The sequence below is a fragment of the Setaria italica genome, chromosome VIII, assembly GCF_000263155.2.
Source record: "Setaria italica strain Yugu1 chromosome VIII, Setaria_italica_v2.0, whole genome shotgun sequence".
In the NCBI taxonomy this organism is placed as follows: domain Eukaryota; kingdom Viridiplantae; phylum Streptophyta; class Magnoliopsida; order Poales; family Poaceae; genus Setaria; species Setaria italica.
Genome location: NC_028457.1, coordinates 23,754,907 through 23,825,450, shown reverse-complemented (window position 1 = coordinate 23,825,450; position 70,544 = coordinate 23,754,907). Strand labels below are relative to the sequence as shown.

General features: G+C 44.9%; 5 protein-coding genes across 8 annotated transcripts; 4 read left to right on the top strand and 1 right to left on the bottom strand.

Moving 5' to 3' along the window:
* Positions 1-513: 513 nt before the first annotated feature.
* Positions 514-6,220, bottom strand: LOC101757398 (putative squamosa promoter-binding-like protein 19). 4 transcript variants are annotated; one of them, XM_004979254.3, is made up of 4 exons: positions 6,088-6,220; positions 5,468-5,855; positions 1,711-1,841; positions 514-1,375 (listed from the first exon to the last, which is right to left on the bottom strand). In XM_004979254.3, exons 2-4 carry the CDS (start codon positions 5,836-5,838, stop codon positions 924-926), a joined length of 954 nt encoding a protein of 317 aa, XP_004979311.1. In that variant the 5' UTR covers positions 5,839-5,855; positions 6,088-6,220; the 3' UTR covers positions 514-923. The 4 variants fall into 4 exon arrangements, with proteins under 4 accessions (XP_004979311.1, XP_022684594.1, XP_012703492.1 ...); XM_022828859.1 differs by having other exon boundaries at positions 6,122-6,200; XM_012848038.2 differs by having other exon boundaries at positions 6,023-6,124.
* Positions 6,221-17,742: 11,522 nt separating this feature from the next.
* Positions 17,743-23,546, top strand: LOC101756718 (SUMO-activating enzyme subunit 1A). Its single transcript, XM_004979252.3, has 10 exons — positions 17,743-17,985; positions 18,247-18,298; positions 19,173-19,368; positions 19,760-19,839; positions 19,959-20,075; positions 21,030-21,083; positions 21,730-21,796; positions 21,948-22,051; positions 22,126-22,233; positions 23,197-23,546. The coding sequence occupies exons 1-10, from the start codon at positions 17,888-17,890 to the stop codon at positions 23,314-23,316; spliced, it is 996 nt and encodes a 331-aa protein (XP_004979309.1). The 5' UTR covers positions 17,743-17,887; the 3' UTR covers positions 23,317-23,546.
* Positions 23,547-30,468: 6,922 nt separating this feature from the next.
* LOC101756318 (translation initiation factor IF-2) lies at positions 30,469-31,431 on the top strand. Its single transcript, XM_022829505.1, has 2 exons — positions 30,469-31,239; positions 31,336-31,431. Exons 1-2 carry the CDS (start codon positions 30,469-30,471, stop codon positions 31,429-31,431), a joined length of 867 nt encoding a protein of 288 aa, XP_022685240.1.
* Positions 31,432-48,020: 16,589 nt separating this feature from the next.
* LOC101755913 (CBS domain-containing protein CBSCBSPB5) lies at positions 48,021-50,468 on the top strand. The gene is made up of 10 exons (XM_004979249.1): positions 48,021-48,664; positions 48,781-48,894; positions 49,002-49,068; positions 49,140-49,245; positions 49,325-49,383; positions 49,469-49,587; positions 49,673-49,803; positions 49,913-49,998; positions 50,114-50,203; positions 50,280-50,468. The coding sequence occupies exons 1-10, from the start codon at positions 48,021-48,023 to the stop codon at positions 50,466-50,468; spliced, it is 1,605 nt and encodes a 534-aa protein (XP_004979306.1).
* A 4,395-nt stretch (positions 50,469-54,863) lies between these two features.
* On the top strand, positions 54,864-69,489 carry LOC101777410 (putative disease resistance RPP13-like protein 3). Its single transcript, XM_022829386.1, has 5 exons — positions 54,864-54,970; positions 63,836-64,649; positions 64,960-66,949; positions 68,143-68,340; positions 69,110-69,489. The coding sequence occupies exons 2-5, from the start codon at positions 63,841-63,843 to the stop codon at positions 69,356-69,358; spliced, it is 3,246 nt and encodes a 1,081-aa protein (XP_022685121.1). The 5' UTR covers positions 54,864-54,970; positions 63,836-63,840; the 3' UTR covers positions 69,359-69,489.
* The last annotated feature ends 1,055 nt before the right edge of the window (positions 69,490-70,544 follow it).

Genomic DNA, 70,544 nt, shown 5'->3' with positions numbered 1-70,544 from the left:
AATATTTCTCATCGGACGTCCGAGCGCTAATATTTCTCATCGGACGTCCGAGCGCTAGCAGCGCCGCTATAAATTGCATATGCTACTGAAAGCCATCATATAGCACACATCGTTTCCACTGTTAGAACAACTTTCTCTACTCTTGAAACATTTTCTACCTTACCCCTTCGGATGGAACAATTTTGATTCTACTGCTGACACATTTTCCACTCACCACTTCGATGGAAAATGTTCCAACAGTAGAAAGAAAAAGTTCTACGAAGAGAGAAAAAAAAAGTTTTCTAACAGTAGAAAAAAAATATTCCAGGAGAAGTGCCACGTGATGACTTCCAGTAACATGCATATGCGATTTATAACATTCTTCAGCCCATGGGTCCGTAACTCCGTATTGAATGGCACAGGGTCCTCCATGTGCTGCAAACAAAATTACCAATACACACACACAGACAGACAAATGGACCACAGCAAAATCAGCCCAGCCCGAATTGGCCCATTATCAATAATAGCATTGGATTGAAGTATTGAACTAGGCAAAGCGGACCCATGTAAAACTGAGCCATCTGCCCATCAGATCTTTTGTGTCCCTGAAGGCATTCCAGAATTCCAGTAGCGCATACATGCATATATTTTTGCAAAAATAAATATCACAAAAATGCACAGAATTATTAACAGGACACATTTAAATCAATCAACTAAACAATCTGCACAACAGCCACCACCTCCATCTCCTGCAGGATCACTTGTATACATCTCCTGACTACAACTGAATCTCCAGGTGCACAAACACCCCCCCAAGTCCCAGTTAACACCATTGCAAGAAATTGAGAACTCGGCAGCAACACAAAACACAACACATCCCAGTCAACACCATTGCAAGAAATTGAGAACTCGGCAGCAACACAAAACACAACACATTTTGTCTACTACTGCCAAGGAAATGGCAGTGCCTGTGAAGGATCCTCCAACACAGCATCAGGAACAAACACATGGTGGCTGCCACCAGATGCAAACGCAGCAGTGACAGCTGCTGTTGCAACCTGCTGTGACGCGGAAGCAATGCGAGAGAGTGCAGAGGCAACCTGTGCTTGGCCAGCAGGGGAGGGATGATGCAGCGATGATGACAGAGGAGAGAGAGCACACTTGGGGCCCAGCGTGTTGTTGCATGCGCTGCTTCCAGTGTGGTTGCTATCCTCAACCAAAAAATGACCGTGGTGGGATGCACTGAGCATGCCACCACCGTCCTGTGGGAAAGGGAGCTGCTTTGGTGTTCTTGAGAATGATATGGAGAAGGGTGGCTGACGATGGACCAAGTGCATAGTGTCAGAATTCTCGCGGACTGTTGGAGTTGTTTGTGGATAAATTTCAAATTGATTAACTGCAAGTAAAAAAACAAACATCATTCATCTACTTTTCTGCTACCCTATTGGAAATTGGGTAAAGCTTGCTAAAAAAATAGTTCCAGAAGAAATATGTTCAAGTTGGCAATCAGTTCAATGAAAATGATGAAGATGAGCTCTGCTAGATTAAAAATGTGATTAGACACGCTAATAGATATAGTTCTGTGCTATCATTTTAAATAGATCCATCATTTAATAAAGACTATATATATAGTAGTATTAATGAGGTACCTAAACTGGATTAACTAACTCCTACGAGTAGTATTATTAAATTACCAAGATGCCCAACTTATGTAAGCAGAAATGTACAGACCTTGATGGTACGGAATGAAACCCCCAAGATTTGTCAGATCATGCTGTGGCTTTCTTCGACGCCTATTATGGCCATCCAAACGCTTCCGGCAACTTTTTTTCCCCTCGTCAAACTCAGACAGCATGTGAAACCTGCAAGTACAGAACCAACAACCTCCTTCAGGACAGCTGCTTTGAACTGGTCCCACGATATTAACTCCAGACAGAACTCACTTCATGCAGCAATATCGGATTTTACAGAAACATTTACGTTGAACTCAAGAACAAACACAAAATTAAATTCCCATGAACATAGGAAAATTTTATTGCTGACTAGTTATGTTCATTGACTAAGTTTCCTATTCATGCCACTGCTTTGTTAGGATTTAACAAGCAAATACTTTCCGTAGCCAATTCCAAAGACTAACAAAGGATGAACACAGTTATTTAATATAGGCTAAATGGCTGAGTTCAATTCTATATAGTAATTATTGTGTTGGGCTGTTGGCTGAGTGGAGTATTAGGACAGCAAGAAACAAAAAAGTCTTGCAGAATGCGAGTCAACAACAAAGGCTTTTGTCAAAATTATACTTTCATCATTAGATCGTCCTTTTATCATGAAACGGTGCATTTGTAAGAAAACATGGCGCATTGCACAAGATGGATAATACGATGCTTTTGTGCTCCTGACTGGTAGTATTGATATCTAGCTCAAATTTATAAGGTAAAACATCAGAGTTTTGGTATTATGACATAAACATGATATATCAAAACATATGTGTTTCTCAGTATATTCACTGTGTGAAGGCACGTCATATGATTTGTTTCTTATGTTGGATATGTGATATTTTCATAACTTCATTGGGGCCGAAGATTCCTTTACACCTGAAGGCTTTTAATTGTCGCAACTCCCAAGAAGTATATCCACGATCTTCTTGATGATGCTTCTCATGAATTGACACATTATTAAGGCTTCCATGGAGCTCAATGTTCACATTCATGCAACTAATGGTGAGCCTCTTGGGTATCCCACATGCTATCGCCAAATTGTAGTCTTATTTATTTTGGTGGCACCTGTCTATGACATTTCATATTCAATGTGTATCTTAAATTATTTTGTTCTGCTCCCACTCAGCTCCACTAGTCATCTTCATGTTCCATACCATCGTGGGACTATCACTCAATATCTTTTTTTCCCCGTACACTAGCTCCAGGGAATTCAGATGCTAACTAGGCTAGTGGTTCCTCTCTACCTTGTAAAATGTGGAACAATAGGGCAATATGTTTAGATCATCCTACAAAGGCATTTAGCTTTTAAAATCAAACACTCTAATATGTGCACTCTATAGTAAGATGCGCAGAAATTTTTAACTCAAACAGTCTAGAAGAAAAATGAACAAAGGTATTTAGAGAACCTTATAGTAGGGCAATATAAAGATACCAATATGTGCAAAGAAAAATTGGCAAATGTTAGAAAGAGTATTGAAAACATGTCCAGTAAAAGGTAAAAGGGTGGAAATGGTTGAGATTTATTGGTAATTTGGTATAACCTTTGCCCACGTGATGCAACTTTCATGGTTAGCATAAGCCGATGATGACAGTTTTATTGTGAATATGACCATGAGATGAATGCTCAAATATCTTATATAAGCTCCCCCTTCCTCTCAACCCCCAAAAGATAATAAAATTTTCACGTAAAGTTTTTTTTAAACATGCATGTGGTAAAACTCCAAATATTTGATAAACTATTTGTGGGTAATATGATGTATATTGTTCAAACGAATTTCAAAAGAGTGTACAAACTTTTTTGTGGTGGTGGTGGTCGTGGTGGTGGGGGTGGGGGTGGGGGGGGGGCGCGGGGGGGTCTTTGTTTGCTATAAATCAATGGCCAAGTTCTGCATCAGACCACAAAAGGTCGATAACATGTACTTGGGAACAACATAAAAAATCATGGTTCAACGGCTACCTAGATAACCAAAATAAATTACTTAATTTACAATACTTTTTTCGAGCTTCTCATCTTCAGGAACATACCACCCATTCAGTTCTAAATTCTGATACAATTCAGACTTCGGAGATTGACATAATGCTGAGATCATATTGTTAAATGAACATAAGAGATTTATGCTACCTAGGTTCAATATGGTGGATGTACAGGCCACTTAGGCAGATTACACATATCTGAGGTGAAAAGAATCCACAAGATAAAGAAACCTCGACCAACATGGGAACTGGATTCGAATTTGGAATACCAAGTTTCTGCTAAGGTGTTAATTCTAAAGAATCCATCTGACTTGCCCCTTACAGTTGTTATCTTTCATCTACATTGAATAAATGGCACTGATAGTTTTAACCTTTGAAGACACAAAAAATAAACTAATACACAACTTCAATATGTGGAGCCAAACATTGATGGAACCTAAATTCACTAGCTCTTCCATCAAGATGCATCTTAAAAAGATAAGCACTGGTGCAGCTTTAGAACTGAAAGCTCCAAATGCAAGGTCTCTTTCTCCTGCGTCTTCAGAAAAAAAAAAATGCAAGATCTCACAATTGCACTTGACATTCTATATTCTTGATTAATCTACAGATTAGGAAATATGCAGTCTTCAGATGATAGAATGATAGTCAGCTTACAAACATTCACAAGACTTGGCTCTAAGATCCAAGTAAAAATCAGGAAGTGCATGTTATCAGGATCTTTTTAGTTTAGCTGACAATCCTGGTGCAGTCAAAGGGCTAATGTCTACTCCAACTAAGTCTCTTAAGACATTGTCAATTCATACTGCATTTATACTTCTATTTTGTACACTTTCAGCAAACTTCTCGCAGTATATCTAAAAAAATACTTGCATACTTGAAAAGGAAATAAAGGTCCAAATATCATGAGAAAACACATAATTCCACCCACGTTCGCTTAAACTTTCCGTTGCTACTTATGTCAGCTAACTATGAAGTAGTCTAGTATGTAACAGGGAAACAGGGAGAAGAAAGTATGCCTCCAAAACCAGGGGAGAAATTAAATCAACCAACCAAGCTATAACCTGATATTTCAGTTTCAGATACGCTTGCTGCAAGGAATAACCCATGAAATAACCTCAATCCTAGTTTGAGGCCTTCCTTTTATCACAATGGGCAACAATAAGCATTAAGGTATGTACTTGACCAGATCTTATATCTAGTGAAATGTCTTCATATTTGGTTGCGCAGAAACAGCAATGGTTTGCAAAAAGTTGCATCGCAGAGCAGTCATGAGCTCAGATTGAGCATGCCCGCTGAAGAAAGCCCAAAACTTCAGCAATCATGAGAAAGATTCTGCATGATGCTGAGTATCCCATAGAAAAATCAAACCCTACTCAAACAAGTCAGTTGTCCACACCAACAGCTTTCTTTAAATAGTACCAACAGGACTAAATTAATCGGGTTACAAGACCCTAAACAACCACAAATTACCAACCCAATAGTTTAATCAGCAACGCATAGCATCCGTGAGATTAAACTATCAGCACGCCATCAGATCCTAAACACCAGACGCCACCAAATTACCAACCTAATTGTTTAGCTTGCCAGCTTGGGACCAAACTAGACCTGAAAACTTTGCCCCTAAATTTGCCCCAACGTATGCACCAAATCCCTACCCTGAATTCCTCAATTAGCAAGCCAGATGGGGACCAATACGCACTCAATTATTAACTAATGACCTCATCAGCACAGGAATTGTTGATTAATTCGACGAGTACGCCGCTTTGTACAAGGATCGGATGAGATGGTAGCCGTACCGGCTGCATTGCTGGCAGAAGCGCTGCTCCTGGCCGCCGACGACCACCACCGGCGTCTTGGAGTGCGCCTCGCAGACTCTGTGCCGCCGGTGGTACTCCCGGCACCGGCTGAGGTCGGACCGGCACCCGTCGACGGAGCAGGCCTCCGCGCCGCCGCCACCGCCCGCCGAGCGGGACCTCCTCCCACCTCCGGCCGCCCCCACCGGCCGGGCTCGCTGGGCCAGCCCCGCGGCGAAATCCTGAAGCCGCGCCTCGGCGGCTGCGGCGGCGGCGGAGGACGACGGCCCCGCGAAGGACAGCATGGTCGGGCCGGGGTCCGACGCCGCCGCCGCGCCCCAGGATGGCGCCCCGGAAGCCGCCGCCCAGTCCATGCCCCCGGAAAAGAAACCTGTTCCCAACCAAGAAACCGTCACGACGGCGGCAACAATTCCGGGCGAAAATCCTGCAAGAAGCTAAATAACTATCCAAGAAATGGCATCCAGGCAATAAGCCCCGCCGGATGTCCAGGAAGGCCACCGATTCTTGCACTCCCGCGGCAAGAGCGCAAGAACTTACCATGGCGCGACGCCTACAGAAATTTAAGCGCAGAGCGAAGCAGAAGGGGATGAGGCGGCACATACGATCGGAAGAAGACGAGTCGGCAGCAGTGCCCACCTCAGCAGCACTGTAGAGAGCGGCGGGGCAGGTGGGGGAGCGAGCGAGCGAGCGAACAGTGCGGGCGCGTGCTTGCGTGTGCGCGGCTCGCGGGGACACCGATCGGTCGCGGCATCCCGTGCCGTGCGGGGTATATACATATATGGGCAGAAAGGGTGCGAAAGGGGGCAGTGAGAGAGCGATCTGGAGGTGCTGGGCAAATTCTTCTCTTGTCTTTCGAGTTTTGACCTTGCACTGTTCACTGATCCCTAGCTTTCGGTAGAGGATCTTTGCTAATCCATTCCCTTTAGGTTTTGCACGCCGGTCCCTAATTTTATCCAGAAATCTTAAACCTTCAAAAAAAGAATATATGTTGAAGACCTGAGCGGCTATCAGTCAGGGTTAAAAGTGAACATTTAAGGTCCAGTCAAAGGGGAGTGTACGTATATAAAGCCTCTTATTACAGGGGTGTTTGGGAACACCCTATTAAAGTTTAACACCTGTCACATCGGATGTTTGGATGCTAATTAGGAGTAGTAAACATAAGCTAATTACAAAACTAATTGCACAGATGGAGTATAATTCGCGAGACGAATCTATTAAGCCTAATTAGTCCATGATTTGATAATGTGGTGCTACAGTAACCATTTGCTAATGATGGATTAATTAGGCTTAATAGATTCGTCTCGCGAATTAGCACAAGGTTCTGCAATTAGTTTTATAATTAGCTCATGTTTAGTCCTTCTAATTAGCATCCGAACATCCGATGTGACACTGTTAAAGTTTAGCACCTCGTATCCAAACAGCCCCTACATACAAGTTTTATTGCAGAAATATAAACTTGTAGCCAAATCATGACTACTTTAGAAAAAAGTTATGGTTTCAATCGTAGGCATCATTCCTGGTACGAAAGGCACATGATATTGCAAAAAGTAAGGAGGATAATTTCCTACCCTGCAAAATATTTAAGAGTTAGGAGGGCATGCATCTTTCTTTTCTGTAAGAACTTGAACTTGATCGCCTCACTACCATAAGTGTCTTGCTATTAATTTACATACCATACATGTTGACCTATCAATCACGTATCGCAAGCGAGAAAAAATAGATACTCAAATCGAGGTTAAAATAACATCGCCTCACGCATGGCTCTTCAATAGGATACAAATTAATTCAATTCAATCTAGTTTGTATAAGTTTCATATACGCGTGATGCAAACTTTTTTGTTAACACACATTAGGTCTGGTAACCCAGTACTTTAGTCCACTCATTTTTGGCACTTTTAGTCCCTAAAGTGCCAAACAGGTGGACTAAAATGTGGACTAAAGTGTTTAGTCCTCTAGTCCATATGAGGTGGACTAAGGTAGACTAAAGAGTCTTGGGACACCCTTGCCCCTCATTTATTGCCCTTCCTCCCGCTTGGCTCCCTCCGCTGGCCTCCCTCCCATCGCCTCCCGCCCGCTAGCGACGACAGCGGCGGGGCTGGGCCGGCGGCCTCCCTCCGACCCCCGTCCCGCCCGCCGTCGTCGCCGCTGGCCTCCCTCCCGCCGCCCTCCCACTTGGCCCCCTCTGCTATCGCCGCCGGCCTCCTTCCCGCCCCCCCCCCCCCCCCGATGCCTCCCTCCCTCCCGCGGTGCGGCCGCCACTCCATGAGTACCACCCCACGACGCGGGCGGGGTCCGGGTTGGCAGTGCAGGACGTGGCGCGCGGCGGCAAGTACTTGGAGGTCGAGGCGTGGTTCCGCAACGCGACGAAGACGGCCGTGGAGGGGTCCGCAGGAGGGGAGCCTGGTGGGGCGGTGGCGGTGCCAGTGGGGGGATCATCTGGGTCCGGCCACTAGTCCCCTACCGCCGCCTCGCGCGCTGGAGGATCCGTCACTGCATCCGGCGCGCGCGGCGGGGAGTGGCGACGGGAGGCCTGTGCCTCGAGCGCCATGTGGGCGGGGTAGGGGAGGGGAGGGGTTTCTTTTTCCACGGCTTGGATTGGATTGGATTTGATTTTGATAGCGGCTTGGATTGGAAGACAATGACTATGTATGTGTGTGTAGCAGGCGCCCAGAACTAGAAGTTGGTGCCAGGACAGGGTACCAGGCAGTAGGTATTAGGGGTAAAAGGGTCTTTGTTCAACTGCATTAATGGATTTTAGTCCATGAACCCAAATAGGGTATGGACTGGATTAAACTTTAGCACATGGACTAAAGAAATCAAACACCACCCAGTATTTCTAGTGGAAGTTCTATGGAAACCTACCGGTTTTTTTAATGAAATCAATGTGTTTGGAAAAGAACCCTGCGTCATAAACTTGTTTCTTGGGTAAGACGGCTCTTTTTAAAAAACTTGTTGTGTTTGTTTAAGAATCAAAGTATCTTCAGGTCCTGCAAGAAGTACACCTTCTTTAAATAATCAGGTGGGTTATTCTAAATAAGGTCTTGTTTAGTTCCCAAATTGAGAGTGGTAAAGTTTACATTTTGCTATAAATGCGCAACTGTAACATTTCGTTTGTATTTGTGAATTATTGTCCAAACATTGACTAATTAGGCTTAAAAGATTCATCTCGCAAAGTACAACAAAATTGTGCAATTAGTTTTTAATTTCATCTACATTTAGTACTCTATGCATGTACCGTAAGTTTGATGTGATGGGGAATCTTCTTTTTACATAGTGCCAAAGTTGGAAAAAGACCGCTAAACAAGGCTAATCAAGACCGTTCTGCATAATGGTGCGCGCCTACCGAGCACCAAGTACCAATGTAGCACCAAGTACCAAGGCTCTCGATTTCCCGTGCCACTTTTGGCCTAAAATTCCACCAATGGAAAGGGGCAATCTCGGCAGATTGAAGGGGACAGACCATGGTGACCTTCCAAGAAAAAGCCTACAAAACAAAAGGCACCAAATGTGCTCCGCAGAGAAAATGCATGCTTCACCATGGTCCATGGAGGACAGCGTGCACTCTCTCTGATCTGGCGAGTGCGACCAGCACGTCCGATTGTTCGAGGCCCAGCAGTCCAGCACAACTGCTACATTAATTTAGACTGTAAAATGTCTGTAAAATAAAATAAAGTTATAGTATTTTGAACGTAAATCGAGCAACAACATTTTCGGAAGTCTTGATTACGGAGCCATGCGTGAGGCGAAATTATCGAGCCGGAATTGTTTTTTAGGAGAGAAATTATTGATGCCCTAGGAGGTAGATTGATGATGAGCTCAGCTCATGCAATATTTTCCCCCCCTCATGGCCGGTGTTACAATCATATACTAGGTACCTAACCACCTATCTAGCTAAATATTGTTTGGATCATTCAACAGCTACCAGAGAAGATGCTAAAAGTATGCTCAAGAGCTTCATGATATGATTTGTGTTGACGTAAGGATAATAGTTCGCTCTATACCAAAAAGAAAAGAGGAGTTTTACTATGATTTGAAAAATTGAGAGCCGTCCATCCTGAGAAATTGCGCGGTGGAAAAATAGGAAATACTAGGAGGTACCGAAAGAAAAGCGCCAAGAAGTACCAAATAGGTGAGACTAAGTACAAAAATAGTGGGACCAATACTAATTTAATTTATTTTTTAATTACATTCCTCAAATCAAGATTTATAAAAAGTCTAAAGAAAAAAGTAACTGGAAGTACCTATTGGTACTTAACAATCATTGTAACAAAGCTTGAAAGAAAAAAATGCATAGTGAATCACCGCAAATTAATTCCTATTTTTGCAATATTTTGGAAACATTTCTTTAAAGCGTCCTAAAATTAAGAAGAAGACCAGTAAAACAATGAAAAAGTTCATGAAAAGTATCCACATATTACCATGACATGGAACAACTTGAGGAGAATAAGTGCGAAACGAATTTGCAAGAAGGTGAAACTAAGTGTCAGGGCAGAATGGCAGATCGACAGGTAAACTACAAAAGAATATTGTTATTTTGTTTTTATAGCGAAGAATCAGATATTGCACTCCTCTACTTTGGGTATTGCTACACTAATAGTAACTTAACTGAAAATCATTTCAAAATAAATTAAACTAATTGCTAGAACAAGCTCCACCTATAACATATGTGAGCGTGATAAAAATAATTAAGGAAACCATTGCAAACTGAATATAGCACAATAGTTGCACACATAAGAAACATATAACCTCTGAAATGGAAACAAGAGTCTATTGTCCCCTTAAATCTTATTTGAAGTATATTTCGAACATATGAGTTGAACTGAGTTCAATCCAATAGGAAGTGCAACAAAGAACTAATAGATTAAGCTTTGAGAGATGAACTTTGAATTATTTCATAATTCATATATGAACTATCCATGTATTTGAGGAACCATTTCCTGATTAGAGAATTGCGTAGATATAGAGATCTTGGTGACTAGTTCTCATGAGTTTTGAACTTGATACGTAAATTCTTCTTCAAACAAAGTTTACTGTACTTTACATGTTGCAATCTGACAAATACAGATTTTCTCTGAATGAGAATATATAGAACATAACTCTAACATATGAACTACAACTTCGCTTTTGAACGAGCCCGAAAAGTGAGGCAAATTTTCAAAGATGAGATGCTCCCAAATAAATCACATAAAGACTGAGAAAGTAGATATATCACCTTACAATTTATGTAAATACATAGTATGCCAGTAATAGCATGAAAACAGATAGTGAAAATAACTGAACAGAAATGCATTCAATCCCTTGATAGGGATCGGAATAACAACTTGTTAACTAACAATCGAGAAGTGATCTGGTAATACATCACCCTTTGTAATGAGAATCTAACCACATTGTTTGCAAATCTCATTTGTATCGAATCTCGTACTACTTCAGCTGTTTGTGTACCTCTTATGTTATATGGTAGTCCAAATTGCTAATCCAACTTGAGATATCATAATTATATCATGTCAAGTCATTGTTGTATTTCGGTCTAAAGCATGACTAGACACTGCTTTTAACTAGAATATATTTTTGTACACTTGTTTTTAAAATTACCAACAGCCTATGTATTGTCCCTGGAGACAGCCAGGTACATGCATTCATCCAAGTGGGAATTATTTTCTCTTGGGCACAACTTACCACTCACCACTTTGGACCCGTATCTTCACTAGTAGAAAAGAGACCTTAGATGCTGTTTTTAGTCCCGATTGTTCAAATTCCCACCACCGATGACCATCTCCGACGAGCTAGTGGGACTAAAGAGCCCCCTTCAGTACCGGTTGTAACGGCTAGTGGGACAAGGGAATCCGGTGGAGCGTTTAGTCTCGGTTGAAAAATACCAACCGGGATTTAGTCCCGGTTGGTGTTTTCAACCGGGACTAAACGTCTCGCCTCACCAACCGGGACCTTTAATTTAGTCCCCTTTAGTTCCGGTTGGTAATTCCAACCGGGACTAAACATCTCGCCTCACCAACCGGGGCCTTTAATTTAGTCCCCCCCTCTCTCTCCACCTTATGTTCTCTCCTCCTCTCCCCTCCCTTATCTCGCGCAGGCCATCTTTCTCTTCTTCCTTATCTTCTCTCCTCCTCCTCTCCCTTTCTTCCAGGTGGAGGGCACGAGCGGCGCGGGCGGGCGGGGGTGGCCCATTTTTCAACCGAGACTAAAGGAGGTCTTTAGTCTTGGGTCAAATACCCGGGACTAAAGAGGGGGGCTTTTAGTCTTAACAGATTAGTCCCAGTTGGATTTTTGAGACGCGTCTCTCCAACCGGGACTAATGCTCAATTTTCCACTAGTGCTTGGTGGTTTGCAAAACTATCTATATGACTTTTTATAAGGTATATGCAAATGGTTAGAGTTGATTAGCAAGATTATATTTGTTTAGACACACAATGGACGGGTTACAATTTGATGAGCTATGGGAATCTGTAGTGAGCAAAAATATTTAAGCATCTATTTTTGTGAACAGAGTTAAGTTTCCTTCATTGTTACAAATAAAAATGTTGATAATGGTCTAAATTTTTTAGGAGCAATTAGATCCTATTCCTCTTATGAGCTAGGCAAAGATCAATGTAGATGCAGGTCTATTTGTCTAAGGAAACAAAGTCTCTACAACATAGTTATAAAGGTAGAGAAGTTATACGGATATGCATTAGGAGACATGCATTCGTCTGTCTCTATTACTACAAAGATATGCAGCTCTGCTTCATATTTGAGAAAAAAATAGGGAGAGAATGTATCTAAGATTCTCATTTCTTCTACAGTGCATGAACTGTGTGCGTGCTGTAACCCCCTGCACACGGTTCTTTCTTCTTCTTTTTTTTTATCAAATTACCATTTATGAAATTCCCGTGCTTCATTACATCCAGAACATTTCACGACCTGGCATATGATGAGTGTTATTATTGTTCAAATGGCCATTAATAAATTTGATATGCCAGCATGGACTACTACTTCCAGTATTGACATTTTGGGAGGCAAAAATATATAAATTTAACACCGTAATAGAGTACAATGATAGACGGAGGGACAGAAACCCAGTGTAGTATATACAGAACGCACCATGCTACAGTGAATATTTGTGGCAGTCTCTCAAACATTTTCTCAGTGCCATAGAGTTCAAATTAATTAGTTGCCTAAAATGGGGGAGGATTTGAAGTGCTTTCTTGCTGTATAAAGTAGCAAGGGGTGTCATATAATAGCGCGAAACATTTTTGCACAATATGAAAGTACCTGCAGTTATATACAGAGCTTGTCTTTCACAGTCACAAATGGCCAAATTTAGACACTGAAGTAAACTAAGTGAATTTTGGGGGTATGGCTGATTTTAATTTTAAAAGTGTTATTACGTTTTCCTTATCTTTTTTTTACCAGTTTTCCCCTCACTGAGATATGAAAATGATAGCAAAAGGGAAAAAAAAGGAGATGAATGGGCGAGACGGCGAGTGAGTACAAATAAAAGAAAAATCTAAAGGGATGTTTGGATACCACCCGCTAAAGTTTAACACCTGTCACATCGGATATTTGATACTAATTAGGAGTATTAAACATAGGCTAATTACAAAACTAATTGCACAAATGGAGTCTAATTCGCAAGACAAATCTATTACGCCTAATTAGTTCATGATTTGACAATGTAGTGCTACAGTAACCATTTTATAATGATGGATTAATTAGGATTAATAGATTCGTCTCGCGAATTAGCACAGGGTTCTGCAATTAGTTTTATAATTAGCTCATGTTTAGTCCTCCTAATTAGCATCCGAACATCCGATGTGATACTGCTAAAGTTTAGCACCTAGTATCCAAACACCCCCTAAATCCTGAAACGAATGATTAAGTAAGTGCTGTAGCGGCACGAGACCGAAAAGAAAATAAAATAAAAACAACGTCTCTTTGTAGCTATCTGGTTAGCTCATGGTTGGAGTTTGTTTATGCTTCATGTCAAAGTTAACCCAAATGAATGCAACAAGCCCTTGTCTGCAGTCACCGCGAGAATCCACTAAGCACTTCTCTGTCTAATTTAGAAGTCTAATAGCAGTCTAATCCACCAGCTCTCAATGATAGATCCAGCCAAATAGGGAGAAACAAAAGCTTCCCCAAAGTAGTAGCTAATAAACTTAACCCAAATATATAAAAACATTTAACTACTCTGAGCTACGTACCTTAGCATACCAAACCTAATAACAGCAACTTCAAGTTATTAATAATTGATAAAAAAACGCCACCGATTCCTTTTCTTCATATGCAAATATGTACATACATGCTGTGCTACTCTGCCATCACCTGCATCTAGCACATGGTTTGTGCTTACAAGGATTACTTTTAAAAAAACAAGTTTTTTTATCTAAACTATGAAAATTCAAGAGCCCTAACGATAGAGGTTATTGTTAAAGGAAATCCATAAACCTTAATAAGTAACCTCTTTTTCTGGATAGTGTTTCTAGTGTTGGATCTAATTATTATTTATTTTGAAAAAATAAGGATTCAGATTTGTTTCATCTCTTACCTCCTACTGGAAAGTAAAAGTTGTATATTAGCATAGCCCTTATAGAAAGTAAAAGGTGTACCTTAGCATAGCCCTTAGTATATATTAGCGAACGGGCCTCTAGTTGAGTTGGTTAGGTGGCTCTAATAGCACTCCTTAGGTGCTGGGTTCAACTCCCCGTGGGTGCGAATTTCAGGTTGGGGTTAAAAAAATCCTGCAATGCTGTATGGTGCAGAATGTTGGCAGAGGAAGATCAAAATTGACATGTGAAGAGGCAATAAAAGGAGATTTGAAGGATGGAATATACCCAAAGATTTAGCTCTGGATAGGAGTGCTTGGAAAATAGCTATCCATGTTCCCGAACTCTGATTTGTGGCTCTTGTTGGGTTTCAACTCTAGCCTAATCCAACTTGCTTACTTGCTTGGAACTGAAAGGCTATGTTGTTGTTGTTGTTAAAAAATCCCCTCGCATGTCCCACGCCAAAGCATAGGTCTAAGGCCCCGACCAGGTCATTGGTCATCTTACACGGGTTATGGTGCTGCTATGTAAGGGTGGAGCAGGAGTTTGGAGGTTTTCTCAACCTGCGTGAGAAGGTCTTCTTCTTAGCAAAATGCCCGGGGGCTGTCTTACCCCCCCTAGTATTTTTGGTTTTACTACTCATATTCTATTAGGAAAAGTTCCAAATTACTCCTTTCAAGTGTAGCGAAAGTCCAGATAACCCCCTAAACTATGTTTTGGTTCAATTTACCCTATAAACTATGCTATTTGGTTCAACTTACCTCATAAAGCAATTTGTCATTTTTATTTCTTCATATGCAAGTTGAATTTTAATTTGAGACATTGCAGGGTGATAGTGGATATCATGATCTATATTGAAAATACATAAATACTTTTGATGTCTAGCAAGTTTCATTAGATTCGTTATGAAATATATTTTCATAGCATATTATAAATATTGATAGTTTTCATTATAAACTTGGTCAAATATAAAACAGTTTGATTCAGGACAAACTTAAAGGGACACTCTTTGTGGGACGGAGGGAGGACTGTGTTTAAGAAAAAAAATACGTTCACAGCTTATCAATTATCATCATCAAGCAAGGACAATGATTAAAGAAATTAAAGGTTGATCAATGAGACGGATCATTAACCTGATCTAATTAAAGTCAACATCCCCTATAAAAAATTGACACTCCAAGTAATTAAAGGAAAGAGCTTATACACGTGTCAGTCGTTATGTATTCCGTGCTTCTTGCTCTAATGCTCCATGACACCCGAAAATCCCTTCCGGTGGTTGTGTACCGCGGCGGGCATCTCAGATGCCATCAGATTAAAGGCTACACTAAATAAAGGAGAGAAGCGATTAGGTTTCGAGTGATTAGAACCGGCGTCATTTACTTCCGTTAATCTCTCTTGTGGTGTTCTTTTTTTTAAACTTACTCTTGTGTTATTCTTCCGCCGCTTCTTCTCCCTCGTCTCGTCATTTCTTTTCTTCCTTTTACTCTTTCCCCTCCGGCGAGCTCGCCATGGTTGCCCGAGGTGGAGGCCCTCTCTTGTCTTCCGTCGAGGAGGCAGCCCGTGGCCCTCCCCACCTTCCGCGCGGCCGGATCCGTGGTGACGGCACGGTGGCGGCGCATGGGTAAATCCCGGCGATAGCGATGCGAGGTAGGGTTCCCGGCCTGGATCCGTTAAGGCGAGGTTCTCCTTCTTCCCCGACGCCGCCATGGAGGTAGGAGCATGGTCCCTCACCGTCTTGGTCGTTCCTCGCGAGGAGAAGCCCGGATCTGGCAAGGAGAAGCCTACATCCGGCGGTATGGTGCCCTCTCTCTCTCTCTCTCTCTCTCTCTCTCTAGATTTAAAGGTGCTCCCACCGGATCTGTTGACGAAGGTGGGAGCCGGGAGGAAGATGGAGGAAGCGCCGCCACGTCCATCAGTGAGGCATGCGCAAGCATGAGGAGGAAAATTACAGTTTCTTTGATGTTATTCGGTTCAAATGAGATCTGAAATTTCCCTTTTGATATTTTGGTAGGATAATATGAAAATTACACTTTCAACTTTCATGTTCATGCTTGCTAATGTCCTGTACTTGTGCAAGAGATTGTTTCTGTGATTTTCACATGCTTGTAAATTTTGAATGTAAGATGATTTTGTACTTTGATGCTCGCTTGAATTTTTTGACAAAATAATCTCCCTGTAAGCATTGACGAAGAAGACACCAGTAACGTTTTTTCTTTTTTCTTTGTATTTTCACTCATTGTCATTTTCTATATATGTTTGAATTTGTGATTATATATGTTTTTTTTTCGAATTTTCGTAGCAAGAACAGTGACGCGACAAACAAATTTAACTTTTTGTCCACTACCAGCAGTTCCATGGTCCATCCGGCTCCTTGATTTGGGTTAGGCTGATGGCATATTAATCTCAGAACATTAGCTTTAACCACCGCTGCAACTCACCTTCTCCGTCACGTGTCCCACCCGGGAACATAACCGCAGAATTGCCTCGTCCCATGACACCAACTTGCATCGCATACGGTCTCTTCAACCTTAGAACGCCATCTTTGAAACAAGATTCCAGCCAGATGGCCACGGCCACGAAAAGACGTCAGGAAAAATGTTACTCCTCTCGGCCTTATCCTTCCGTAATTCGGTGACGGTGTCTTCTTCAATCAGCTTGCGATCGGTAGGATGCAGGGTGTGTCGGCTGCAGGGGCACCGTTTGGCCGGGGCGGCGTGGCAGCGGCACCGTGCGGAGCCCACGCGCACGACGTCAGATAGCGTGATGGACATGGACCGATGGTGAGGGGTGGTGCGGCGCGGCGGCACGGTTCTGGCGCCGTACGCGTGGCGTGGTGGGCTCACGAGCCGGCCGGCCGGCCGGCCGGCCGGCACGAGGCCCCTGCCGCCTGCGCGCTGGGGAACGGCCAGCGGCTGCGAGCCGGCGACGCTAGAGGCCGCCGGCCGCCGCGCCATGCGCCCCGGCGGCGTCCGGCCGCGAAACCAGGACTCTGAAACGCTGGAATCTGTCTGTGAGGTTGGTTTGGGCCAGGAACGCGGCCGCACCCAGGCCGAGGTGGTTAGGTCTGTATAGGATTTGGGCTCTGAAAACTGGGCTGTCCGGGTTTTGGCCCAACTAAGAATGGAGCTTTATACGTTTGGTTTGGTACTTTTGGTTGAGAATATAAGGCCCAGAATATAGTAACTGCTGATCAATTATCAATTCGGCCATTTATTCACCAATCATTACCACACTACTATGAGATCGGAATGCCAAGAAGCACTCGACGGTAATGAAGGGACACGTGTAGAGTTGTATAGGTCTCCTCATTCTTTTTACAGGAAGCACGCCGACCGGGTTCCTCTCATGGATCATCTGTCCAAGTTCGTGGCCGATTTGATATGGTTCTTCCGTAGGTACGTCTACAGGGACCGATTTTTCTCACCCCCTTCCGATAGTTGGGTCATTGCAAGATATGCAATTCGCTAGATAGTTGGCTTGCACAAAATGCAACCGCTGGAATTGCTGGCAAATCCAAACCCAACCTGACTCCGATGAATCGATGATCATCTTCTGATTTCTCTGCCACTACTGTTGCTGACGCCTAGGCTTCCGTGCCATAGCAATCTGCACCGTTCGTCCGAGATGGACGGCTGCGCTTTCCGACGCAGAGGACGGTCCCCCGTGTGACGTGTCCCTCCAGGACAGAGTCCATCCCCTCGCCGAAGTCAAAATGGCAAGGGGGGAAGAAACGAAAACGAAAAAAAAAAAATCTCTACCAAAGAACACTTGCAAAACCCTCGCCCGCTACCCCCCTCTCCCGATCCCCCCGGCGGCTGACCTGATTCGCGTTCTCAGTCTCGGGATCCGGGCGCTCGCGGCGATGGACAGCGGAGGCGGCGCGGAGGGGGAGCTCACGGCGCAGGAGACGGCGCTCTACGACCGCCAGATCCGCGTCTGGGGCGTCGATGCCCAGAAGAGGTGCGCCGCCGCACAAGAACTCACCCTTTTCTTTTATCTGTTTGTTATTTATATTCCCGCTCCTTATGTTTCTGTTTTACTGTAGGTTTTGCTCTATTTTGCTTGATTCTTAGCACGGGTTGGTTATTTTCTAGGCTAAAAATTCTATCTTTTGGGGCTTTATGATTTGTTTTGGATTTATGGCTAAATGTTTGTTTGCTTTTCATCTTGGGACGGTAACTGACTGAATTTCTCTTTGCTTTCATGTGTTTCCTGGAACAGGCTGAGTAAGGCGCACGTGCTTGTGTGCGGCATGAACGGAACCACCACCGAGGTAAATTGAAAACATGTTCTTTTGCAGTTGTACTGTTTGTGTGGTAGATCCCACCACATGGTTATCTTCACTTGTTATTTTGCTAACTATTCAATCAGTGACTGTGGGTATTGTACTGAAACTGGCTCGAGTTGCTTTATAACCTATCGCTAGCTAGTTTAGCCTTACTTTGGAATAGTTGTAAATCTTTTCTAACATTTGTCTACATCTATTCTGTTCTTGAGTGCGTTTGCTCTGTTTTGGAGAATGATATTATTCCTTGTAAATGTTGATCTTATCTGAAAAAATGATATTGCTAGTTGTTGTTCCCGTTGATTAGGCACTATCGGTTGGCTTTAGGTTGTCCCACCTGTTTATTTGATTTTTTTTGCTTATTGTTCCAGGTTGTACAGTATTCCAGTTGGAAAAATATCTCAGTTCTTTGATAGTTTTTAGTTGAAATTTCTACTTCATTACCTCCCTGTTAGATTAAATAGTAGAATAATATCATATGAACCTTGAATGGTGAGTTACAACCAAGTTCTGGAATTTATTTCAATTGTTTATGCTCTTATTTTGTTTGTGGTTAATATAAATGTGAAGTTGTTGTATCCTCTTGTTCTGATGTTGTTTATGATTAAAAGGTGACAGTAAGCTTAAGGCATCTTAACAAGATCATTGTATTTACAGAGAACATGTTGAATACTTGAATATAAAAGATAAGATAACAGAAGCATACTAAACTTATGTATTTGTTTAAAGTGTGATTTTGCCCTGCATTGAGGGTCCTAATTTCTTCTATGTATATTGATTGTCACTTGTAACTTTTTGTATGGTATTTAGTTAAACCATTGTCATAGCATGCATTGAAAATTGTTTCTTTCCTATCCTGTAGTTCTGCAAGAATATTGTTCTAGCAGGAGTTGGTAGTTTATCCTTGATGGATGATCACATGGTCACGGAGGACGATCTGAATGCAAATTTCCTGATTCCTCCAGATGAGAGCATATATGGTGGTAGATCTCTAGCCGAAGTTTGCTGTGAGTCTTTGAAAGATTTCAATCCTATGGTCCGAGTTTCTGTCGAAAAGGGTAAGTTGCAGTCTGAACTTCTTTTCTTGCTAGTTCCTAGATCAGAATTACGAGAAATCCCATCCTTGCACTCTTGAATTCTTGTGGTCCTAGCCTGTCTTGTACTGATGGAAGATGCTATTTTTATATGTATATCAATTGATGGTTGTTCTTAGAAATAAATTCTTGTAAGAAAACTTCTAAAAAAAAACTTGTAAGAAAAAAAATACTGAGTACAAGCTGTTTTCATATTAATGTGTTTCATAGTTGTTTCAGAATCCCACAAAGTTTGATTCTCCTAGAAAATTTGTGATAGGTGCAATTGTACAAGCTCCTATCATATTATACGATGGCTAAGATTTTGGATGGGTTTGATTCGAGCAAGTCTTTTCTGATTTGTTGTTTCATTTAGGTGATCCATCACTGATTGATGGAGAATTCCTCGACAAGTTTGACATCATTGTAGTTAGTGGTGCATCTCTTAAAACAAAGGTGCAGATTCTTCTCTGGTGCTATTACCACTGCTTAGTGCTTATTGCCTATTCTACCTAAGTGATTCTACAGAAAGTTTGTCATCCTCATGTTTTTGTATTTGTTATGTGTTATTTCAGCTGTTTATTAATGAAAACTGTCGGAAGAGAAGCAAGCGTATTGCATTTTACGCTATAGATTGCAAGGATTCTTGCGGTGAGATATTTGTTGATTTACAGAAGCATAGCTATGTTCAGGTATGCTGCATGTCATATTGTGTTTAGTATTTGTTCTACAAATCTGTCAAATAGCAGCTTTAATGTGTGCAATCTTCTGAAGTAGGATCAGCTATACTTTTAGGATCTAAGCATCCCTGCACCGCAGCTTGCAATTGAGCTATGTTCTGCCATGTGTTCATTTTCCTTCAAAACATGTTTGTGTTGATGATAAAATCACCATTTCCCCCCTTATGTCAGTTTCAAAAGGCAGCACCTAGGTGGATCAACGCCGCCTCGCCTAACACCTAGGTGTTTTTCTGCCTAGGGTGGTTTAGCATTTCATCTAACTGTGGAAGTGGGGCAAATTAGAGATGACGAAAGACGCATTATTGTCATAGAACTCATGGTTGCAAGATAATTTCAACTTCTTTGTCTTAATATACCCAATTTCCTCTATTTAACGTGGCATTAATCTAGCCGCCTGCAAAAATAGAACTGCCTAGTCTCACCTACGCTTGCCAAAGCACTAGGTGGAGCTTTGTCGCCTGCCTAGTGCCTAGTGTGTTTTTTAGACATTGTTTTTAATTAAGTATTTACTTGTCCTTCCATATGTTTCCTTGATTGACTGGTTGCATTGAAAAGGCTTGAAATCATGGAAAATCCTGGTTATCTTTTCATACACGACTTTAAGCTGTGCCTTCTCATTGGTATTCTTCCAACTCCTGTTTGTTGCATTCTCCTGTCTAAAGGGAAGAGCTACAAAAGATTCTGGCATGTTGTGCTTAAAGCATGGAACAGTCTCATCATCAAAATTGGGACCAAGAAATCATCTTTGATGCACATTCTCTTTAGATTCAATCACATGGTGAAAAAGTTTCTTAGATGAATCACGATCATTTGGGAGGCATCCTTTTAGTTTTTCTTATGTTTTCATGATTATAAGTTGGCTTCTAAAAGTACCTTCCTGAAGTTTTTGTCCATTTTTGTTTTCAGAAAAAGCCTGGAGGAGAAAGTGAACCGCAGGAATTGACATATCCTAGTCTTCAGGTAGATGACTTAGGTTTAGAGTGATTGATCTAATGTTTTTAAAATCATTTGACTAAGCCATACCTTTTTCATGTTGTGTACCATTCAATATAGTGAATTTTTGTGCCATATGTTGCTATGGAGTATTTGTTATGCAATTGGTACAGGTTGTTCTATAGAAGGAAGCTATTTGGATTACATATTTATATTTGAAATATGAAATAGTGTGCCAATACATTCTTCAATAATATGATTAGCTTTACCTAATTTAACTGCGGGGAAGAAAAATTAAAATAAGAAAAAGTGATGATTATCGGGTTTCTGGTTCTCTTTTATTCTTATGTGGAAAACTAGTTTGGATCTTAACTTTGCATTTTGGACAATATGGATGTTTGAAGTAGCTCTTGTCTTTGCTGTATTCTGCATTGCCTCTATCTAAATGTTGGTTTTCCTATGACGAATCCATCAACTGACTGCCTATTTATGCTGGTATATTGTTTATATACTTATTAAATAACTCAAAATGGTATAGTGCTATTGAAAGACTTGCCATTTTGGATGCTTTAATTGGGAAATGTGTTTCTCCTAGACGCCATATATTTTAAAATATAGGAAATACAATTTTATTGAATCAAAAATGATGATTGCATTCATTATGTCTTTGCAGGAAGCTATATCTGTATCTTGGAATAATCTACCAAGAAGGACCGCAAAATTATACTTTGCCATGAGAGGTGAGGTTAACACAATTTAAGACAGTACTGCAAAAAAAGATAAAGTACTTGTTTAAGTAAATTCCCCAAATGATGGAACTTGAAAGATGTTGAATTCAACGATTTTGTCCTTGATTCCTCTAATTTTTCTGTTCTCTATATCATTTTGCAGTTTTGGAGAATTACGAATTATCTGAAGGACGCAGTCCTGGTGAAACAACGCTTTCTGATATACCTGCAGTTTTGGCTCGGAGGAAGGACATGTGTGATAACATGGTAAACCAGTTTTTTTATTGTCTTAGTTAAGATCATATTCCTTCTAATTTTTTACATGGTATTGTAAACTGCAGTCTTTGAGTGAGTCTCAAATTCCTACTGCTCTCATTGAACGACTGGTAGCAGCTGGAAAGAAGGAACATCCTCCTGTATGTGCCATCCTAGGTGGTATTCTTGGTCAGGTAGGTTCTGTTCTAATCTCTAAACTAAGTGTTTGTTTGCATTTACATACCTCCTATACTATGGCTGTCACAGATACTTCGAGTTCTGTTTTGTTGTTTAGTTGGCTTGTGAACACTGGGAAACAACTAGGTAACTATAGATAGCATATGTGGAGCTAACTGGGAGGACTCCTTTCCTAAAAATATGGAACCACTTCAATGAAAAATGGATAGTGATCTCGAAACAATGTAGGTAGTATGTCAGCAAAGAGGGTATGGAATTACTGAGCTGAGTATGCTGTATATGTTTTTCAGTCAAGGTCATATAGAATTAAATCATGTTCTGTAAATTGGTGTATGTACTTTTGAGCTTCTGGTATATATGGAAGAGGTCTAGTCATGATCTGTATCAGCAAATCCATCTTTATAGAATTATAATAAATTCACACCAAATATTTCCAGAATTAATTACACAGAAACATTGCAAGTTGAGTTGGAGTATCACACTAAAGCCAATTATATATCTAGTGATGAATGCACTTGTAGAGCAGATTTATATATGTCCAAAATAATCTTGAACAAGTTCATAGCCGACCTTGTCTGACTCAAGGCTGGTCCAAAACTGAATATTATCGGATGGACATGACATGAAACTTTGGAAACCTGTATATGAATTTTCCTTCTGAGATACCGATAAAAACCTTGTTTGGTAGAGATTGCTGCACAGCGCTGCAGCTGCAGCAGCCTGGGAAGGTGAGGCTCAAATATGGCCTGGAAATAGCATCACCTCACACGGAGTAATCGCACTGTCTGCAGCAGAGCGCTGCTGCAGCTAGCTCTACCGAACACGCTGAAAGCTTTGAATGACTAGCATCCAGAACAGTTCCTGATTTCATCAATGTAGAATGCACAAAAAACTGCAGCATTGTAGTACTATTCCTTTTTCTTGTTAGCATTGCGCTTACAGCCTCACCTTTCTAACAGGAGGTGATTAAATCAATATCCTGCAAGGGTGATCCAATCAAGAATTTCTTCTATTTTGATGCGGCTGACGGTAAAGGTGTCATCGAGGATATCCCACCACCACCACCTTCTGTGAACTGACATGCTCAGCTGCCTAACTACCTACTCTACCTGGTTCACTAATCCTTGTACCCACCTCATTAGCATCAGAACATGTAGAAACTTTTAGATTCATAGCCAACTGGAATCGAATGTGGCGTCTTAGGAATTGTATCGAGCAACAGACGTGTCAGTATTGCACTAACAATTTCAAGCTGAGTCTCGATGGTTTCCATACTTTCCGGATGATGGATTTCTTTGTCGTCTCTTTACCCTTTTGTCGAATTTGGTAGCAGTGGTTGGGAATGGAGTGAAAAGGTTATGATATGGCGGTGAAGTGACTCCAGCTATATCATCATGCCTGTGTACTGACGTGGCATGTTTCATGTTTGATTACAATACCTGTTGCTTGAATGGCTCTGCATATGTGCGTAGCAGATGCTCACTGACAGCTTGTTAGGTTGCCTTCCATAACATAGTTTCACTGGTACCAGACCAGGAACAACTGCAATGTTTGGTTGTAATAAGTGCCATATCTTTGCTGGGGTCAGATGTATGCAGCTTTCAGTTTGGGCTCTTCAGATGTTGGATGCAGTCTACGATGAATATGGTTGAGGTATTAAATAGACCCAGATTGATCTAGACGGAAAGGTGAAGCTTATTCCTGATACTATTGAGATGCAACTGGCTTGGTTAAACTTATGTTCATACCTGTCTTTGATGTTTCTTCTTGACCAAATCTACTGAATTAGATTTGGACAGGACTTGGCCTATCTAATCTTCTGGTTCTGAAGTAGCCGTCCCAACAACTTGTATCAAAGTCGTTTTTTTTAAAAAAAGGATAAATTTGTATCAAAGTCATTTCTTCTGACTAAAGTCTCTTCCAGTCCAGTTCAAATATCAGTTTCTTCCCTGTAGCTCCTCGTGGTCGCTTCACAGTCTATTTGCTTCATTTCTGACCTATATGTAATATGGTTAATCATAAAAGGATCAATCGGAAAACAGGAAGATCCAGATCTCATGTGGTCATATTCAATTGCAGAAGGTTAACTGAATTGGACATGAAAGAAAGGTACTTGTCATCTGATCTGTCAGCATAGGACATGAAAGAAAGGTACTTTCCATCAGTCCATCTCAACTGCGGCCACATTCATCTTCTTATCTTCTTTACCAGAAAATCACACTCAGGAGCCAAAGGGAAATTTTTTTTTACACTTTTAATATTGAAAAACATATATATCGATTTAACCTGTATCGGAGGACTCGAAACTAAATCAGTGCAGCGCCTTTTAGTCACGGTTCGCTTCCCACATGTGAAGATTGAGCAATTTTTGCAGTGACAAGCTCTACTCTGTGGATGGAAAGAAAATTATGATCATTGCTCTATCACACAACCTGTACTTGTATGGAGTAGTTTACATGTTATCAACTTTATTTGTTCCATCCTCAGACATTCTTCCACTCTGTCAAGAAATGAAAGGCCAGCCTTACCTAATTAACAAAGTCTTGTTAAATAAATCTATTCTTGGAGGGGACCAGGCACCCAAACATCCATCTCCCCAAAAGTATGCCAATGATGAGAGCCCTGTACAATAATACATCCCTGGAATACAAGAGGTACATCTCCAACAACCCCTCTATCGGCCTCCCAATCATAAGCTCACATTTCTTATAAATTCCTCCCTCCCCTTTATTTGGGTCCTACTGTATGATTTAGCCATTAAGTAGATCCCAAGCATAGTGCAATGATTCTTGCAATGGTAGCTAGGATCAGATACATGCATGTATATAGCACATCCTCCAGTTTTTTAAATCATAAAGGAATGACTATTGTATGGTACATACTAGTACCATCTATCTATTTGATCAATGATTATTTGTTCAAGAAAAAAGAAAGTGTGGGTAGGGTTGTGAATTAGTGCAGGACTTAGCCTAGCTACCTAGCTGCTCCACCAAATTGTGCAACCAAGTTAATGATTTGTTGTACCATAACCTAGCATGTCACACAAGAGTAGAACAATGATAGGTTGATAGGTGATGCAAGGAATTGGGATCAAGCTGGCAAAGATCCAGCCAGCTGCCAATGCATGGATGATGGATGGCTACTGTGTGACAAGTGTGCCAAAGGCAGGGCATCAATGTTGGCAGTTTGAAAGGGGAGGAAAAGTTGGTAAAGAAGAGGAAGGTGCAAAGCAATGGAGAAAAAAAAGGTTATTTGATCCCATGGATTTGTTTGCGTAGAGTAGTAGGGTGTGAAAAGGTGTGTTATTCATCTACAAAGCGCGTGAGGATCAGGCGTGGCCCCATCACCGGCAACAAAAAGAGCTTAGGGAAGGTCATAAAATACGTCGAGTGAGAATCCCAGCAAAAAATCCGGGATGAACTTAGTAGGCATAATGAATAGGATTATGTTAGCGATTTCCCTTTTTCTTTTCTCCATGACAATGTACCCATGTTAACTACTCGCTTATCTTTCTGAAACCATTAGAGGCATTCAGAAAGTCAGTTAGATGTGGAATAAAGTTGATCAGTCTGCATAAACTCAGTAGTCTAGATGTGTATTCAGAAGGTCAGCAAACGCAAGTGTTCGTTCTTTCATTCAGAGCCGACAGGCTAGCTGATTTGTTTTGCCAGTCTGAACTTTCGGCTACCGGCAGTTTACACATACGATGCGATGCAGCAAAGTCATCAGTCTGCCTGACATACATGTGGATACGTTTTCCAACATGTCAGGTATAAATAATTGAGCAAAAACCCCGTTTATCTTTTCTGTTTTCTCTCCCGTGTCAGATCGAGCACGACATACCTTTGACAAATGCCTGAACTGTCACAGTACATGGTGTCGGGCTAACCGCCAGCATCCAAATAAATCTTTCTTGGATTTTACCAGGGGCTACCGATCGGACGAGTACGGCTACACACATTGCCTGGCGCCTGCATGTTGTGTTTAGAATGCCAAATTTAGGGCTGCTTGATCCAGGACTAAACTTTAACCTCTGTCACGTCGAATATTTGACCCTAATTAGGAGTATTAAACATAGGCTAATTACAAAACCAATTTCACAACCCCTAGGTTAAATCGCGAGACGAATCCATTAAGCCTAATTAGTCCATGATTTGACAATATGGTGCTACAATAAACATTCGCTAATGATGAATTAATTAGGCTTAATAGATTCATCTCGCGAGGGTTCTGCAATTAATTTTGTAATTAGCTCATGTTTAGTCCTCCTAATTAGCATCCGAATATCCGATGTGACACGAACTAAATTTTAGCTCCAAGATCCGAACACCCCCTTTGATTATGTTTTTCTTTTTTGACATGATAAATTTTATACGGTTTTGTTTTGCTTATATAAATGTGGTACAACATGCTTTAGGGCCCTTTGTCAAAAAAAAAAGAAATTTCCTTTCAACACATATCTTACTGGATGGTTATATATTTTTTTCGAACATAGTACATACGAAAATTCTCACGTATACGCGCATACACTCAACCTAATGAATATACACACTACTCCTATGAGCATATCCAAGATACTAAATCGACATATCCTCAAGATTGGCGAAGTCACCATTATGTCTCGCTATCTACGGGCACGTCGCTTAAAAAATAGAGCAGGTTTAAATCCATAGCTAGCCGACATGGATTGCTGGAGTTGCCCCTAGCAATTGCAAACCGCCGAACTATTATTACAAGCCTCATCATCAAGAGGTCGAGACACACCAATAACACACTACCACAATTGTACGATTAGCAGCATAAGTAACACAATCATCCTGCGAATTGACAGTGCATTATATGCATGCATGAAAAACAAACACACACACAAATGACTGTACGGCCGGTTCATCGATCGATGCAGCCCTTGCATACATGGATGCCATGCGCGCACGAGGGCGGTAGGTTCGCCGTTGCCATCAGACCAGCGAAATCGACGACGATCCAGACACGGAGACCGGTGCAAAAAAGCTATAGCACAGTCACGGAGTCACGGTCCCTAGCGGCTAGCACAGGCCGGGTACGCGCGCGTACGATGGCACCAGGGAGAGACGAGAGGTCCCCGTCGCCGATCTCCGCTCGCAATCATGCGCGCACCGGCAACCGGACAAAATCCGGCCGTGGATTTCCAAGCTAGCCGCCGGCCCGCCCGCCGCCGTCGCCGCGCGCGGTACCCGCTGCCAAACTGCAATTATCGGCGGTGCGCCGGCAACGAAGGACGGGTGATGGCAGTGAGCCGTCGACGTATCGGCCGAGTGACGCGTCACCTTTCTTCGCCCTATGCGGGCTGGAGCTACGCGCGTTTTGGCGTCTTGCTTGCCGTGGGGTGTGTAGCCCGGCCTCGTGCTTGTGCCGGTGGACTCTAGTTCTTTAGATGCTACGTGAACAAAAGACCACAGTGGTTGGGAGTTACCTCTGATGACAAGCCAGCTTTCTACATGCAAGTTTTCCAAAATTTATTCTCTTTATTTGTTTTTGGAACGTGGCTAGGACGGGAATGATCATATTTTGGCCGGCAACGTGGCTAGGCCGGGAACAAATAAAACTCTTGCGGTTGCCTCGGTGGGATGTGTGTCTTTCTAACTCGTGATTTCTTCCCAACCCACTTATCCTCAATGTACCGATTAGTTCAACCTAAAAATTTAAACGGTACTATTTTTTTTGAATATCCTTTGATTGTGCTTGAGGTTTACTTTGGCCAGCCATGATTCAGACTTGAGGCGCGCATCTGATCACACAAAAGGCAGGTAAATAATTGACTTATGTTCAATAAGATAAAGCTACCGAGGCTCGCTTTCAACAATATTTACCATTTAGAAGTAAAAAATTAGATGACTATTCCACACGTCCCAAAATATTATTCATTTTGATTTTTGAAGATATAACTTTTGCTATGTATGTAGATATATACAGTCTATATCTAGATGCATATCAAAAACTATGTACGTAGAAGAGCCAAAACTTTTCGCTTGGAGCGATGGCGGTGCCCGATCTGTTTTCGTGGTAGAGATCGACTCAGTGTGGTTTCTAGATGAGAAGGATTACCAGGCAGCACATGACCGTCAACGATCCTAACTTCAAAAGTTTCTAAGAAGACAATTGATACGAGGCGTTTGTCAATACATAAGGACCAGGTTGAAGGAATGAGCTTTCTTTCTTATCTTTTGTGTTCCTCGGTTTTAGGCTTGAAATCTAAGTACTCATGTAATTTCTGGCTATGTGGCTAGATTTGTTTGGTAGTAGATATTCACTTGTGAATGTCCTTAATAAAAAAAGGAGGAAGTGAGTATAAGATAACCATAAGATGACAAACTAGATAACTGGGAAATCTGATTGGAGAGACTGACGCCCTTCAAATTAACCAACAAAAGTACAATGGCGTCCCCATATGCACGTTGCTGTACTCTAAAAACGATATGACGTCTGGCCTATAAAACCGCCGCGACCAGTACCAAATCAATAGGAAGAAACAGGTCGTTTCACCTCTATAACGCTACTCTACAATCTACACGATAACAACCGCAATGTATAGCCATGAATGTTTGGTCTCATCTTCTCTCCCAAGACAGGCTACTTGCTACCAGCAGCCTAGCACTAGCGTACCCATGCATCCAGTCCAACCGGCCACGTATAGGCTCTGCTTGTAGCCACGTGGGACGGTACAGGCATGCAGGTATGGGAGACCCGTGGAGTCCTGCATGCAATTGCACCCAATCATTCCTGCTGCCTCGCTCTACTACGATTACGCATGCATGATGATGCATGCCAGCATGTGTGTGTAGATGCTGCCGACATGGTATCTACAGTGCCACTGTATACCACCTGCACGTACGTGTAGTACTCCTGTTGCCTTGCAAGTGTCCGCTGCGACCAAACTCAGGTGAATGGGCTCGATCTCGTGCTTGTCTTCTCAGTGCGTACGTGTTTGCTCAGCTGTTCTTCGACCGGTCTCTTCTTATATCGTTGGGTTTTATTTCCTTTCGCTGATTATTCATGGAAGCTGGAGGAGTTCACGATGACTCATCAAGGGCACAATTTTTTTTTTAAGAAAATGGAGGCATCTCCCACTCAAGGGCAGATATGGGAACTGTACAAGTTCACAATTAGCTCGTGTGTGTAGATGAGTAGATGTATGCATGGGCGGCAGTGAACCATCGGCTGACGGATCAACTTTCCTTCTGCAGCAGTGGCACTGAAGCATGCTACCCTGCTGGAAACTGTACCGAACTGCCAATTCAAGCACACAACTGGTGGCGCGTAGTTCTTCGGATGCTGCATACCAGGGGGAAAAATAGCTGGGATGTGCTTTGTTTACTCTTTTAGTTTGTTTCGGAAAACTTTGTGTCACGATCCACGAGAAACTATTATTTTGTCCTTGTATGTCTGCAGTAGTACTGGAATTACGTACCAAGTTAATTCAAGCCAGAAGTGTCCGGGTATTTTGCAAAGAAAAAAAAATGATAGCATTTTCATCAAACATCAGTAGAGGTCGACTGATCGAGCAAGTAGTGAATTCTTCTGCATGTTTTTGGACTATGTGTAAAGGGAGTGGAACAGTAGGATGGAGACACGGCAGACACTACGGCCTTGTTTAGTTGGGGAATTTGGGAGGTGCCAAATTACTGTTACAGCATTGTAGCACACTGTAGCGTTTCGTTTGTATTTGTGAATTATTGTCCAAATATTGACTAATTAGGCTCAAAAGATTCGTCTCGCAAAGTACAACAAAACTGTGCAATTAGTTTTTAATTTCATCTACATTTAGTACTCCATGCATGTACCGCAAGTTTGATGTGATGGGGAATCTTCTTTTTGCATAGTGTCAAAGTTGGGAGTTGGGAGTAACTAAACAGGGCCTACCCTTCCTTTGCCAAGGGGCGTACTTTCCCAAATTGCCCTCGGCTCCACCGGCCACCGCCACCCCTGGCCCACCACCGGCGGCGGGCCCCACCCCCACCCTCTACTTATATGATCGTGGCAGAATTGGGAGGGCGTGCGCGGGGCCCACCTCCCCATGTGCTCCCCTCTTAATGGCCTCCTCCCCTCCTGCTTGCTGCCTCGCCAACCATACAAAGCCGCGCTGCTCGCCACCTCCACACCTTCCTCTCCCTCCTCCTCCACCGAAGCCGAAGAGCAACCAGAGCTGAGCCTGAGGCTGAGAGTGCTCGTGCCCGGCTCCCTTCCCGGCAGCCATGGACGCGGCCGAGGTGAGGAGGAGCAGCGCGTCCTCCTCCCCGGAGTTCGAGTTCTGGCCGCTCCACCCCGACCCCGCCGCCTCCCCATCCTGCGCCGACGAGCTCTTCTCCGGCGGCGTCCTCCTCCCGCTCCCCGTCCTGCCGCCGAAGCCGGCGTCGTCCCACGCGGGAAGGAGCAGCGGTACCAGCCAAAGCGTGCCGCCAGCTCCGGAGCCGGAGCCGGAGGCCGAGCCAGCGGAGGCGTCACTTCTTGCAACCGTCGCTCCGCCCACGGCCTCCATTACTTCGCCGGCGCCGCCCGCCGCCGTCTCCACCGGAGGGTCCAAACGCTGGACGGATATCTTCTCCAAGAAACCCGCGGAGGAGAAGGACAAGGAGAAGGAGAGGGAGAAGCGCAAGGACGGCGCCAGCGGCCGGAAGCAGGCGGCGCACGCCGGCGGGGGCTCGGAGCTGAACATCAACATCTGGCCCTTCTCCCGGAGCCGCTCGGCCGGCGGCGGGTCCGGGACGTCGAAGCCGCGGCCGCCCGCGCGGAAGGTCAGCAGCGCGCCGTGCTCGCGCAGCAACTCCCGCGGCGAGGCCGGTCCACCCCGGCGGTGGGCGGCGAGCCCCGGCCGCGCCGGCGGCGGCGTGCCGGTGGGCCGGTCCAGCCCGGTCTGGCAGATCCGGCGACCCGCGGCCAAGCCCGCCCCCGCGCCCTTGGCCTCGGAGCTGGCGTTCGCCGACAGGAGGGCGCCGCCACCGCAGACGCACAAGGACAGCAAGCCCGCTGGCGCTGCCGGCGGCGGCAGGAAGCCCGGCCTGGGCGGCGGCGTCCGGGGCCTGAACCTGAGCGTGAACTCGTGCATCGGGTACCGGCACCAGGTGAGCTGCCGGCGAGCGGACGTCGGCGCCGCCCGCGGCCCCGGCGGCGGCGGGCTGTTCGGCATCAAGGGGTTCTTCTCCAAGAAGGTGCATTGAGCCTGTTTGTTCTTCACCCTTGGGGCTCTCTCTAATGACTCATGTAGTAACTTATTATTTTTTAACTTTTCTTTTTTACCTTTTTTCTCTTCCTTTTTTTTTACTTTGTTGGTGAAATGGGTGGATGGAGAGTGGAGTCGTATGTCTGTAATGGAGGCTGGTAATTACATGTAAAAAGATGGCTAGCCAATAACCGGTTTTTGTAAGGCTAATGCTTGGTGATATGTAAAGTTTAGCAGTGGTAACCAGTGCAACTTTGTTTATTGTTCATGAGCAATGGGGATTTGTTTGTGCCCTGCAGACTGGCTGCTGCAATGGTGATGATTCTATCTGAACAATATTCCTTTGCATATGAGCATGTGGATATGATTGTGCCCCCACTGTACCTTTGAATTTTTGGCCGGCGTATTTTTTTTCTAATGTAAAAGAAATTCTTAATAATTTTTTAAAGAAAATAAATGTAAAGATCCCACATCCATTTCGGCCAAGCAAGGTGATGTGCTCGTTAGACAGGGATAAGAGGATAACGCGTGAACTCCATGAACCGTCCAATCAGATCAGTGTAGCATTAGAGTGTGGCGTCTGGATTTTGATTCGTGTTACGAGATTCTCCGGAATGAAGAGAGGAAAATGGTATCCAACCAATCAACCAATGACCGGTAATTTTCAATAATCTTCACAGGAGAATGCCACTGCATGGTTTGAGCAACCTCCACAGTCAGAGGCTCCAGAACAGAGCTTTTTGCCCGGTTCTCATCTTCTTCTACAAAGACAGACGGAAAAAAGAGTACCGCTCTTTATTGCCACCGCCACAAGGGCACAAAGTAGACATCGAAATGCCGACAGATAATTCAGCTCTTGCCAGGAACTGTGTGAACCCAACTGTTGGTAGTTACGGGGAGGAAGGGAGGGATACCAATCCTCAGCTTTCACAATGCTTTGGCAAACAGCAGCAGAACCGATCGATGCCGCTGCAACCCATCTACGCTTTGTCCTGCTGCTGATTACACTCAAGTTCTTGGAGCCAGCCAGCAGCTTCTACCATACGACATGCATTGGCTTGCACTCAATCTAACCTGACCTTAGTCTGATCTATTCTTTTAACCAGCTGTCTGCCGGGGCCCACAGGGTCAGGATGTATTCTCTTGATTGCAGAGGAATAAGAATATACATATACGGTTTGTTTGTGAACGATTAAAAAAAATCGTAATGCAAAAAAGTCCACCTACCATGTTAAAACCGCCACATGCCGGTTCTCAATCCGTAGGATATAATAGTGATCCATCTTGTACGATGATGCTTGATGCCCCGAGCAGTGCCTGCTCAGGGCGTCGGCAGGTGCGTCATCATTGTGGGGGCTCGCATCATCGCATGTCAGCTTCAATGCCCGCCAATTATTCTTTTGATTCCCTAGCCCTCGTGCTGGGCCCGCGTGTCAGTGGCATAGCCGAGCGACCGTTACCTGAGCTAGCTCTCTCTGTGCATCGGCAAATACTAGAATTTTTAATTTCTATATTGTTAGGTTATCAATCAATGCATCACCCTGCAAGTACGCACAAACCGCCGACTTTGCTGCTCGTCGACACTTCGTTTCATCTTCAGGGATGAGGGGGGGGAGCAGACGCAACAATATGTTAGTATTTTTTTTTTTGGAGTTGACTGTTGCTACAACTTGACTGTTAACAAATGGGACCGCATGATCAGCATCTCTCGTCCGAGTTGATGGCTAGGGTAGTTCCAAAGATGTGGTGTCAATCGGCCACGTGCAAACCGCGCGCGGGGGTCGAGGCGCGGTTTAAAATTCAAAAAAGTTGAAAAAGCCTTATTCTTTGATGTTTGAATTTTACTGTAGGGTTCTTAGCTAGTGCTTCCAGGTTGCTTTGCTTGCACCACCTTTACATGTTCACTCGGCGAGTTTAATTTGGGCTTTGTAGCGTTGAATTGGATGGCCAGGCTGTGGCATATGTAATGCGTTCATGGACTCTGGAAGGGGCAAAAGACATGGCGACCTTAATCTTGTGAGAATAATTCAGTTCTAATCATCTGTCCTTTATCAATAAAATTGGCACAATCTTGTACCGATTCGTTCAAAAAAATGCAATACAGCTTACAAGTTCGCTATTGAGATGTTGAAACCTAAAAGCATACCCTCATATAAAGGTAGTGTTTTTTTCCTTTTTTTTTTTGAATTTACAGTCAAATTGTCACTACCACGGTGATGTATGCTCACTCGTAAAAATAAAACGGGAAAAATAATGAGTGAGAGGTGGTATGTGCAGTTAATGCTAACCAGTGAAGGGATTGTTGGTAGTCATGGGCAGTGATGTAATAGTTCAGTTCACTGTAGCAAAAAAAAAGTGCCCACACAGTTCATTGATGTTATTGTCTAGTGTCTGTCTCGTTTGACAATGTTGAAGTCCATCTAACATGTTACAACTACCAAATGTCGTCTCAGATTCATGTAAATAATAAAGTTGCAATGGTTGCCTAGGAACTTTTGTGGTGGGTCCCATATGTCGGTGACAGGCCTCGATTAAAATTTAAAATATTGGAATGATATGTCCATCGTCTCCTCCCTCTTTGCAGCCCACTTACCAGTGACCCGGCCATGTATATCAGTACATGTCCTGACAGTTGGAACACTCTGATGGATCACGTTGTTAGGCCTAATGGTGGTGCAGTGACAATATTCTCCAAGTTGACTGTTGCTACGACTTGCTAGTTAACAATGTGAATTAAGATCCATAGTACATCAAGATCTCCAAATTGATTAACAATTACTCAAACCGACGTGTGAGCATGCTGCAGAGTAGTTCCAGAGACGTGACGACGATCCTCCATGTGTGCGCCCTGCCGGGAGCGGGAATCAAGGCCCTGTTTTAAATCCGAAGCTCGGAGCCTGCATTCTTTGAGGTTTGAATCTCACCCTAATACCTCTCACCAGCTACCATACCTTCCTAAAGTCCCAGCTCGCTTTGCTTGAAATTTACAAGTCCACATGCCGAGCTTGGACTTGGATCGGATCCTCGAGTCCATCTCAAGTTTCGAGCGCGTACTTGCTCACGTCGGCCTTGACACGTACGCACACATGGTTCTTCCCATCCAACGTTTCGAAATCGTAATCGATTGTCACTGGCATGTGTTTTTTTTTTACAAAAAATACTACTATTTCTTTTTCTTGGAAGAAGGGGCTTTGCTTTGCTCGGGCATCGGGGTGGGGTGAAACTCGAGCATCGGGCTCCCCATCATCTCCTGTCCTTCTCTCTGCGTCAATTTTCTTTACGTTTCCCTTTGCTCTGCCTTCTTCCAGATGGGCTGGCCCAACCTTTTGGGTGATCGTGTCGTGTTGTCCCTGTGTGCCGTGGAAGCCGGCCTGGTCGAAAAAGATCATGACCGCCGGGTTCGCTTTGGAGGAGCACCTGATGAGAGCAGAAAAGGCTCGGAGGTGGCTATCATTGGACGTGCTCTGTTGTTTTGTTTTGTTGCAGTGTGCACGCTCACCTAGCTCGATGGATTGGAGAGAGTAGGAGGCAAAGTGAGCTGTAAAAAGAGCGCGGTTGTTTTGGAAAGCCATGACAGGCTGACGACACATGAATGAGATGAGATGGGCCGTTGTTGGGCCGGTGCGTGTCTGGGCTGGGCCACTACCACGCTCGGACATTGGGCCATTATGGTGGTACAAAGTACTACTACCGAACAAAAAAGTGAGACGATCCAGTTTAGCCGGAATTATTATTTATCTTCAGCAAAGAAGGGTTTATTTTAGCTTTGACTCCACCTGTTTTGCACAAAACAAGATGATATCGCATGAAGCCGGTGTTAAAATGAACTAGAAGCCAAGTGAAACTACTTTTTTAGCTTCACCAGCTTTGGCTTCACCATTGAAGCCGTTTGAGAGAAACCCTTCCAAACGGAACTTTAATGTTCTATATACTTCTTTTATTAGTGGGGATGGATTCGGATCGAATATGCATATAGTCAAATTTAAATAGTACTATTTATTACATTTTAATCTAAATTCATATACGAATACTAATCTCATCAATACAAATGAATAGTCAGTGTTCTTTTTTCCTACCATCAATCGATTTTTTTCCCGTGAACGAGCCGTAGGCCGGCTCGCTCTCGCTGTCAGCGATTCCGACGGCAAATGCCAACAAGACCATCACTTACTTGACCGATGAAACGAAATTCACTTTACGAAAAAATGGCCTAAAAGCAAACATTCGATTTCTTTTCTTTCGTATTGTCACAAAATTTTCATGTCCTAACCTTACTAGTATGTGGCAGTTTTCTATTTGTTCAAGATTCGACTAATAAAAAAAACCAAATTTGTCTAGTCACTCCCCGCTTTTGGAAAAGCCTGACAGGCCGACGAGTGATGACGCATAAGAATGGAATGAACTGGACTGGGCTGATCCAATCAGTGGGCCGCGCGTGATGGCCTGTGCAGCGTTTAGGTCAAGGAAGAAGCCCAGGTGTTGTTGGGTTGGCTCGGAGAAATCTCTAAGTGACGAAGGGCTTGCTTGGTTTGCCAAATTTTTGGCCACTATTTGGTATTTCGTTAGGTACCAAATTTTGCCAGTATCTCTCATTTATCCTATCAAAGTTTTGGCAAGTTTTTTACCTAACTTTTGGCTTGTCAAAACTCTGGTATGCCAAAATTTTGGCATCAAACCAATGAAGCCCGTGCGGACAAGCTCTGGCTGGGTATTGGGCCACGTCGCCTGCAATTCCCAACCATCGGATCTTGATCGGGCCGTTCAAGCGCAGGCACAAGGGCGGCGTCTCTAGATTCTAGAATCTAGAGTCTTCGACCGGAGCACGAGGAAAACGCCACCCCCGCATCCCTTCACGACTTCACCTAGCACGTCGTCGTCTGCTTGCCGCGCCGCCCGCTGCCCTCCGTCTGCCCAGCCGCCCGCGCCTTCCTCTACCTGCTGCACAGCCCGTGCCTCCCACCGCTCGCCACGCCGCAAGACGCCCTCCGCCCTCTATGTGCTGTGTTGCCTACCTGCCTCGTCGCCCTCGATTTCACCGACGGAGGTTCGGTGCATCTCTTGCCCACCCGCGGAGAGCTTCCCCTGCAACGGCAACGAGCCACGCGGTTGCCTCGGGCCTCAGGGCGCTTCTCTGGGACGCCCTGCTCGTGGCGGTCCTGGCGCCGCGGGGTGGGGAGAGATGTGGCCCTGTCGCAGTGTCGCGGGTGCAGGGACCAGGGAGGCGGAGAGCGGCCGGCCAAGCGCTGCGCGGCTCCCCAACACCAATGTGGGAGTGGAGCTCTCACGGCGGCCAGCACTCCTACAGCCGGAGATGCGCAGCGCAGGTATGACCAACCTGAAAACAGTATTCAAACAACGCATCTCATCAAAAACGTAAGAACAGAACAGAGTACCAATCAAGAGGCCCAAAGTTTCTAAGAATCCGAGATAAATATCATAACGATCAAATACAGTAAGTAGATGCGAGAAAAAAAAGAAAGAATAGTTAAGTAGGATACATCATTTCTTGGTCTGAAAACTTATCTCTCGACTCTCAACTGAAAGCAACTTACTAAGAAAGAACTCGAGCTTCAGTCCTGAGACGAGTAGCACTTGTATCATTGTATGACTCTGATTCAAGGGAGCATGATGCAACATGCAAGTTTTCTTAAAATATTAAGAATTTAAGATGATCCACCTTGCCGCAACTTTTCTGTCTGGAATTACATATGTAATTTTCATGTTGTCCTGATGCTTCATGGTTTCCTCATACATATATGGTTGTTTGTAAGCCCAACTGCTCTAAAATTCTTTTGGATGCACAAAGGCGCTGGCTGTTGCTATGAGAATGAAATTCTTTATGACATAAAGTAACATAAATCAGTAGGATTATATATGATATGATTGCAGCATCCAAGACATTTCTGACGCCATAAAGGTATGTTCTCATGGTAGGTTAGCAACTGCACTCTTTATTTTGTATATGTGAATTTGAAATTTTTGAACATCAAAGCTGCCAGCTTTGCCGGGAAGCTACAATGTGAATTGGATTTAATATATACTCAGCGAAAGCTTCTTGGGGCTCATAACGTTTTACTCCAGTTCAAGGCAGTAGTTATACTACTATTCATGTAGGAAAGTATTGACTTCAATACATATTTCATCTTGGGTAATAAAATAAAAAACATATTCAAATCTGCAGACGTTTTTACCCCCCTCTTGCTTCAGCTATTATTATCTTCATTCCATGACAATTATAAGTCGTGACTTTGTATAATTTTCATGAAGTAACTTTGGGAGTCGAAGAATATCTTTTGGTACTATGTTCGTAGCCCATCAAGGAGAACTTCACAAGTTTGGGTGCTTTGGTTACTATAAGCAGCAGATAACTATGAGAGAGCAATGTTTCTAAACATTTTAGTAATTGTGTTTCGCTTTTGTGTTTATTCCTCAATGCAATTCTGTCATATCTGAAATAGCAACGAATGTGAGACCCTTTGTTAGTTTATTCTGATTGTTGCCGTGTATAGTCCTGCTTCTTCCAGTTCCATGATGTATGCTTTGACCTACATTTATACAGGTTTGACCTACAGTAACAATAATGAGACAAAATGTAGTATTTAGATATGAAGCTTCCTCAACAAAAATCCGGTGACAAGGTCCAACTTTTCCTTAGCCAAGTACAAGAACGGTTTAAACCAATTTGTTTTTTATGAGCTGGTGTCGGACACTGGCTTTCCATCATTCCGTGGATTTTTCCATCCATGAAACGAATTATGTTAGCTTTAACATCGTCTTTTCCAGAAAAAATATATATCCAAAAGACGATCTGCTTATTGCTAAACCACTAAGCCAACTCTAAATAATACTTTTGCAAGAAGCACGATATAAACTAGCCAAACAACAAAACAGGCCGTGAGCTCTACACATAGGCTGGTCTGCTCCGCGTAGGGCGCGGCACCGTCGCGCCTGGTTTTCTAGTAAGAAAAAGAAGCAAAGGGCCAAGTTAAGGTGTGTTCGACGCGAGCAATATAAAGGAAGGAGACCGACCCACTCGTAATGGCTTTTTGTGGAGGACAAGAGGCCGCCGATTTGGGTTTTTCTAGGACAGAGAAAAATGAGGAGACCTATTTAGGGACTAGAGTTTTGGTTTTCAGTAGATCTTTCATATGGTTTGTGTAAGCATCTTTTAAATATATCTTCTGTATAAAAAAGATCAAGTTTTATAAGTTGATGCGTCGGTAATCTCATTTCTCCGCTCGATCTTTGTTTTACATGTCTGTTCATGTTTATGATTTTGGTTTTAGATTAATTTATTTCTCAATGTTTTTTTATGATGTGCATAGCATATTTTTTTATTAAGAAGAGGAGAAGTTTGAACATGTACATCCATGATACACGACCACACAAAAAAAGCAAAAAAAAAAATGTTCGGGGATGCAAGCAACAACCCTCAAAATGCACTACAAGAAATATGTTGATCTATGATGAAAATTTTATGACACATTTGATCTATACTCGTTATAGATCTACGACGTTTCTGGCTAAAACCATCATAAAGTGTCACATCCGAGTAAATTTAGTGACAAAGTTACAGAACATCATAAAAGTTACCACTGTAGCCAAAAATAAATCATCACTCGCTGTTACATGGTGGTTTTGTGACGATATAAGCTCCGCGAAAATGTCATAAACCAAATAGGGTTTCACATGTAAGTTTTAGCTGATAAATAGGGCGGTAAAATAAAATGGAAAACGTGCTCCTCCTGTTGTTCGAACCTGTTACCGATCGAATGGAAAGTCTTTACCGCGACCGGGTAAGTTTCAGGTGAGTGTAGTATTTGGCGGCAGAAAAGCCCGCGCTGCAGCTAAAAAATAGTTTACCCGCTGCTGCGCTCCCGCGATAGGGAAAAAAGAAGAACAGAGAGAAGGCGGCCCGGACGGACAGGCGGAGATCTGCGCCTCCCCGCGGCAGCTCAGTCCTACGACAGCACAAATTTGGTGCTTCCTGCTACGGTACGTCAATCTAGTCAGTAATTTTGAGTTGAATTCGCCAAAATTTCATTTCGCATTAAGGTCTTTCAATCTGGTCAGTAATTTTGAGTTGAATTCGCCAAAATTTCCCAGATGGATAGATGTTGGATACACTGTGTCACTCCTGCTGACTGGCCGTTCCCCATTCCCCATTTACTGCAAGGTCACTTGCGGCGCTCGCCCAGGGTAGGGTTTAGTCGCCGCTGCCGCCGCCACCTACTGTAGCCACCTACCGCCGCAACCGCTATCCACCGTCGCTCACCTCGATTTTATAGGTATTCATCGTTGAAAGGGGGATTCGTTAAATTTTTTGAGATCATTGCGGATGCTGATTCAAGAAAGATCTTGCAAATGGGCCGAGATGGTGGCAAGAGATATGGAAAGGCGCTTGACCCACCTTCGGTGAAGCAACAAAGGAAGTTGCAGGCAAATTCTGCAGGCACGTCTGGTGCTCAGACACGACAAAGGGGTAGGTCTATTACACGGGAGTCTTCCCTGCCCGTTCCCACCATACACGGGTGGGTCAACCTCGGTGCAATCCTGCCATACACAAGGTGGGTCAACCTCGGCGCCTTCCTGCCGCACATGGGGTGGGCGAACCTTGACACCTTCTGAGCGACAGCAATTTGCGCGGTGTCGGTTGCCCCGCCCTGCTGAGTTTCCTGTGCCCGACCCTAGGGAGCAGAACGAGGTACCTATTTACCTTCCACCAGAAGAGCCGCTAAGGATGATTGACCTGAGCATGCATAGCTACCAAATGATTAAAAGGCTTAGATTTGTGTATGAGGATATGTGGTTTGAAAAATTCCATGACAGACGGGTTGAACCAAAATTTAGAAATGTCATTCAACAAACTTTCTACTATAACTACAAAAAGCTGTCCACCAAACTATTTGAGCATAAGATTATAAATTGGAATCATATGAACATGGTCGCGGGAGGAGAGAATATTAAGGGATACTTTGATCAACTACCCAGATTGGCTGATTTGGTTTCAGGGCATCATCAGCATATTGAGGATTGGGTCTGAATTTTCTATGCTACGGTGTACATTCCTGAGAGCAGAGAGTACATTTAGGTCATGTTTCAGGGAGCGCCACATAGAATTTGGCGACACCAAATTGCTGATAGTCCTTGAGTCAATACGTGTGACACGTCCCTACACTACATTGTCTACGGGGATGATGAACCACCTCACCGTAGTTTGCTTGGTGGATCATTCCCTTCGGACGAGGATATGGCTAAACTTTTTGTGGAGCCGTTCCCTTCATGCCGAGCATATCGCACGCGTGGCATGCTTACCCCTAATGCCAATGTTATTCTCCGGGCATTAAGGAAGACATTGTTACCATGGATCGGCAATGCAGTGTCCATCACTAGTCTACAACAGTGTCTTCTTCTTCACGTCATGACTGGCTGGGAGTTCGACATTGTGGACTTTATTCTTTATGAGATTCAAGATGTTATCCATGATGGGTTGACCGTGGCCCGACAAATGCCGTATGCTCACCGAATCTCCATTGTCCTGAGTCATATTACTCAAAAAGATGAGAACGGTAGAGAGGTGCAAAACAGACCCAAAAATTGGCGGCATGAGTACATCAATGCCAAAATAGAATTCAAGGTATACAAGCCAGCAAGACCAGGAGACAGTCGTCATGGCCTAAGGGCTAGGAATGAGCCATCTGCTGATGAGGATAGAAATGAGAACTATTGCTCAGACAGTGAAGGCAGTGAGGAGGAAAATATGTATGTACCTTGTCTCCAAGTCACTCATGACCAGGAGGTAGGTGCATCGCGATCTGCTATAGAAACAGTACTGGTCACTCTAGCAACAGCCAGTCAGCCGACCGAGCTTTCCTTAATTCTTCAGAGACTAGTTGATGGTGAGGCAAAACAAGCCAAAAATAATCTCTGTATGGTCGAGCTACAGAAACAGTTGGACGAGAGACTGGCATGTCAGAAAGAGAGACAATTCGCGTGGCTAGAGCAGGTGGCATAGAGGGCAGACCAGAACATGAATACTGTGCTCACCACCGTCTCTACTGTCCTTAATCAGTTGCACCAGCATGTCAGGTTACCACCACCGCAAATTCAACTCCCACATGCTGGTCAGACCCCCCCTGCTAATCATGCCTTCAACTAAACTGGGTAAAACCTCTAAGGTCTCTTTGCCACATCATAGTTCAGCAGAAATTCTACAACTGTTGACATCAACAACGCCCCTGACAGAAAAGGATTCCACACTTGTTCCCGCAAAGAAGGGTGGCAACGGTGAGGAAGCAAATGCATCAATACTCATGGTTCTATCTAATATTGCTGCCTCGCAATAGCAAAAGGAAGATCCTGTGGTGGAAACAGCTACAGATCCGGATGATCGTGAAGTGTCTATTGCTACTACTCTAGATGATCCTGATCTCACTACTTCGCAAGCTAAGGATGATCCTGGTCTCACTACTTTGCAAGCTCAGGAAGATCCTACGGTGGCTCCTACTTCTGGTCTCGCTACGTCGGAAGGATCTCCTACACCTGCTCATGGTCTCGCTACATTGGAAGGCTCTTCTGCATCTACTCCTGGTCGAACTACATCCACTACTGCACCTGCTTCTGCTCCAACTACGTTGGAAGGCTCTGCTGCACCGGCTCTTGCTCCAACTACATTGGAAGGCTCTGCTGCACCTTCTACTACTGGAACTCCTCCTCCAAATAATCATGTATCTCTAGTTCCTGATGACTGTCTTCTGTCAACCAATCCTGCTACATCAACACCTTCTTCGAACCCCGATGACAAAGAGGTAGAATGTTGAACAATTTTTCATTACTAATGATTGTTGTATTTGATTTGAACAATAAATGTTTCATTATCATGAACGAACCAACTATTTCATTGAGCCTTGTAATAATATTTGCTTGGGCTTTGTGCTCAGGTTAACTATTGGTGATCTGGTGGAGTTTGTACTGGAGTCGGACGAATCTTATAACTGGTCTGGTACCAATGGGGTGTAGAATGACCAAGCGGATATACTGGCATGTGGTCTTCAAGTTGCGAACGAAGCTAGATCATCTAACTGCTCTAGGTGCATTAAAGACTTGGATTTCCAAGTGTTTGAGTCGACGAAGTGGATTAAAATTATGGATACATGCGGGAATACATGCGTGGCAGGGTCTAGTCTTTCTCCACCCAAAAAGGAGACTTCTCGGACCTCGTTATCATGTAATGAGTGATGCTATCGATACAAGGAACCCAAATCTAACTTTATAGTGTTTTTGTTTGTAATCTTCAATGTAACCCAAAACTATGTCCAGAGCTACTTAATCCAAGGGAGGCATTTAATTGGAGGAAGGGATGTTTGATCTCCAATGTGCGCATGATTGAGTAGTTAGCAAATCCAATGGGGGAAAATGATGTTTGATTGCCAATGTGCACATGAATAAGTAGTAAGCTCACCCAATCGAAGAGCGATTGCTTTTTCCAATGTTGACATGTGTGTAAGTAAGCACATGCAACCAAAGGGAGGGATGTTTGATCTCCAATGTGCGCATGATTGAGTAGTTAGCAAATCCAATCGGGAAAAATGATGTTTGATTGCCAATGTGCACATGAATGATAAGTAGTAAGCACACCCAATCGAAGGGAGATCTCTTTGGTTTCCAATGTTGACATGTAAGTAAGCACATGCAACCAAAGAGAGGGTTGTTTCATGTCCAAGGTGCACATGATTAAGCTGTAAACACATCCAATGGAAGGCATGGTACAAGGATTTTCAATGTTGCCGGGATGGTACAAGGATTTTAAATCGTAGTAAGTACACTGAATACACGAGAGGTTTCTTTGATTTCCCAATGTAAAACTCAATATATATAGGCAGGAGTTTCGGATGGGATGACTTCTGATCCACAAAAATTTCCAACCGAACGCCAAGCAACAACCATCCACACTGAGGACATCATCGACATGACGACTAGCGAAGGCAAGTCATTTGATCTCTTTTTCCCAAAGCCAAAAAATTGGAACATCTTCATTAGCAACCAAATCATTATTATTAACACATACCACCTGTATGACTGTAACAAAATTGTTAGGTGATGCACGCCCTTCCAGAAGAGCACAAGTGCCACGGGATTCAAGAAGGTTGGGCAGAGATCTGGACAGCATAAGCAGAGGGTTACACACCAAGCTTCCGATCCATATCGAGAAGGGCTCAAACAACTAGAGGTACCAATGCAAGCTGCAAAGTTTGCATCAGAGGGTGGGATCATAATGCGTGGGTATATACCGATGCTTACTCGCTGGAAGGACTGCAAGGCCGATAATGAAAAACAATTCAAGAACTATATTGGCAAACTGGCATTGTGTATATATCGACTCATCTACTACCATTGTTCTTTGCATCCTTTCTTTTTATCCATTTTTTGACTACTCTTGTATTGTACTTAATATAGGGACAATTTGACATTGACACCACCAGTCAACCTGTCATAGAGGCATGCACCGACATGCTCAAGTCGCAATAGAGATAGGGGAGGTACCGGCTCATGAATAAGTTCTTCAATGATCTTCCAGCAAATGAAGTCCCAACCAAATCTCATATGACCACACTGAATGATGACCAGTGGATCGATCTGGTTACGAAGTGGTCTAGCCCACCTCACAAGGTATGATAGAACTTCAACTTGCCACTAGCACATTTGCATGTATTGATATGTTCCTCTTATTCATGTATTTTACACGAGTGTTCATTATTGTAAAGGAGAGGTGTACTACAAACATTGGTAATCGTGGGGCGATCAGGTATCCTTAGCGCACAAGATCTAGAAGCTACGTTGCATAGGTTCATGTTGTGGTAAGCAACTGAACAAGTCATGTTTTTGCTGTGTACTTTATTTGATGAATCTACTCATGCTACTTGTTCCAAGCTAACAGTTTATATCTGTTTTCACATCATATTAGAGGGAGAAGCATGCTGAAGGACACCCAACTCCAATAGATCTTTTCAAGAACTTTCATTGCAGCAAAAATGGCTACATTGCTCCAGAACAGGCAGCCATTGTAAGTACTTGTTTACTTTGCATTCTTCTTTGCTACAACAACACTAAAAATATTGTAAGTACTTTTGTGAGACCTTTCATTTTATTTCTTTTATTGGGTTTGGATGGAACAAATAGTCGCTCAACTTGGAGACGACCAACCAAAGACTACTGATGAAGCAGTGGCTGAAGTTGTCCAATCTAGGACATTTCGGGAGGTTGCTGGCATTCACCCACCCTCGAAGAAAAAGACTAGGGTTGGTACTGTGCTGCAGGTAGAAGAAATCCAGGCTGATCTTAAGAGTGAGAAACAAGGGGGGAGGGCACAACTTCGGCAAAAATCTGCTGAACAGGAGTCTCAGATGGGTGCAATGAGATTGAGGGCTGAAACGCAAGAAACAACATTGAAGTCTCAGACAGAAGAGCTCGTAGCTTTGAAGAACACCATAAAGCAGTTGCATACTCTAATTTCTAGCCTGATTCACTTCAGCACCGGTCAGAGCCAGGTGAATCCTTCCCTCAACTGAAGTGTGTTGCTGGTGAACTTGTTGTTTGTTGCTGATGAACTTTTGTTGTATGTTGCATTGTTGATGATGAATTTGTTCTATGTTGCATTATTGTTGTTGATGAACTATTCATTGATTGTGTTGTGAACAATATGGAAGTTGAAAATGAGTTGTTTTTATATCTGTGATTGTGATGGTGATCAGCAACCAAAATTGAATATATGGCACTGCGAAATGCAACAATGGGCTAGGGCCCAGAAAAAAAATGGCCCAATATGGTACTACGAAATATAATAATAGCTCTTCGTTAGATGGGCTAGGGCCTAGAAAAACCGGCCCAATATGGCGTGCAACAAACATTTTTCGACCGAAAAAATAGAGCGGAAACCTAAAATGGGCTAAAAATAGCCCAACAAAATTGGACTCATAAAGGCTCTTACATGGATCAGGCTTCAATTTGTGATGAACCGAAATTGTCATGACACACCTGCCACGTTGGAGCCACGTTTGATTCTTATCCAACATGGCGCAACCTCTGAAACAGTTTTATGACAACATGTGGGATGAATTTTCATTCGTCATTATCTTAGTGACGCACCGAAATAAGAAATATCACTAATCGGGATTTATGACGCTCGACTAATGACAAAGGGTTTTCATCACTCCCATATCATAAATCATAGTTTATGATAGAAAAACATGTTTGTGACACGTTTTGGTTTGTTACTGGTCGGAAGATTTCTTGTAGTGATATGAATCTAGAGCTAACTCTTAGTCCTTCTCCCTAGCTTAGTTATCTTGAGATGATTCTTGTGTGGGTCACACTACCCTTGTATTATGATCTTACCCCTACCTTGAGTATTGTCTCTATCAATCTTATGATATAATCATATGCATAGTAAACTCTTTTGACCTACCCGCCTTTCTTTGGGAAACACGATACCCTTGGGAATACTCTTGGGTGGAATACTACAACGGTATATCTGTGCGCTTGCAGATTTATTCGTGATCGTTAAATATACCAACAGCTACCTTGGTGCATGCCTATACCCCGCATGTGCTAGCTGCAGTTGTGGGTGACATGCCGGTCCCGTTAGCATGGTGTGGCCATATTGGGCTACCGTCATTGTATTCCGGCGTGCGATTTTGGGAGGTAGGCGTGGAAGCCTCATGCGACAACGACCTTCGCGGACTGTGGGTCGTTACAACATGGAAGCATCCTATATGCACCTTCCTATCGAGCCACAACCGAGGATGGCCGGCCGCACCAGATCTGCCACCGGTAAGAGCAACTCCAAAAGCTCGCTTAAAATTGCCCCAAAACCTTATTTAGGGGAAAAACAAACAAAACTTACCTCCAACAGCTCCCCAATCCTTCCCGTAAAAATGCGCGGACGCTAAAAACACCTTCGTCGCCCCGCATACATACGGGGGTCTGTTCCTTCCCTAATCGCCTACTCCACTAACAGCCATGCCCCACCGCGTCGCCACCCTCCTCCTGCTCCTCCTGCTCACCACCATGTCGGAGAAAGTGGTGGTCGTTCCGGTGGCGGGGGCGTCGGTCGAGCCTGAGGCCGCGCTACTGGAGCGGCACGCGGTGCAGCTCGCGAGGCTGAAGGACTTCACCGTGGGGGACTCCCGCGGCTACGTCTTCATCTTCTATGCCACCGAGGACGCGCTGCTCGAGCTTGAGGCCGCCGCCTCCGGCGTGTCCCGGGTCACCCTGCTCCTTGCCTACCTTTCACCACGCCGCACGGACTGTAGTCCACTGCCGACCGCCTACCTTAGACCCAAGCGAGCTCTGAATGGCCATCGCCATCCACCCGGCGGCAGCTCTCCCTGCCACGACCGCGCCGTTGCCGCCCCGTCCTCCACCTGGCCGCGCAGATCTTGGCCACGTGCTGCAGCTCCACGTGGCTCTAATCAAGTCTGGGGAGCTCACTGCCTCGCCCAAATCCTTCCACTCCATCCTCGAGGCCTCCGCCGATGGCGCCTCACTGGCACGACTCGCCTACGTGGTCCGCCTATTCCGCCTGGCCCCGGCCACCCCTATCGGCACCGTGCTACAACATCCTCATGCGCGCGTTCCTCCGCACGGGCCACCTGGAGGACGCGCTGCACCTGTTCGTCGAAATGCTCGACGAGGCTTCCATCTGGCCGGACCAGCACACTGTCGCCTACGCCCTCAAGTCATGCTCCAGGATGTGCTCTTTGGATGCAGGGCGTGGCGTCTAGGCTTACGCCGTCAAACATGGGCTCATGATCGATCGGTTCATGTTGAGCAGCTTGATACATATGTACACGAGCTGTGGGGATGTTGTAGCGGTGCAGCTGCTGTTCGACGCTGTGGACGAGAAGAAGAAAGAATGAGGCGGGGAGAGAGTAGGGAGGCGGCGGGCTGGGCCCAATTACGATGATGTGACCTGTTTTGAAATATTGGGAGCAAGTTATTAGCGATCTGCTGTGGGTTGATATGTTTTTGAGGGAAAATTATTTTGGAAGAACCCCCAATATATAGTGGGAAAGAACTTTTTGAGAAACTCTTGGAGTTGCTCTAAGCCATTTACTGAGTACATGAAAATATTAGTTTTCCGTCTGTGTTGATTCATCAACTTTTAGTATAATTCATGAACTCAATAATCGCGTGATAGGATATGTCATTCTTAAAAGACACGAGATCTTTCAATGAGAATGACCCTAACTCACGTTCCTATTTTCCTGTAACTATTTCCTAGTATTAAAGTCGAGACCAATCACAAATTAAACGACAATGCTGTATACTAATCATCGTTTATAACCTTATCCAGGAAAAAACGTTTTCATGCACGTATCAAACCGACTTAAAAATTGCTTATAAATTCCTAAAATCTGGTCGTCGTGAGTTGACTAGCGATTACTCTCACCGCAGGTTATAATTGGGCAAGATCCACCTGGAGGAAAAAGCGCGGTAGCCAGGGCCACCTCCCTCAATTAGGCACGCAGAGCGCAGGGGCCGTCGTGTCCCGTCCCCCGAATCTTCGTGGCCGCTACGTCCGCAGCAATGGTCGGTGGCCTCTCACCGCCCCGGCGGACGCTGTCCATGGGGAGCGGCGGCGCCATGGGCCGCCGCGCGGCCGCCGCCAGCGACAGCCCCAAGCCCGGGCTCTCCCGATCCATGACCATCGGCGGCGAGCGCACGGTGAAGCGTCTGCGGCTGTCCCGGGCGCTGACGGTGCCGGAGAGCACCACCGTGCTGGAGGTGTGCCGGCGGATGGCCGCGCGCCGGGCCGACGCCGCGCTCCTCACAGACTCCAACGCGCTGCTCTGCGGCATCCTCACGGACAAGGACATCGCGACGAGGGTGATCGCGCGGGAGCTCAAGATCGACGAGACGCCGGTGTGGAAGGTGATGACGAGGCACCCGATCTTCGTCCTCTCCGACACGCTCGCCGTCGAGGCGCTGCAGAAGATGGTCCAGGGCAAGTTCAGGCACCTCCCCGTGGTGGACAACGGCGAGGTCGTCGCCATGCTCGACATCGCCAAGTGCCTCCACGACGCCATCGCCAGGATGGAGAGGGCGTCCGAGAAGGGGAAGGCGGCCATCGCCAACGTGGCCGATGGCGACGACAAGTTCTCCATCGTTGAAGCGCTCAAGGAGCAAATGTTCAGACCGTGCTTGTCCGCGATCGCCAGTGCAGACTCAACGTTGGCTCAAGCTCCCTTTCATGGATGATATATTATGCTTACATTATTTTCTGCCGATGAGTGTGTCTGTGGACATAGTCTGAAATTTGTGAATTGAACTTGTGGATCTTGCACAGAGTCGTCATGGTATCGCCAGGTGATTCGGTTCTCGCAGCGACCAAGAAGATGGTCGAAGCGCATGCAAGCTCAGCTGTAGTGGCTGTGGGGAGCAAGGCTCAAGGCATCCTGACGTGAGCGAATTTGCTGCACTTACAGCTTTCTTGCGTCAATGCAACTTGTCTTAGTTTGTTTCCCTTTTTCGTACCCTTTTTTCATTGGTTTCTATCATTCTTGCCAGTTCACGGGATATCTTGATGCGCATGATCGCCAAAAACCTCTCTTCGGACTCGACTCCGGTTGAGAAGGTAAGTGCAATTGAATTTCACATACCAACAAGCTAAAAGGGTTAAGCATTTTATGTGGATGTGAACTCTAGGTGATGACTCCTGACCCTGAATGCGCCTCGGTTGACATGCCTATACTCGACGCCTTACGGACAATGCAAGAGCATAAATTCTTGCATCTCCCTGTGATGGGTAGAGGTACACCATGGCAGAAAAATGTTCAGGAAAACCTGCAGGTTGTGACCACAGTCTCAACAGATTTTTCGTTCCGCCGCAGATGGCTCCATCATTTCCATTCTTGATGTGATCGATATAACACATGCGGCGATCTCCATCGTAAGTTCTATTCATCCATATGTCATGCAAATTGCATATTGGGGTTGTGCCAGATGCCCCCAATTGATTGGGCAAGATGAGACAGGTTGAGAACACCGGCGAAGGGAGTGATGACGCGGCGGCCTCCATGATCCAGAGGTTCTGGGACTCCGCCATGGCCTTAAGCCCTTTGGACGACGAGACAGAAACCCAGTCACAGATGAGGTTGTGCAAGTTCTGAATCTAAAGGTTCCACTGATCACATTCTATTTAGTTACACTGTGCCACTTTTTTGGGGGTGATGAATCAGCGAGATGTCGAGGTCCCAGATGATGTCTGATGCCCACCACGAGTCTGTGGGCGGCAGCGAGGCGGCATACCCCTCATTGTTCTCGTTTAAGCTCCAGGACAGGCGAGGCCGGATGCACCGGTTCAGCTGTGGTACAACTATGCTACTGACCTTGCCGGTTTCAATACAGTAACATAACTTCCGGTTTCAGTTTCAGCTGTTGAGCACTGTAGCATTTCAGACAAAACTTTCCTCCTGCAGAGGTCCAGAGCTTGACGCCCCTAGTGACCTGCATCCTGCGGAGGCTTGGCGCCGACATCGACCCAGAGCGCTTGCCACAGATTCTGGTATATGATCATTCTTTTGACAAGAAACACAGCATAGTCTTGACGATGCTATATATATAGATGCAAGTGATCCATAAGCTGCGATTTTTTTTTTTTGCAATTGCTGTGCGTGCAGTACGAAGACGAGGACGGGGACAAGGTGGTGCTCGCGTCGGACGACGACCTCGCCGCCGCGGTGGACCACGCGAGGATGGCCGGATGGAAGGCACGCACGACGCGAACCCTAGCGTTGCTCTGCTGAGCTCAGCTTTCTGATGATGGTGTGTACTGAACCTTTGCAGGGCCTGAAGCTGTTCCTCGACTACTCCGGCACCAGCGGCCGACGGAAAGCTGTGGCCTCCTCCGGTGGCGCCATGGCGGTGGGCATGTCGAGCCGAGACGCGTGGGCAGCAGCGTACAGCGGGGTGGCCGCTGGGGCTGCCCTTGTCACTGGGATTGGAGTGATGGCGTATCTCCGAAGATCTGGATAGCTAGCTAGTGATACACGTGTGTGAAGTTGTTATTCCACTACAAAAAGTTTTGTGATCGTCATCCATCACGAATCATTGAAAAATCATCATAAAACGACATCTGTGACGTTTTTTTGATAACGTCATGTATTGAACATCATAGATTAACGCAATCTGTGATGTTTTTGAACTGTCATATAATAGCCTTGAGCCCGCGTAGCCCAACCCAGGCCCAGTATCAGTGACAAAAATAAACGTAAGGAACAGTTGCCACATGGGATAATATTCGTCATGGATTTAGTAGCCACGTCACCGTTACATGGATTTAGTAGCCACGTCACCTAACGGTGACATGAATGATGATGTGGCTGCTGACATGGATGATGATGATATGGCTGCTGACGTGGGTGATGACATTGCAACTGACATCGGTGATAACATGGCTAACAATGGTAACGTGGTTGCTGACATGGATGATGACGTGGCTGTTGACACAGATGCTAATGTCACTGCCACGACCCATTTGGTAACAGGCCCGTTTGAGAAGTGGGTCCAATATTTTTAGCCCATCGGTATGAGCCCACCAAATTTAAGGTACATAGCCCATGTTAAGTAAAATCAGCCCACCAAATTTTGAACCATTTTTCCAGCCCAATTCGTCCAACAGTAAGCAATTCCAGCCCACAAATAAACGCATTACATATGTTCCCATCAGAACAACAGATCACATACATTTGTTCATCTAGCATCACTAACAGTAGCATAGCAGATCTCCTCTATTTCCTTCTAACTGCTTGTTACTTCAGCTGATCCTCATCCAATCACTTCTAATGGCTTGCTCCTTCCATCTACTCCTTGACCTGAAAGAGTACATTGCCAAATACTTGTCAGAGGGCAATATTTGTGATAGAAATTAATAAAATGTTGTGTATATCATAAACATTAAAATAGCATGTACAAGCATATACATTCAAAAATCACGTGGGCAAGAGCAAATGCATGTAAGTTGTCTTGTAGAAGTTTCAAAAAATTTGAAACTGATTTACTATTTTCTAAATGTAAAATGAATTTCTACATGATTATCGAAATTAATTCCAAATTTAACTACGTGTGCATCTAATAAGATACAAAAAATTGTACAAAAATTATATTTTAAGTCATATGTTCCATCCTAACTCATTCCCGGAGATAGATGAAAAATTCAATTATCTTTTAGGGACAATTCAAAGTTCTATCTCCAAATTAGCACATAATAATTACAATAATATCAAAATTAGGTTGGAAAATTGTACAAATTAACGTGGCAACATATTTTTGGGCCATAAGCTTGGAATAAAAAAATTAAATAATTTTAATAAAGTGGGATCATACATTGTTCACAAATGGATACATCTCTCACATAGTTCCTTAAAATTCAAGTCAAACTTTGAGATTTGAATACCTCATAACATGTTCGAACTCGTATGCACCTCAAATTTGGACATCACCTTATGTTGACCATAACATTGGAAAATATCAAGTTACATTGCCAATTGTTATGCACAAACATATTTTTTCTATTATCTATTTATTAGTTGGAAGAAAACATGTCATACGAATTTTTTAAGAAATAGCAATTAACATAAAAAAAACGTCACTAAATAAAAGATCTTGATTTTAGAAAAAATTAGAAAAAGAACCATCAAATTTGGAGTTCTTATTAGGAAGAAATACCAATTACAAATTTTAATTCCGGATTAAAAAGAAAAAGATGAATCACACATCTATTCTTTATTACATGGCCATACAATATAAAACATATTCGTTACCCAACATCAGCACAAATGGAGCCACAATGCATTGGTATCTCTAAAACCCGGGTTCGATCCTCCGATACCCTTTGCGAGTGTTTTTATTTCTCCGAATTAAAACACGAGAACATTTCAATGATAATACCGAACATCATCACAAATGAAGTTGCAGCGCAGTGGTAAGGCGCGCGTTTGTTACTCTCTCCGCATCGTTCTATTTTTCGAAATTAAAACACGAGTAAAGTAATATTATAATACCAAATTCTTCATGAACGAAGGTGCAGCGCAGTGGTATGGCGCGCGATTCTTATCTCAGATACCCGTGTACAAAGCCCTGTTACTCTATTTTATTTTTCCAATTTTTTTAGCTGGGCTGCTGCCGGCCTGCTAGTGCAAGTTCTCGGTCCATGAGCACCTTACAGCTAGCCTGCAGCCCTGCATGAAATTTCCAGCCCGTTCCAAATAGCATTCACACGGCAATTGAGGTAGATACGGCCCATTGGCGCGTGAAGATAAAATTGCACGCCGACCTCTTCATAGAGCAAAAGTCCATATTGACAATTTTCTAGATATCCAAATTCCTTTTTTTTTCAAAATATCCTATCCGAATCTAAACTTTGTGTATATGGGAAAGTGATTTAGATATTGATATTCATTTTATTATTCATTATTTTTATATTCTCAATTGATTTTACTGTGAAGTATTAATATTTGTTTTGTAAGCGACCTATTTGTTTTGTTAAAATTGTGATTGAGTACGATTCGCGACGATTTTAATTTTCAATCCATGACGGTTAACGAGGTTCGTCACAGAAATCGACCGACTTTAAGTTTGGATGGGCTATTTGCAGATCTGTGATGAAAAATCACAAATTGTCGTAGATGGTGCACTGTTAATGACGTTCTCCGAATCTGTCATGAAGAATCCATCATAGATTAACAGATTTCTTGTAGTGTTCCTGTATTCAGATCGTCGTTAGGCTTTAGTATGGATTACCTTAACACGTGTACATGTGAAAATCTTGAGCATGAATTCGGAAGCAATTCGAATGAAAGCACAAATTCAAGTGCGTCTTCCGATCCACTAAGACAAACGAGCTGAGTCCAATTTGGCATCCACATTATTCCGTAAAACTAATCCAACTATCTAGAGCATGCATGGATTCAAAAGAAAAATATTCTTTTAACATCTAGAAACAGGCACAATGCGTGCCATCACATCTTTAAATTTTGCGTCCGATCTGACTGGTAAAACACCTGATCATTTCAACAACCTGCTCCATTAACCTTGGACGGCAAGATATAAACATCCCGAAAAAAATAATGTACACATTACCTGGCTGACTGATTCAACCAATTAGACGACATGATTTTCTCCATGTTTGGGGCTGGTAAACAATTCCAGTCAATTGGAAATGAAGACCAACCCGAACAATCCATTGTAAAGTCAAAACCTAACGCACTAATCAAAAGTATTTCATAGTTTACCACCTGAAATAGCAAGTTGCCAAGCTATCTGCATGACTGCATCTCGGTTCAAATGAAATCATAGTTTGTCTCACAATGTCAAGTTGGAAGGTACAGAAAATGGATAACTTAGCACCAAATCACGAGATCTCGATATTTCAAGTGATACACCAAATTTTGGTAATTCTCGGTACCAACTATACCACAGCCCCAAATTAGCGTCAGGTGTTTGATGGTAAAAGTAGAAAAATACAGATGAACCGTTTGTCAGTATAGTTGTGTCGCAAACTATCGGTCGGTACTTCATGTTTCTATGAACTACCAACACCACTTTCAGCAACTTAGGGTCGGCATAACTCTATACCGACCGATAGTTGATCGCATAAATGATTTATGCCGACCATAACGAAGTCGCTGCTTTGGGGCTGTGGTATATTGACCATTTCATGAGCATGTAAAAAACCTTATATTAAAAGTGAAAAGAATCATCTCACCATTAAAGAGTTATGAAAAAAAACTCTATTTTACTCCTCACAAATCCACTTTGCCCATTTAACCCCCCACAAAATTTAGGCTCTCGAACTATCTCAGTTGGTCCAATCTATCCCCTAATGAGAATTCTCTTTTCTTTTCTCCACGTACAAGTGGAGTTTCAATTTCAAATTTTGCAAGATGACTTATAAAATGTTGCAAGAATTAATACAAAGAGAACTGGTGAGGGTAGTAAAATAATCTTTTTCCAAGAATTAATGGAAAAAACACCATCCTGTCTGGGTCAAAAGAATGATTATCTCATACCATTAAATAAGTTTTGAGTGGATATCCTAGTTAGTCCGCTCAAATTGACTAGGCACTTGATTCAAATTTCACACTCATTACAATTTTCTTGCATTCATGGATATTCATATTCCTTACAATATTTGCGCTTGCAATATCGCATACATCTAGGAAAAGATGACCAGGTCAGTTGCACGCGTCATACATTGCGTATATTCTCCAGGCCTCTAGAGCAACCTCAAATAAACTTATGATTTGGATATGGTCCACAATCCTTCGTGGTCAATACCAACCCCACGAATCCTTCAGCCTCAAGAAATGAAACGCAGTCATACACATGAAATAGGACAGGAGACACAGCACCAATCCTTCTACAAAGCAATACTCCAATCAAGCTTACAAAGACAACATCACCTCCCAGCAGGGTGCTGTTGATTTGTTGCTGGACCAAGCTGGGAGGAACAGCAAGCCCATCAAGAAGAAATCCAGGTAAGTATACTCCCTGGCAACTATAGATCTTTTTTTCTTTCTCATAATTAATATGGGTGTGTCATCATATGGTAAAAGATTGTTTGTTGGTTTTGCCACTGAAAATTTGTGTGACACCTTGAGTTTTCCCTCCTTTTTGTCCATTTTCGTTCTCTGTGTCTGCTGAGGAGTGGCACATGATGTTTTGACCATTGTTTGGCACCTTCTTGTTTTTTTGTTGGAAACCAGGCAAAAATACCACTTATTCAATCTTGTATCATGCTTCCTCCTTATCTTGTAGCTCCGAACTGTAGAAAGGGAATTGATCAACCGTAAATTGTATTGATCTGTTGTGTGGTTTATATACACATACAAAGCACGATAGAGCCTAACTAACTCAGCTAGATTACAGGCGACGCGAGAGAGTGGCGAGCATGAGCCGTGCGGATGACGCGAGTGCATGGCGAGCGCGGGTCGTGCAGGCGACGCCGAGCGGAGCGGAGAGTGCGTCGGGCGTGTAGTTCAGTTCCAACACCCCCCGCAATCTCAGCTCGTGGAGCTGACGCAGAGACTCGACCGGAAGTCTTCAAACAATGCTGTAGATAGTCCCTTTGTGAAGATATCCGCGAACTGTCTAGGGCTTGGAATTTGCAGCACGCGGAGCTCACCAATGGCCACCTTCTCACGAACGAAGTGGATGTCCAGCTCTATATGCTTGGTGCGCCTATGGTGTACTGGATTGCGGGCCATATACACGCTGGAGATGTTGTCATAGTACGCCATAGTAGCCTTTGGAGCGACGCAATGGAGCTCGCCAAGGAGCTGCCGAAGCTACGAGCACTTGGCCACCGCATTGGCCACACCGCGGTATTCCACCTTTGCAGATGACTGAGACATGGTTGTCTGACGCTTCGAGGACCACGAGATCAGCGAGTCACCAAGGAAGATCGCGAAGCCTGAAGTGGAGCGATGGGTGTCCGGGCAGCCATCCCAGTCGGCATCGTCGCAGCATGGAGATGAAGTCCGAGCGTCGTTGTGCCTTTGATGTACTGAAGAATCCTTTTCAGGAGAGCACCATGGCTCTCCCTGGGCGCATGCATGTGCAAGCATACTTGCTGGGCGGCATAGGCGACGTTGGGCTGTGTCAGCGTCAAGTATTGTAGTGCACCGGCCATGCTCCTGTACCAGACGCATCCTTCATGAGCTCGCCGTTGCTGCTGGAAGACTTGGGCTTGGTGTCAGCCGGTGTGGGCGTAGCCTTGCAGTTGGCCGTGCCAGCGCGTTCCAAGACGTCCACAACGTATGCAGACTGGGAGAGCATGAACCCGTCGGATGTCCGACGAACGTCGACGCCAAGAAAGTAGCTAATCGGGCCCATGTCCGTCAGCACGAAGGCGGACTTGAGGTTGTTGACGAGCTGTTGAAGAAGCGCGGTTGAGGAGGCTGACATTATCATGTTGTCCACGTATAAGAGGAGGTACGCCATTAATTCGCCGTGGTGATACACAAACAGCGACGAGTCGGATCGTGACTGCCGGAAGCCGAGGGAGACTGTTGGAGTTCACCAAAAAATTGTCACCGGCGAGCTCAGGCACGAGCACTTAAGAACTCACTGAAACGAGATGGTTTTGGTGCTGCAAAAACTGAGCAGCTTTTTTGCTTATCTTCATTGCAAATATAAAGCAAACTAGCTAACAACCAGCAGCAGCATGCATGCCACTAACGATCGTGCCATCCCACGATTCACGCACAGCCAAGCTGCTCCTATGACGCGAGAAAAAAGGAAAACGCCCCGCATGAACACAGCACACGTCAGGCTAACATGCTAACAGAAAAACTAACCAACATAACTATATACAAGGACTTCAGACTCGATCAACGGGTTATTTTCAACATTTCTCCCCCCTAAGCCTTGATCGAGTCACTTACGATGTTGTCGACACCAATCTTAGCACGAAGCTCCTGAAAGCGAACGTGCCCAAGCACCTTGGTGAGCATGTCAGCGAGCTGCTTCTCAGTGGAGGTATGCCCGATGACGATGCGGTTTCTGCCGATGCACTCCCTGATGAAATGATAATGCGTGTCTATGTGCTTGGAGCGATCATGGAAAACAGGATTCTTACTAAGTGCAATGGCGGCCATGTTGTCCACCTTGAGTTCCGGCACTCCAGGTTCCAAGCCGACGAAGTCGCTCAGCAACCGAGCTAGCTAGACGCCCTGGCATGAAGCACTTGCGGCCGTGATGTACTCCGCTTCACAAGAAGAAAGAGCCACGACCTTCTGCTTGGACGACTGCCAGGTGATGGGGTTGTTGCCGAGGAAGAAGACGATGCCGCTGGTACTCTTGCGCTGATCAATATCGCTGGCAAGATCAGCATCACTGTAACCAATTAGCTTCAGCGCCTGGCCTTCCCTTCGCACATAGCGCAGCCCATAGCCACGCGTTCCAGCAACATACCGGAGCACTCACTTCATAGCAGCCAGATGTTCTTCATGCGGCTTCTCCATAAACCTGCTAAGAAAACCCACTGCAAATGCAAGGTCCGATCTAGTATGAACCAAGTAATGAAGCCCACCAATTATGCGCCTGTACTCCGTGGCGTTCACCTCAGGAGTGTTGCTCTCCTTTCCCATCTTGAGGCGCGGTTCCATGGGAGTTGCTGCGCAGTTGCAGTTCTGCATCCCGCTGCGCTCTAGGAGCTTGTCGGCGTACGCGCGCTGGCAGAGGGTGATCCTAGTGGGCCCTTGGCTTACCTCAATCCCAAGGTAGTAGGACAGCAGGCTAAGATCGCTCATCTTGAAGATGCTCTTCATCTCAGCCTTGAACTCTAGAATTTCATCGTTGCCGTGGCCGGTGATCACAAGGTTGTCGACGTAGATGCTGACAATGAGATGCGAGGACTCCTTCGTGCGTGTGTACACGCCGCACTCCGAGCTGCTCCACTGGAAACCAAGTGACACCATGGCGGCATTGAACTTGGTATTCCAGGCCCTAGGTGCCTGCTTCAAGCCGTACAACGCCTTCTGGAGGCGCACAACCTTCTGCTCAGCACCGGCGACCACAAAGCCTGTGGGCTGGGCGACATACACTTCCTCCTTGAGCTCGCCATTGAGGAAAGAGCTCTTGACATCCATATGGTGAACCTCCCATCCCTGGTGCGCCGCCGGTGCGAGCAGGAGCCTCACCGACTCCATCCAGACCATGGGCGCGAAGACTTCGTCGTAGTCGATCCTGGCGCATTGCACGTAGCCTTTTGCCACCAGACGCACTTTGTGCCGCACGACGTCGCTGTTCTCGTCATGCTTCACTTTATAGACCCAGTTGAGCCCAATTGCACGATGCCCAAGTGGAAGGTCGATGAGATCCCAGGTGTTGTTGATGGACTTCATCTCCTCAATCATGGCCCCTCTCCAACACGCCTCCTGTTCAGCTTCATGGGAGGAGCAGGGTTCCTCGTCAGAGGTAAAGTGGAGCTCGTCATCGAGCACCCTGGACGCGAAGCTGGGTGGAGACGCTAGGCCGAGGATGTGTCGAGGGTGCGGAAGCGAAGTGGCGCGTCGTCATCGTGATCTGCATCCAGTTCGTCGAGGTGGTCAGATGGAGGTGAAACAAATTCAGGCAGACCTGGAACAGGAGACGCCGGTGGAGCTGGTGAGGGGGTGCGTGGCGTCGCACTCCCCTGGTCCGGATTAAGCGCGCCCACCGTAGTGGCTGTCATGTACTCAACGGTGAATGGCTCGTCGTCCCGGTGTCCGGCGTCGAAGTCGTGCTCCTTCCACTTCCACTGCCTTGCTTCATCGAAGATGACATCACTTGATACTGTGATGCGCCCAGTGCTTGGATCAAAGAAGCGCCACACCTTTGAGCCGTTCTTGTACCCGATGAAGATCATCAAAGAGCTGCGGTCATCAAGCTTCTTCAGGTGAGGCCACGTCATCTTCACGTGGTCGATGCAGCTGAACGTGCGGAGGTAGTGCACCGGTGGTCGCTCACCGTACCACGCCTCATAGGGAGTCTTGCCGTCAAGTGCACGCATCGAAGCCCAGTTCAGAATGTGGACCGCCATGGTTACTGCCTCGCCCCAGAAGTAGCTGGGCAAGCTCTTGGCCTTGAGCATGCAACGCGCCATGGTGACGATGCTCTGGATGTGGCGCTCGACCACCCCATTTTGTTGTGGAGAGTAGGGGGTAGTGAGCTGCTGCTATATGCCGTGCTTGGCGCAGTAACGCCCAAACTTGACGGAGGTAAACTCCCCCCACGATCGGTGCGGAGGGTCTTCAGATTGCGGCCGATCTCCACCTCGACGGTCGCCTGAAAATTCTTGATCGCCGACACCGCCTGGTCCTTGCTGGGAAGCAGCACAAGCCACATATAGCAGCTCATGTCATCAACCAACAACAGAAAGTACTGATTACCACTAGGCGTGGTAGGCGTGATTGGACCGCAGATGTCACCGTGGATGAGCTCGATGGCGTTCGTGGCGCGGCGCCGCGCGTGCTCGGGGAAGGGAGCTCGCCACTGCTTGTAGACCAGGCACGCGTCACAGACTTGATCAATCTGATCGAGGTGCGGCAGGCCACGCACCTTGCCATGGTGCGCGAGCCGGCGGAGCGACTGGAAGCTGAGGTGCTCGTAACGAGCATGCCAGCGCCACACCGCCTGCTTAGTCCTGGCAGACAGGCACACCGGGCGCCCGATCTTGAGCTCCAGAAGATATAGGTGAGCCGGAGAATGCCTGGTCCGGGCCAGCAGCTTGTGGCCTTGCTCAAAGATCCTGAGGATGCCATGCTCAATGTCGATCTTGCAGCCAGCTTCGTCCAATTGACCGAGACTGATGATGCTCATCATCAAGCGGGGTATGAAATACACCCCGATCAACGCACGGTGCTCGCCGTTCCTGCAGCTGAAGACGATGGAGCCGCGCCCTTCGATTTCCACCACGGATCCATCCCCAAAGCAGACGGTCTCACAGATGTTGGCGTCAAGCTCGGAGAAAGTGCTCCTCGTGCTGGTCATGTGGTTGGTGGCGCCTGTATCAAGAACCCAGTGATGGGGCTCTCTATCCTCGAGTGAGCTGAGCTAGGCGAAGACGCGCTCCTCCCGGATGTCGACGTGGTGGCACAATGGAGAGGCGTTGATGAGGCTCGATGGTGGCGGAGAGGAGCTACCAGAGATGATGATGGCGTGGGCCATCAGTAGAGTAGGTTCATCTTTCTCACCTTGGGCCATATGTGCCTAGCTGGACTTGGGCCTGCTGCGGCAGTCTTTGGCCTAGTGCCCTTTTCTATCGTAGTTGTGGCATGGGTTGATACCGGGCTGCTCTTTCTGCTTCCTATTCCTACTTGACGAAGAGGAGGTGCTGCTGCAGCCACCGCGACCGTGTCGCGTCTTGCTGTTTTGCTTGCTGATGTGCCAATGACCCAAGCATCTCAGGTGGAACTGCGTGGAGGGTGGCGGTGAGTGCGAGGCGATCCTCGCGGTACTCAACGACCTCACCCTCCTCTGGCTCGACGGCCTGCCAGAGGCCCTGCGCCTACATGTTCACACACATCATCAATGACCATTCTTGGTAGTTGGTGCACGTGAGCATGGGGTACTGCACGGTACCGCTTGCTTCCTTGACGACGCGCTCGATGACAACTTCGCCACCGCGACGCCCTCGGCACGGCGCGGGCGAGTGCGAGATGCGACATTGTCGCGATGGTGATGGTGAATGCCTGCCTTGCACCAGCGCAGACATGGCTTGGGATGCCAACCGCTCTGATACCAAATGTTGGAGTTCGCTGAAAAACTGTCACCGGCGAGGTCAGACACGAGCACTCAAGAACTCACTGAAATGAGATGGTTTTGGTGCTGCGAAAACTGAGCAGCTTTTCTATTTATCTTCATTGCAAATATAAAGCAACCTAGCTAACAACCAGTAGCGGCCGCACGCCACTAATGATCGTGCTATCCCACGATTCACGCACAGCCGAGCTGCTCCTACGACGCGAGAAAAGAAGAAAATGTCCCGCATGAACACAACACACATCAAGCTAACATGCTAACAGAAAAATTAACCAACAGAAATATATACAAGGACTTCAGACTCGATCAACGGGTTATTTTCAACAGAGATGGCGTGATCCGCGAACCTGGTGAACCAGGCGCGCGGCGCTTGGTGGAGATTGTAGAGGGAGCGGGAGAGGAGGCACACGTTGTTGGGGCGCTGTTGATCCTCGAACCTCATAGGCTGGTGATAGAGAACGCGCTCCTTGATGTTGTCTTGGAGGAACGCGTTCGAGACGTCAAGTTGGTGCGCGGGCTAGTTCTTGGAGGCGATGAGCGTAAGATAGTGCGAATCATCGTCAGTTTGATGACTGGGGGGAAAGTTTCGCTGAAGTTGATCCCCGGCTGCTGGTGGAAGCCGCGCACGACCCACCGAGCTTTGAAGCGCTCGAGAGTGCCATCGGAGTTCATCTTGTGCTTGAAGACCCATTTGCTGGTGATGACTTGCGCGCTTGGTGGCCATGGGAAGAGGGTCCAGGTTTGATTTCATTGCAGGGCATCAAATTCCAGTTGCATTACATCGCGTCAGTGTTCGTCCTTGAGAGCCATGCGGACGGATCGTGGAATGGGTGAGAGTGCAGTCGCAGAGCCGATGAGGGCGTACTTCAAGTTCGGCATGACGATGGTAGCTCAAGCGTGTGTCAACATGTGATGTTGTGGTGGCGGCGCTGGTGCGGGCACGACGGTGGTGACGGGCGACGTCGCGGAACTGGACGTTGGCATGGACGGAAATACCGCCTGAGGTGCCAGCAAGGAGCTAATGGTGATCGCCGGTGGTGATGGGGAGGCGAGCGTACTGGGGCAGTCATAGTGGCATGTCGTCCAGGGCGCGGAGCTGGCGGCGTCGTGGGCACGGCCGCATCGTCGACGTTGTAGGTGGCTAGGGGCTGTGCGCTCGACGCCTTCGTGTCGCGGAACGGGAAGACATGCTCGATGAAGCTAACGTGACGCAAAGTGTAGACCCGTCGCGTCTCGATATCATAGCATCGGTAGCCACGATGATCACTGGGGTAGCCGAGGAAGATGCACGCCATAGAGCGCGGGCTGAGCTTGTGTGGCATTGTCGGCATGATGTTGGGTAGCAGAGGCAGCCAAAATACGCGAAGCTCGTCGTAGTGCAGCGGCGTTCCGAGGAGGAGGTGGTGCATTCGGCATCACAGCTCCCGTGGCATGGCAGGGTCGCCAGTTGATGACGTATGTCGCCGTGTTCAGAGCCTCGGCCCAAAACGATGATGGAGCTGCACTGTGGATTAGTAGCGTGCGAATGCAATCATTAATCAGCTTTCCCATTTTTCCACGAAAAATAGGGGCAAGAAAGGCGAAAGGAGGTGCCTTGCGCAGCGAGGAAGTGGCGCATGGCGTGCGTGTCAAACTCCTTGCCGTTGTCAGTCTGTAGAGCTAGAATGGGTAGCCGGAATTGAGTGTGGACGTAGGAGAAAAACGAGCGAATGATGGCCTGAACGTCAGACTTATTGCGGATCGGGAAACTCCAAATGTAATGAGTGTTAGCATCAAGCAAAACATAGTATTTGTAACCCGAGTGGCTGTAAACTGGAGACGTCCAAACATCCGAATGCACTAATTGAAATGGAAAGTAAATAGGTGTTTCTGAAGGGAAAAATGGCAGTCTAACATGTTTGCCTAAATGACAGTGATGGCAAGGATTAATGAGTCGCCGATTTATTACACTGAAATTCAAAGGTTTGGAGCCGCCGCTGTGTCCGGCGGACGAGCTGTGATAAGCGGTGAATGTCTGCCCGGCCTCAACCTTGTCGTCATGCGCGAGCTGGATTTCTTCGAGGAGCAGGTAGGAGTGGGCGCTCATGAAGGTGTGGTTCTTGGAGGTGATCACCGGCTTGACGTGATGGTACTTCCTGTTGAGGCCGCGGAGGAGATTGAGTACCTGATTCGGCTCAGAGACGGGTTGGCCGACGTCCCTCAGACCGTCGGAGAGCTGCTTGAGGTGGGAGCCGTAGTCGGAGATGCTGAGGTTCCCTTGGTTGAGGCTGCGGAATTCGGCCTCCAGGACGGCGCGCTGCAGTTTGTGGTCGCGGAACAGGCCTTCAATGTCCGTCCAGACGGAGAAGGCGGACGCGCGGGGATTGTAGATGATATCGAAGACGTTCTTGTTGACGGTTGTGTAGAGCCAGTTGACGAGGCAGCAGTCGATCTGACGCCATTCAGCGGTGCGCTGCTCGATGGGCATAGGAGACTTGACGAGGTCGTCAAGGACGGTGTCGAAGAAGCACCTCCACTGGCTATAGTTGGGATCCAGGAGATCGAGGAGAATGGGGACATGGGAACTGATGTTCACAGTCTGCACCACGGCGATGGAGGCGGGCTGCAGAGCATCGAGGACGGTGTCGCTCAAGCTGGACGAGGAGGAGGAGTGCGTCGGGGAGGCCATGGCGCTGGGCAGAGGAGAAGGCGGAAGCTAGGATTTAGGATCGTAGTAAGGTAACTGATACCATGTAGAAAGGGAATTGATCAACCGTAAATTGTATTGATCTGTTGTGTGATTTATATATATATATACAAAGCACGCTAGAGCCTAACTAACTCAGCTAGATTGACGCGAGAGCGTGGCGAGCGCGGGTCGTACGGGTGATGCCGAGCGGAGCGCAGAGCGCGTCGTGCGTGTAGTTCAGTTCCAACACGGACACCATCTATTAGATGAGGTAGGGGTATAATAACAAAAGAATGAGAAATATGGGTGACCCTAGTTTAATGGGGTTGGCAACATCAATTTCTTGCAACTCTAAAAGTGGCAAAAGCAAAACATAATTGAGACTTTCAGTGGTACAAATGTAATCTAAGGTTGTTTTTGTTGACACCAGGGAAGATGGAGATTGTGACAAGTGTGATGAGTTCCCTCATCCTCAAGCTGGCTGAGCTGCTAACCGACGAATACAAGTTGCAGACAAGCCTAAGAGGTGAGATCATGTTCCTGAAAGCCGAGCTCGAGAGCATGGAAGCTGCCCTCGAGGCAGTGTCAGAGGCTCCTGTAAATGGAAACCAGGTTAATATATGGGCAAGTGAGGTAAGGGAGCTGTCCTACGACATCGAGGACAGCATTGATCAATTCATGGTGTGCATCGACACCCATCCATCAGTAACACCACAGGGATTCAAAGGGTTCATTAGTAGGAGCATGCGATTGTTGACAGCAGCCAAGACTCAGCATCACATTGCGACAGAAATTGGAGATATGAAGACCCTTGTCAAGGAGGTGGCTGAGCGCCGCAATAGGTACAAGGTTGACAGTGTTGTCATCCCACCTTCTACGGCAGTAAATATTGACCCCCGTTTGCATGGTATCTATGAAGAACCATCAAAACTCATTGCAATCTGTGGCCCAAAAGAAGAACTATCTAAGTTGCTCGTTCGAGAGGGCACATCCAAGCAACTGAAAGTGATTTCCATTGTCGGAGTTGGTGGTTTGGGTAAGACAACTCTTGCTAATGTCGTGTACCAACAGTTGAAGGGACAATTCGAATGCAATGCTTTTGTGCCAGTGTCCCTCAAGCCTGATATGAAGAGAATTCTAAGCAGCATACTCCGTCAAGTTAGCGAGCAAAGTTATACGAACATTGAAACATGGGATGTTGTGGAACTTATCAACAAGATCAGACAAGTTCTTGAGGATAAGAGGTAATGCATTAGTCAACATATGTTTACTTTAGACCTGGTACTCGGTCTTGTCATACTCCAGATTGTTTTTTTTTTAATTTTGAACTTGGAGTACTGTATAGAAGTTCACATAAGACCTGAAGTCGTCCTTAACTTCATAATAAATTTGCAGAAGTGCTTCAGATTTCACAAAAAGGATATTCCAATCATATTACTGCATTAGTTGCTTTTGAAACGTTGGACTGTTATTTCATTCCATGTTACATGCAATTCTTCTAAACAAAACTTGGGTGTACTCATATTGCTAACATGCTTTTACACAAAAGCACAGGTACTTGATTGTAGTTGATGATATCTGGGATGAATCGGCTTGGAATTTGATCAAAGATGCACTCGTTGATAACAACTGTGGTAGTAGAGTGATCACGACAACTCGAATAGCTGGGATTGCTGCAACATGCTGCTCTTTTACTGATGGTATAATCTATAAGCTAAAACCTCTTTCTCATAATGACTCAATGAAGTTATTCTACAAAAGAATATTTGGCGACCAAGATCATTGCCATCCAGAACTGAAAGAAATATCAGAGAAAATTTTGAGAAAATGTTATGGAGTGCCACTAGCCATCATTACTATAGCTAGTCTTTTGGCTAATAAACCAAGGAATATAAACCAGTGGAACAGTGTGCATAGTTCCATCGGTAATGGAACTGAAAAGTTCCCTAGTATGGAGAACATGCGCCAAATATTGTCTATCAGCTACTATGATTTACCTTCCCATTTAAAACCTTGTTTGCTATATCTAAGTATTTTTCCAGAGGATTACACTATTTTGAGGGATCAATTGATACGAAGATGGATAGCTGAAGGCATTATCCATGGCACTGATGTTGAAACTTTACATAATCTTGGGCACAATTACTTCAATGAGCTTATGAACAGGAGCATGATTCAACCTGAACATATTGATGCTCGTGGCATGGTAGGAGCTTGCCGTGTGCATGATATGGTGCTTGATCTCATCACTTCATTATCGACCAAAGAAAATTTCGCCATTACATCACATCATCACCAGCACAAACATCTTCCAAGGAGGATTCGCAGATTTTCCCTCCATGGTAGTGACGAAGAACACACCAGACCCGAGGTGGCCTTGAATTTGTCCCATTTGAGATCACTTATGGTCTTCCCTGGAGCTACTAACATGATGCCTGCTCTTTCAAGCTTTCAAGTTTTGCGAGTATTGGACTTAGAAGGTTGCCGTGACCTGCAGAACCATCAGATTAGTAATGCTGGTAGTTTATTTCATTTAAGGTATCTAGGACTGAGGGATACAAATATTACCAGCCTTCCAAACGAGATAGGGAATCTAAATTATTTGCAGACCCTGGACTTAAAGCAAACAAGCATAAGTTATCTTCCACCAACAGTTGTTCGGCTGAGACAACTGATGTGCCTATATATTGAACCATCAGTGATGCTGCCAGATGGTATAGGGAACATGGAGTCTCTACAATTGCTATCATCCGTTGGTGTCAGCAGCTCTGCAAACTTTGCAAGAGAACTAGGCAGGCTAACTGAATTGAGAACACTTCACATTTCAGTCATTAGCACATGGCATGAGAACCACAAGAATTCTTTGGTTGATTCTTTATGCAACCTGAATAAAATCCAAGAACTACATATTGATTCTACAGGAATGTCCACTGAGTTCATTGTGGATTTATCATGGGCTCCTCGCTATCTCAAAAAGTTCGCAGGAAGTGTGCCTCGATTGCCAAGGTGGGTGAACCCCTTGCTATCAGATCTGACAACTATGATCATTACACTGAACATGCTACGACAGGAGGATATCCAAAGTCTTGGAGGCTTACCTTTCCTGCAATTCCTTTGCCTTACTGTATTAACAACTGATTCTGCTGAAGAAAGGATCATCATTAGAACTCATGGAGCAAACTTCCAGTCCCTATCTGAGTTTCACTTTCATAGTTTTAAAATGGGCCTCTTTTTTGCACAAGGAGCTATGCCAAAGCTTGAAACCCTTGAGGTCACGCTCAAAGTGCAGGAGAGAAAGGCTGCATATGGTGATTTTGATATCGGCTTGGAGAACCTCTCTTCGATTAAGCAGGTCATCGTTAGGATTCGTTGTACAGGTTCCACAGTTTATGAGGTGGATGATGCTGATTCTGCCTTGAGGAGGACAGCTGGTTTGAATCTCAACCATCCGAAGCTTGAGGTTATAAGGTATTACGAAGATGAAATGGTAGATGCCGAACTCCAATGCAATAAGGAAACATTGAAAGAGGAGGAAAAAGAGGAGGTATGTAGTGCTTAGTTAATATTTCCCTCTCTTAACTATTCTGTTTATATCCATTGCTATAACCACTTTTCTATGTTATCATTGTTAGAGAGTTCTAGCATACATTTATTTTTTCATACCCGATTGCTTATTTTGCGCCGATAAGATAACAGGAAGTTATCGTTGTCACTGAAAGCATGTTCATGTGCAATTGAAATTTGGAGTTTTTGACGAGATTAAATGCCCGATGCCAAAATTAATGTAAAAGTTTGTTATTGCCAAAATCATATCCAGTTCTAAGATATTTGGGGAAGTTCTGAAATAAATATGTTATCACTAGTAGAGAATTGGCCTTGAGTCCCGGGTCACGCGTTTTTTCACGCGAAGTATGTGCGTGCGCGCTGCGTGGGATTCGAACTCACAACCTCCAGCCTCGCGTGTAGCTTTCTTGCCATCCCACCTACACACCACATCTGACTATATAGGGGATACTATCCTTTTGTATTAACTCGTGGGGACCCTTTTATCCCGGTTGGAAACACCAACCGGGATAAAAGACCCTCTTTTATCCCGGTTGGTATTACAAACTGGGATAAAAGGGTTCGAGGGATTTAGTCCTCTTTCAGTCACCTCGTTGGGGATCCTTTTATCCCGATTTGAAACACCAACCACGATAAATGACCCCCTTTTATCCCGGTTGGTATTACAAACCGGGATAAAAGGCTCTCGACACACCAACCGGGATAAAAAGGGGGGTCTTTTATCCCGGTTGGTGTTTCAAACCGGGATAAAAGGCCTCTCAGGGTCTTTTTTTTCCCACTAGCCTTTGCAACCGGGATAAAAGGTCCCGGTTGGTGAGCCCCCCACCAGTGACCGAGCTTTAGTCCCGGTTGGTGAACCTTTTATCCCGGGCTAACTTTAAATCGGGACAAAAGGGGGCGTATCGAAAGCCAATTCTCTACTAGTGTATTGCTAAAACTTGTTTGTTGATTCCAAATAAGTGTAGAATTGATTACATCAATTCCTACTCCTAGATTCCACAATAGTGATATCCAATACCTATAAGGTGCTTCCTTGTACAATAGTCACGATCTGCATATTCAGAGAATAAACCGAAAAGAAGCCTACAACGTGTCTCCTTTTTCGTCCACACTTGTTAATCTTGTTTTTCGTTGTTTAGTTGTACTAACTTTGCAACTTTTTACTGGATTGAGGTTGTTCTTCAGAGAAGAGGGCCATGGGGCGGAGATGGAGGGAGCACTCGTGACATCACAATGGCACCCAAAAGTCTAAAAAGCGTGAAAGTTTGTAGTGCTGTGGTGGTGGATTCACTCAGTTTTTCCTACCTCGACAGATATGGGAGGGAACACAACACGCCACTTTGGGGTGGTGTTGGGGGGAGTATCCGTATGGTGAGTGTGTTCCTAGAATTTTCCTTTTACCATTAAGTAGTAGTATTGTGTATCAAAAAGAGCTCTTTCCTTTTCTCTAGATGATTTTTTTCATTATTAACTGGTAAGGAACGAATACATCAACACGTACATTTTTATCGACCGAATCATTATAGTTTGATGTAGGACACAATCCGCACACCGATTAGAACACAAAATTCACAAAAAATCCTTAAAGATACCCGTGTCCCAGCCAGGATTGTGGCTGATAATTCATTGTATTGTGATCAGTCTATGAACTTTTGACAAATAGCAAACACTGGTAGAGAAACGGGTATTAGTCCTGGTTGGGAAACTTCATAGATATCGGTTTTCCCAACCGGGATTAATCATTTGGGACTAAAAGTCCTGTGTCTTTTACCGACTAAAAGAAACATCTTTAGTCCTGATTGGTAATACTAACCCACGACTAAAAGAAATATGCGTGTGCGCGGTGCGTGGGATTCAAACCCACGACCTCAAGTCTCGCGCGTAGCTTCCTTACCATCTCACCTACACAAGACATCTAACTGAGTAGGGGATGCAATCCTTTTGTAGTAACTCGTGGGAGACCTTTTAGTCCGGGTTTGTAACATTAACCGGGACTAAATGTGTCTTCAAGGACTACGAAATTTAGACCCGGGTCCAAAAACAACCGAGATTTTTGTTGAGGATGAAATGTCATTTTTCCGAAGCCTATAAGGGATATTGTGATTGTGGTTTGATTATTCTGTTTTCCCTTGATTTGCAGATTAACCTTGGTCCGTCAGAGTTTGTGAAGGAGGTTTCCGGGACATACGGTCGTTTCTCTCATCTTCCTAATGTTATTACGTCATTCACCCTGGTGACCAATTTATGCAGCTACGGACCTTTCGGACAACCTAGTGGAACCCCCTTTCACACTCGAGTAGACAGAACTGGCAGCATTGTTGGCTTCTTTGGGCGCTCTGGGAAGTATCTTGATGCAATTGGTGTTTATGTTCGCCCTTTTGAATCGTAGATACTGCTTTGTTTGCATCCTTTTGGCTAACTGTAGTTATGGTGAAACATTCAAGAAGTATTATTGTTGTCTTCACCACTCCAGTTTTTTAGACGATGGTCATGTCCTGATAGCATGATACTTATTACAATATACAGAATCGCAAACAATGAAAAAAGTTCTCAAGTGTCACAAAACTCATAATGCTCCTCTAGGCTCTAGCACACAATCTATAGCTGGCAAAGAAATCCATAGTTTGAGCCTTGTTACAATGGTTGGAAAAGTACTGGTGGAACTTCCACGTAGTTTCTCTTTAAATTAGCAGTTTGAGCCTTTGAAGGGACTGCGCATGACACCCTAAGTGATGTAGCATCTTAGCACTTGCTCGATCTTTCTATAGATATGGTAAATTCGATCGGTGGAGAACTCGACAGTGAAGATCCAGTTTTCTAATCAGACACGATACGAATCCCTGCAACCGCTACACAACTGCTCCATTGGTTCTCAACCAAGTACAACTTGATTGACCTTGCCATGAAGGCTTTCTCTGTAAACGAATCGAAGAACATAAGCAAGAAAGTGAAAGAACGCAATCTGAAATTGCAGATATATATGAAGTAGATCTGAATAAAAGGTTCAAGCTCTCAACACACTAAAGGACTAATCACCACATTTGACAAAACAAGAACCAGGGCTTTGATTCACAGTAAAAGGACTTGTCATCATAGTTACAATGATCGATCTCAATTTCTCAAAGGAAAACTAGAACTAAACAAAACTTCAATTTCTAATGCGACAGCTATTGAGTTTATATGTAAAGGGAATGTCCTAGGATTGGGGGTGCCCACAACATGGGCTTAAGGCCCGACCGACATGGCCCAAAACTAGTGATGCATCACCTTGTCATGATCACACAGAATGATCCATGAGGCATCTAGAGCTAGGATCAGAACCAAAAGAAAATTTTTGTCGTCAGCTTTCCAACGCATCAAAGAACGCCTCGCTTTGATGTCATATGAAGGTGGTATCACCGTTTTCGTCCAGGGTTGTTGGCTGATTCTGAACCGAACGTGAAGATTAAGTTGGCGATGACTCGTAACTTGGTGAAGGCCATGGCTCGTGTGTATCCACCATGGTGGTGTCCTCATCACTAGGAGGGGGTGAACTGGATGTTATAAAAACTAAGGCTCGAAGCACTTATAAAAAC

What these genes read in the sequence shown, in the direction of transcription:
- LOC101757398 (XM_004979254.3), bottom strand. Translation starts at nt 5,838, where the DNA reads ATGGACTGGGCGGCGGCTTCCGGGGCGCCATCCTGGGGCGCGGCGGCG. An exon ending in TTCTGCCAGCAATGCAGCCG is followed by an intron (nt 1,842 to 5,467) that starts GTACGGCTACCA and finishes CTGTACTTGCAG; the next exon opens with GTTTCACATGCTGTCTGAGT. An exon ending in TTTCATTCCGTACCATCAAG is followed by an intron (nt 1,376 to 1,710) that starts GTCTGTACATTT and finishes TTTTACTTGCAG; the next exon opens with TTAATCAATTTGAAATTTAT.
- LOC101756718 (XM_004979252.3), top strand. Translation starts at nt 17,888, where the DNA reads ATGGACAGCGGAGGCGGCGCGGAGGGGGAGCTCACGGCGCAGGAGACG. An exon ending in GTGCATCTCTTAAAACAAAG is followed by an intron (nt 19,840 to 19,958) that starts GTGCAGATTCTT and finishes GTGTTATTTCAG; the next exon opens with CTGTTTATTAATGAAAACTG. An exon ending in TAGGTGGTATTCTTGGTCAG is followed by an intron (nt 22,234 to 23,196) that starts GTAGGTTCTGTT and finishes CCTTTCTAACAG; the next exon opens with GAGGTGATTAAATCAATATC.
- LOC101756318 (XM_022829505.1), top strand. Translation starts at nt 30,469, where the DNA reads ATGGACGCGGCCGAGGTGAGGAGGAGCAGCGCGTCCTCCTCCCCGGAG. An exon ending in CGCACAAGGACAGCAAGCCC is followed by an intron (nt 31,240 to 31,335) that starts GCTGGCGCTGCC and finishes TACCGGCACCAG; the next exon opens with GTGAGCTGCCGGCGAGCGGA.
- LOC101755913 (XM_004979249.1), top strand. Translation starts at nt 48,021, where the DNA reads ATGGTCGGTGGCCTCTCACCGCCCCGGCGGACGCTGTCCATGGGGAGC. An exon ending in AAGGCTCAAGGCATCCTGAC is followed by an intron (nt 48,895 to 49,001) that starts GTGAGCGAATTT and finishes CATTCTTGCCAG; the next exon opens with TTCACGGGATATCTTGATGC. An exon ending in GAAACCCAGTCACAGATGAG is followed by an intron (nt 49,588 to 49,672) that starts GTTGTGCAAGTT and finishes GTGATGAATCAG; the next exon opens with CGAGATGTCGAGGTCCCAGA.
- LOC101777410 (XM_022829386.1), top strand. Translation starts at nt 63,841, where the DNA reads ATGGAGATTGTGACAAGTGTGATGAGTTCCCTCATCCTCAAGCTGGCT. An exon ending in CAAGTTCTTGAGGATAAGAG is followed by an intron (nt 64,650 to 64,959) that starts GTAATGCATTAG and finishes ACAAAAGCACAG; the next exon opens with GTACTTGATTGTAGTTGATG. An exon ending in AAGAGGAGGAAAAAGAGGAG is followed by an intron (nt 66,950 to 68,142) that starts GTATGTAGTGCT and finishes TACTGGATTGAG; the next exon opens with GTTGTTCTTCAGAGAAGAGG.